We start from the raw sequence: 72,089 nt of genomic DNA, 5'->3' as shown, positions 1-72,089 counted from the left end.
AATGCAACTGCGGCAAATTGGGGATTACAGTTCACATGCATGTAGGAGCAAGAAAAGATTAGCACCTAATAATAAAGATGAAATAAGTACAGTGAGTAAAGACATATTAAGTATGAATTATTGTTGCGTTGAGTGGTAATTGCAATGCAGACTGCAATGAAGGAGGTAGTTCAATATACTTGAATGATGATCATAACTAGGGTGATTGTAATGACTAATGAATGTTCGGTTTGAAACCGACACATTAAGGAGACATAAATGTGATGAATTACCATTATAATAAATGAGCAATGATGGAGGAACATACATAAGTACACATGTATGTCGTCATGATGACAATCGTAAATGTAATTTAATGAAAAATGAGGAATTCCACTATATAAATAAAGGATTGGACAAGAGGTAAGGTAAGCCATTTAGATTATTAGAATTGAGAACATCTAACAAAAACACTTACTTTGGCATATGAGGGTTTTTTTGTAGGTACCTCCCTCTTGTTAAAGGACGATCGTCCAAATCAAAGGAAGAGCAAGACAAACGACAATCCGTTATCAGTTTCCGTCCACGAAAATATAGATTGGTGAGTAAAACGTCATTGCCGAATTTTTCTTCACCGATAATTGGCGTCTATGGGAATATGCTTCTCCCTAAAAAGCGTGGGCGGGGGTTGACGATGGATTCACATTTCAATTGCTCTTCTTGGGAGGTAGTGGCAGCAACAGTATTGGTAACCTCAATCTACCTCTCCCAGACGAAACTCAAAGAATGGGGCAAGAGCTGGAGCAACTTTGAAGGGAGAAACAAGACCGAGAAGAATGGCGATGGAAGAGCGTATGCTGCACATTATCAGTGAATCGTCAGATGACGAAGCAAAAGCGCATCACTTAGATAGCATGACGAATGTGGAGATCAATCATGGAGTCACTGGTGAAATTCTACATGAAGGTATAGTTAGAACGCAAAATGGAGGAACAATTAGTAGATTTGAGGCGCATCGATCCAAGAGAGCACAAAGAGAGGAGTGGCGCAAGAAGATTGAGAAGACGATTGAGGAATGGAAGCAGAGGGGCCGCATAGGCTTGTAGGAGAAATAGCGAGGGAAATTGACAAGTTGCCTTTCATATACAAATGATTATTGATGTCTTACTAGTTATGTATGGATTGTGAGATAGTGGATGAAGGTGAGTAACATGATTATTAAAAGTATGTGCAAACCAAGGCAATGGTTAAAAGAATGGTAGAGAAGGGATGGATAATTATTCTTGACGCATTATGAGTACTGCTACATTAATCTTAATACGAAAGTAAAATTTCAGCAATAAAGTTGTGACGTGACCGCAGTTATTAATACGGTAATAATGTGTCTAATGGTTATTTATAGTGTACATTATTATTAACTGTTTAAGTGCAACAAAAATTCAAATTTATGTTTATGTGATGCACATTTATTTTCAAATAGTGTAAGTATGTTCTATGATCCTAACCTCAAAATAGAGGAGTTAACGAATCCTTACTTTCAATGGTAAGATGTATGGAAACCCTACTGTGCATAGTAGGGGATCGAGAAAACTTTACTTTCAATAGTAAAGTGTGCGGAAACCCTACTTTGAATGGGTAGGGGATTGAGAAAACTTTATTTTCAATAGTAAAGTGTGCGGAAACCCTACTTTGAATGGGTAGGGGATTGATAAAACTTTACTTTCAATGGTAAAGTGTGTGGAAACCCTACTCTGAATGTGTAGGGGATTGAGAAAAATTTACTTTCAATGGTACAATGTGTGGAAACCCTACTGTGAATGGTAGGAGGAAACAATTCTTTTTTAATGTTATACCGGTGCATGTGACAACGTTATGAACGATCGAAACATGTAACACATTATAAACGGCTCATATGGTAACGTTATTAATAAAAAAATGTGAAACGTTATGAACGAAACAGTGAAAGCAACAATGTTTTAAGTTTAAACATGTGGCTCAGGGGAAATTTCGAAGGTAACATAGTTAGAATCATGGCATTTATATGATTTTTGTGAATGTTGATAAAGAGAGATAAGGGGACAAGCGAGAGTTAAAAGAAAAAAGACAATCGTCTGTCTCGTTAAAAGGAGAGAGAGGAAACATGAAAAAAATGAGAAAGAATTTTAAGAGAAGAAAAAAGAATAGAGACGATCGTCTCTCTCCAAAAGGGATTAACTAAGAGGTGAATATGAGAAGACAGAGTACGTACTTCGCGAGGAAATACGAATGTAAGGAGACAAATCACCTCCTCACAAGAAAAGACGATAGTGAGGGGATGTTGTGCGTTCTCCTCGTATAGAAAGACGTACACAATGGAGATGATGAGGCTCATTCTCATAGAAATTGACGTTAGCAAGGAGATGGCTCACCTCCTCCTCGCAAGGAAAGATGAATGTGAGCATACGAAGTAGCTATTCGAAAGGATACATGAATCCAAAGAAATGCATGCACGCCTAATTAAAGAATTGAATGAGTCTTCACAAATGCAACTTGCAAAAAAACGTGACAAAGCAGGAAATACGTCAACGAAAATGCCGCAAGTGTGGGGAAGCAGAAGAGAAGATGTACAAAGAGAGGGTTATGTTGTAGAAATTCCTTTCAAAAAAGAAAAAGAAAAAAAGAGAGAAGGTGGCACTTAACAGAGGGGTGTGGCACGGTTGCAGAAGGTTTAAGGGGTGGAAATAAGGTGGAACCCTAGGAGCACTTAGATAAACATATATATGAGAAGAATACCCGTCCAAATCCAATTAGGACTTGATCATGAAAGGTAGGAAGGAAAACATTCAAAAAGCTTTGAGGAGACGGTGATAAAAAGTCATAAGGAGAAATCAGGATTGATGGTTCTTGAGTGTGAAATGGTAGACGCGAAAAAAAGGGAAAAAAGAGAGCGATCGTCTTTTTTTAGACGATCGTCTATAAAAAAAGAAGACTATCATCTAAAAGAAAAAAAAGATGATCATCTAAATCCTCTAAACTATCTAAAAAAAGAACGTTCTCGGAGAGAAGGCAAGGAAATGATGTCTCATCTTAATTGATAAATGCTCAGACCACTCACAAATATAAGATAATTGTATGTTTCGAGTTAGGTGCAATTGTTTGTCTGAACAACAGGAAAATATGGAGACGATCATCTTTCATAAAACGGGACTGAGTGAATTTAACCAAAAAAAAATGGCACGCGCCTACTCCTAGCGAGAAAAGACGATCGTAATGGGACGAAGTGTTTCCACGCGCCTCTTCACAAGGATAAGAGGAACATGAGAAGACGATGTATCTCTTCGCTGTGAAAAGACGGTTCTGACAGAGGGACAATCACAAGGAGATGACGCGCTTCTTCCTTGAAGCAGAAACATGTGAGTGCTTATTCCTCACGTAGAAAGGCAAAGACGTGATTTTTCCCCGTAGAGAAAGATGATTGCGAGGAAGCAATGCACCATCTAGGAGGAACACACAAATGTGAAGAAGGACGTGCATATACTCCCACCAGGGATGAGACGAATTTAATCAAGCACAGGCCCAGGACCGACACATGGAAGGTAGCAAAGCAAGGGGAGCATGAGTCTATGTGAGAACTAGAATGTGGACAAGTGCAAATGTAAAGTGTGCAGGTCACTTTGGAAATTTCCCTTTAGACAAATGTCCGAAAGAGAAATTTGGGGGCATCGTGGGAAAAAAATATTAGCACCCAATAATAAAGATGAAGTAAGTACAGTGAATAAAGACAGATTAAGTATGAATAATTGTTGCGTTGGGTTGTAACATCCCGGAAAGGAATCCAAGCAGTATATTTGAGATAATTTAACGATTAGCAAGCATATTACAAGTATTACACTAACTAACATGATGAAAAAATCTGTAGATAAATTTTTTCACAATAACAAGAGGAACAAACAACTGTAAACATTTCCGCGAATTCTACAAGTTACAGAGTTTACAAACGAAGTGCGGAACATGGTGAAATGTCACCGGCCCAAATTTAGAAAAATGGAACAACCCAAGTAAAAATAACACTTACAAAGGTGACTGAATATTCTAAGCAACCTCAAAGATACAAAATAAAATACTGCTTAAAAATTACAGAGAAACATGCGAGGAATGACTAATAGACTCCTAGCTCCGTAAATTACCAATAAGACCTGTAAATGACACTATAGTAGGGGTGAGCGTTGTCCTCGCTTGCCCAGTAGGGGCTAGTCCACCCATGAGTTTGAAAACTAAAATCGGGTAAGGAGATAAGGTTTTATAAATATTTGAGGGTAGGTTATTTGGATATTCGTAGAAAAATCTTTTCAAAACAATGCAAGTTTAATAAATACATCATGCTAAATCAGTAGGCGCATTTTTCATAGGATTGTAATGTGTATAATGGAATGCATGACTGATCCTAACGACTACGAGGCGAACGAGTCAACTCTTAAGTCGAGGCCAACCGCCCTTATTGCTAAAAACAATAAGGGAGCGAGAGTGTCCATTTATGACAATACCCTAAATAAATGAATAGCGCGCAAGGTGGAATAGTAATAGGGCATTGCCCATCCGGAGGTTTTACGGTTTCGACACCGAGGGGTCCTGGATTGGTATTCCAGAACCTCATTACTCTCATGTCTATAACATTTTAAACAATCATATTTTAAAAGTTGTCTAGTCTCGGGTTTTCGCAAGCATTTAATACATCAATAATAATTTCAATCTCGAGTCCTAGACTATAAATTCCATATTTATGGCCAAAGTAACATAAGAGGGTTAGCTCCCTTACCTGAAATGACATGCATAAATCTTGAGTAAAAATGTAAGCTCCCGCTCCAATTTTGCTGCTTCTCTAAGGATCGAACAGCTCTTGTAACACCTTTTCTGAATTCCAACGAAATGTAGAAGAGTCAATCTGATATCCGAGGCTCGTAGATTAATGACTCGACTTCTTTCCTAGTTTGACCAAGAAAGTCAAAGTTAGAATTTTGTTGACTAAGTCTTTCCTGGTTTGACCAGGAGTCGACTATGTTGACTTCGTTTGACCTTTTATTAACTAATTCTCGGATAATCTGAAAACAGTCTAACTTTAGTCGTCGAATGATACTATGCATGCTTTAAGGTTATTAAAGACACTTAGAACCATATTGATGATTTATTTGATTACCGACACAATTTCAGTTAAAGAGTTCTCGATTTCCGAACCTGGCGGAAATCAGAACTATCATTTAATACTCATCGAAAAGTTAAATTTAGGTTTTACTAAATTACCCTAAGGTAAAAGTAAAACCATTAAAACCTTTATGTAAAACAATAAAAGGTTTAAAAGTAAAACTGTAAATCAGTAAAAGATTAAATAGTAAATAGTTACTTTATGTCAGGGGCAGAAAAGTAATTTCACATAATAATAAAACTGTAAAATAATAATTCTGTAACAGTAAAAACTCATATTTTCACCTTATCTCTCAGATTCCGTTTCCGGCAGCATCCAACTCTCCTCCGATCAACCAAATCGACATATAACAATTATACTACTTCTAATACAATGCAACAAGATAAAATTGACGAAACATAAGTTAAAGGAAAAATGTAGGGGTGGGCACGAGACGAGATTAGACGGGACGGGGCTCATCCCACGTCCCATCCCACTCTTTTGAATTAGGACGGGATTGGGACGGGACGCGGGTTTTTAAGAATGCATCACACTCGGGATTAATCCCGGTTGGGATCGGGACGGGACGAGCCTAATCCCACCATCCCATGACTTTAAAATACCTATTTTCTCAATTTTAAGAGACAATTATCATTCAAGATTTCAAGTAATCGACTATAAATTAAGTCAATTAACAACATTGACAAATAGTCCATCATAAACTTAAATAGTCACAAAACAAACATCAAACAAAGTTACAGACTTAAACATTGATTACATTTGCCACCGGTACAAACTTCCTCTTTCCTTTTCCTCTTGGAGTTGGAGGTGGACAATTGTTCTTGCTTGAAGCATTGTCCTCATAATTTGCAAAATTGACAGTCCAAGAGTAAGTCTAAGTGTCTAATGCCAAATTGAATTGAAATCGGTCAACAAGTATAAAGTATAAACACTTGTTAAAATGTATACCTAGCTCAAGACCTTCATAAAACTTAGTGTTTATCATTGTTGGTATATCAGCCTCTACTTCAACCTTTGCAATATCATCACCTAATATCCAATTTTGCATGCAAATCAGCCCCTCCACAATTTTAGGAGTTAATGATCTCCTAAAACAGTCAATTACTCTACCCCCTGTTGAAAAACATGACTCTGAGGCCACTATTGAGGTCTGAATGGCAAGAACATTGTTTGATGGTTCAACTACACTTGGAGCAGGTCTATTGGCAGCAACATGTGTTTGGCTTGAAGCATGTTGGCTTTCAACTTCAAGTAGCTCCAAAAGAGTAGGAGATGCCGCTGTTGAAGAACTCCCAAGACCAGAAGCAGAGGGATTAGGTCGAACCAAACCTGACTTCTTTCCTCTAGCCATCCTAAACCAATTTGACAAGAAACACATCATTAGTCAACCTATATGCAGTGGAAATGTGAAATGCTGGAGCTTTCATGAATAGAACACAAAAACAAAAGTAGAAGCAAAAACACATGGTCAGCTTTATAAAACAATCTACATATATGGATTTCATTTATATACATATAGTATAGAGATTACATTCCTTAATTTGTGTGATGTTTGTGTAGAAGAAAAGGATGATTAAAAACCAACAATTATCATTATATCTATATCTATATCAAAGAACATGAACTCAAGAACATGTATGATTGAAACATGAACCTAGTTCTTGAGATTGTCAGGAAATATGACATTATTTGCTGGTTGCTATCTTAATCAGACTGTTTATGATAGATCATACTTTCTAATGTAATTTGGACACTATGATATAGTTACTATGACATTATTATGATGAATTTCTGAACAAGTTGTCTTTTTACAGGAAGAGTTTCAGAATGTATGTGTTGAAACACAAGTAGGCACCTGATTATCCCTTGGTGATGGTGACGCTGTTTAACTACTTATGTTCAAATAAAATGAATGCATAAATATATGAAAACGTTATTGATGTTGTTAGCATAGGCATGCAAATTTTACTTGAACTTCAACAATAACATTGATTGGTATAAATATTGAGAACCAGGATCTACTATTTCAGCAGGTGAAACTAGAAAGAAGAAATTAAAAAGAACACAGGTTTCTGATCAAAATGAGAGTCAACTTCAGCTCAAATCTCACCTACCTAATATGCAAACCACAACAACATCATTGATATAACGAATGATAAAACACATTCTAAAACAAAAACCCATTGAGGCTTTTGATCATCAAACTTGGTCAACCATTCCAATCCTCACCCCAAAAAAACACTTCCACACAATTAGAAAACCAGAAACAACAAACCTTCTTTCTTCTGTGTGTGCACTTAACAACCACAGGCTCCCTGGTCTTCTTATCCCTGACCAGCCTCGCCACCCCATGTTACTATCTAAAACAGAGTTTAGTAATCATCAGAACCTAAAGTGCTAACCCTGCATCAAAATCTCACACATAAATCTCGATCAAACAACTACAAATCTCACACACTCACTAACTTGAATCAGAATGAACTGGAAATTCAAAACTGAAATCTCTTGACAATATGATCTTACCCGGATTTGCTCGGACTGAGATTGGCAAGAGAAGGAATCGCTCGGTCGCATGACTGAAAGTTGAGAGGGCCTGCAGTGGCAGCGGCCACCGTGAGAAGCGAACGAAGCGGAAGACTGAGGCTGGGAGAGAGAGAGAGGTGGTTGGAGATCAAAGAGGAGGTGAGGGAGGCCTGCGAGATGGGACTAGGGAGAGACTGAGGCTAAGGCTAAGAATAAAGTTCTCTTTTGCGGCTTCAGAGTTAAAGACATAACCCTTAAAATTGAGAATCAACTGTGATAGATGAAATATTCAATGGTCAGGATTAAGAGTTATTAATTGCGAGACGGGACGGGATGAAGCGGGACAAAAATTATTCATCACACGTCCCATCCCACTATAATGAAACGGGACGGGATCAGGACGGGACATACGTTTTTAGACCTCCGTCCCGTCCCTATGAATTTCGGGAAGGGATCGGGACGGGATCGAGATTTCCGTTTTTTATGCCCACCCCTAGAAAAAGGTTTCTACCTCAATTGAATTCCAAAATTGTAAAATGATGGTTGCAATACCACCCTTCATAATACCCGAGCTGCAGTAGCTTCCCCATGCTACAACTACTAACCAAAAATCATCCTAGGTCTCACCTTGTGTTAAACAACGACAAACGTGGCCCATGGACCAACTGTACCGATATTGTCCCAACTTAGCCACCTCATAAGTGTTGAGTTTTAATCACAAAAGGCCTCGGTACAATTAGTTATTATCCACCCACTTATAATCTCTATTTTATTTATCACTTCTTAGATGTGAGATATTTCCTCTCTAACACCTTAGTCATCAAAGCATCAAAGACTGAAAGAATGGGTTTGCTAGAAAAGTGGGTTCATCGGCAGAAGGAATACAAGAATGGAAAAATGGAGTTTAATCAAATTAGGAAATTGCAATAGAAATTGGCTTACCCAAAGAGATTAAAAGAAATGATTTGAGTCTCAAACTGCAAGTCTGAATTGTCGAAGTTCCTTGGCGGAGGAGTGGTGGTGATGCAGTGATATGTATGCAGCAAGAAAGAAATAGATATCAAGCTCCAATCTATGAAATTGATTGAAGAATTGAATTGGGTATTTGGATAAATAACAAACTTACCCAAGGAACAACAAGGAAGCTCGCCGGAGTTGGAATCCATGGAAGCTCGGCTACTGTTCACTTCACAATCCGATTGGAGATTGAGTTTTGAGGATGATTGATGGACATCATCACATAGAGAAAGAGGAGGCGAACAAGATGGTGGCGATGCATGTGGTCGGATTGTTGAGACGGTGGGAGGCAGTGGCGCTGAAAGTGAGCTCGGTGATGCTCTCGGTGGAAAGAAAAGAAAGAGAGACATGAGGAGATGTATTGTCATGGAAAATAGAAGGAGAAAAAGGATATTTGGTTCGGTTAAAACAAAAGGAATTGGGCCAAAGTAAATTTGGACCTTAGTCATGGGTTTTGAAGAAAGAAACAATAGGCTTCTTTAAAATTTCTCGTCACCAACAGTGCCTCATTTCTCCTCTAAACCTATAAAAAAAGTGACTGATTTTCTCTCCAGTTTTTTGCTTTGTGCTAAACAAGATCGCCATATCTTTCTTTTGTTTTCGACTGCAAAAGTATTGAGAGATGAAGGTTTTGCTCAATGTATCAAAGTTATTGATTGACTGGGGTTTGAGGTCTTGGAACCATGTTGACGCGGGGCCGGTTAAACTGGAGGGGAACAATTTACACATTAACTTCTTGTTAGTCGTCTCAATGGACATGAGCTATTTATACCCCATCATGTGGTTGACGGGATCGGTAGTGTCGTCTGATTTTTGAATGCTGGCATTGCGAATCGTCCAGGGTTTGTCGCCTGAAGGATGTCATTCGTAAATAGTGACTTGCCCACGTCCCTTGCGATCTCCGCGGCTAGCTTTCTTGGCCCGGCTCGTTTGCACTCGTCAATCATCCATTCCACCTTTTCGTGCCACTCGTCGTGTCTTGCCTTTTTTGGGCGTCCCTCACTAGATTGTTCTCCCACAGTTCCACTTGATCCTCCGTTAACTCCAATAGCAATGTCACCATTGATGCCCCCATTGGCTACATGATCCAAGTTACCATCATCGTCTGAAGAATCACCATCAAATCCCGAGACTCTCTCAAATTTTTGCCAACGACAGTTTTCACGTTCTCGCTTTTCCTTCTTCAATTGCTCAAGCTATTGTTTCAAGCGTTGCATTTTAGTTAAGGATTCGTTGAGGTTGCCGGTCATATGTACATTGAGGTCAATCACATCTTAGTTCATTTCATCACCTCCAGTCTTGAGTGATAGAAATGGAATTCCATCTGATCCAGCTACCGCTATCACTTTTTAGGGAAAAGGTTTCCCGCAGATGGCACCAATTGTTGGAGGGTAAAATCTTGTTGTTGATTTTGACCTCCAATTTAATACAGACTGGAGCGGAAGCGGATCATGAATCATTTAGAACCTTCAAGTGCCTGTTGACCTGGCGTTGACTACACTTTATACGTCGAACTTTGCTTGGTCGACGACTTTAGCCTTGGTGTCAAATACAAACTTGCCGAGGGCGAAAACAAGAGCGGGGGGGGGGGGGGGGTGGTACCTGCAAAAGATTCTCTGACGCTTAAGTCAGTTTTGTGCTCTACTCAGTTTAGAGAAGCTTGGATTGAATGAGTACCTTAACATCTCTATTTCCCTTTTATAGGTGTTGCTAAATCAGTGGGTATTGACTATCATTTACTCGTTGACAGTTTTAGACTCATTAATCATCATCAGTTGCGCTTCCTTTAATCACCGACTAGTATTTATTTGTTGACAGTTGTGTTGTATTCACTCGTCGACCGTTATAACGCATTTATTCGTCGACCATTTCACATTTGCATTAATTCTCCACTGAACATTCATGTCAGCTCTCATTAATTCTTCCTTGATTGTCATGGGAGACACCATTTTTATTACCCCACACCATGCCACGAAAAAAATGCAAAACTAGGGATCACGCTAGTTTTTAAACAAAACGCAAAAGGGGATGAATGGACAATCATATAGTTTCAATACCTTCCTCGCTCGTTTATTTTCTTTTAGAACAGATTCATGCTAAAAAAATCCTTCTCTTTTTGAAGTTTTGAAAGAGTTCTGCTGGTACTTAATTTATTTTGAGACGGATACTATGAGATTTAAAGCAGAGAGTCTTCAATGCACGGTGATTAAATATACAATTCAATGTGAATGACTAAAATCAATGATCTTAATATAGATGCATAATGGTCTAACAATACAGATGATTACATCTTGTAATTTCATGCCGTACATATACAAATTTCTAGATTCAAAAGCCTCTTATGAATCCTAATTCCTAAACGTAAAATATATGTAAGTCATATAGATTTTGTCACAGATTGTTCCATCGATCGGAGTTGTCGACCCTACTAGTAAAATGTGTTCTCACAATGATTTAACTCACATTGATTACTTAAATATGTGAGAAAGACCAATTCACACAAATAACCGTGTGAAATAAGTCTACATGGTTTGTTGCTTCAAATGTAATTAAAGTTCATCCAAACCAAATTAGCTAGTGAATTAATTAACTCCAAGCTAGCTTGTGCAATTTCACATCCTTTCACATTCAAGTGCATAAACTAGGCAAGATTGTGTCAAAAGGTTAAACCATGACCAAGAAAGAAGCTCTAAATCTCTTTAAAAATAATTAAGAAATGCATCGTGCATAGTTTAGTTTGACTTTAAGACTATACTGACATCAATTTGATAATTTAATCACCCCCTAAATTAGATCTATATTTTGTTCAAACCTATTCACGCAATCTATATAATCATCTTTTTAACTGTAAAGTCAGGAGCTTTTTTGTTTGGTGTGATCACATGACTTTGATTATCTTAACTTTTTGAAGCAGCTTTACGTTATACTAATCATATTTACTAATAAATCTGCTTCTGGACGAGTTCCAATGTTAATCAAGGAAGCTAATTTACTAGTTAATTTTCCTTCTTTAATTTCTATGAAGTCACTAGGGTTGTGTTCTGTTTGTTGGTCTTAGATAAAGCACCACATAATCACAATTATCAATTGCGATTACAATCCAGGTAGTTAGAAGACAACTTTTACTTTTGATTGGTTTGCTCGTTGTTTATGAATCAGGAAAACATAAGAACCGAAATCAACATGTTACGTGTAATGCTGATGAAAAGTGGTCTTGGCTAATATCGCTGCAATAGTGTTTTGAACCACAGTAAGTGATATTAGGCACCTTAATTGATTATGATAATTAGCTAGAAATAGTTGATAACTTGATATGACTATAGTTTTTGGTTCGTTGATGTGTTCATATTACTCTATATTTCTATGCATAATATCCTTGACATTTACGTTTTGTTCTCGTTGTTTTTTGTTCTTTTACGTTATGTTAGTGTTTTTATAGGTTTGTGTTGTAAAGAGAAGAAAGAAAACTATAAGAGTTAGCAAAGATTGAAAAACAATATAATCTCAAATGTCAGAATTTACCAGTACAAAGGTTCAACTTTGCTGAGCTATTGTGAGAGTTTGAGGTCAAGTAAGACTATAAGTCTTATATCATTGAAAATATAAGGAAGGCTACTTTCGGTAGGACTTTACGGATCTCAATTTCAATATTTTAAAAGCAGGTTATGATCATTTAAGTTAACATAGGTGACAACAAGAATTCTGGTCAGATTTGTTGACATTCATGAAGTTTCAAGTTATGTGGCACAAGAAAATCAAATTCTAATATCCAAAGAAGTTAATTCAAATGTGGACTTAATGATGTGCTTATTCATACTTCAAGCGATAATTCAAGGTTGTCCCATTTCGTATCAAGGAAAAAGTCTGAATCCAAGTCTTAGAAGGAAACTTGAATTGAAGCCAAAGATGACCAAGACTCTTCCCTATATAAGGGAGCACAAATTTTATATGAAGGGAGGTCTTAGGATCGCAATGTAGATGCCTAAGGAGCATAAACCATCTATCTATCCATCCATCCATTCATCTTCTCAATCTTTCCCTTTTATTCTATTATGTTTTCTTATTTAAATACATTTATTAGGACCATGATAGATCCTTAGCATGATTATTTGATGTTTTTAGTTGGATGATTACTTAATTATTATATTGGTGTTGACTCTTTAATTTTTATGAAAATTATTGCTTATTTCAAAATACTATTGATTCGCGACCTCTAGAGTTTTATTTTAAGCTATCTAATGCAAGAGTATCTAGATGCCTATATTACATCTTGAATGCTTTTTGTGATTAATGACCACAAATTGGTAAAATAGATGTCATGTTTTACTCGATTTGTGTTAGTCATTTTGTTCTTATTAAACTTAGAGTAAATGTCATACTTCTGAGAGTAACTTGAGTACTATACTTTGCCATAAGGTAGTATTCATATTTTAGAGAACTTATGGGTATAAATACTATGTCATAAGGCTCATACGACGGATTCTTTGGCACTAGTTTGATAGTTAATAATTAGAAGACTAATATGATTGTGATGGTGAAGTTGGAAGCCCTAGTGTTTGTTATCATTACCTTAAATTACCTTTCAAAACTCTTTTTTTGTTTAACTCTATATTTTGATATGCTTTTCATTTTTTGCGTTTGTTTGATCAATTAGTTAGGACTAGAAGTTAATTATCAATCTCTAGTTGGAACTACCTCGTACTTGCATAAATTATACTACGACCGATTCATGCACTTGAGAAGTTATTTAAAATTTGACAACACTTGTCGGCCAAGAACAAGTAGAAAATACAATAGTTCTGGCTGACCTTGTATATAAACTGGTGCAATGAAGTCTTAAAAGAGTAATTTGACCTTCTAATTTAGTGTAGAATATGACCTAAACCTTTGTATATGGTCTGAGCCTCTGAGTTGTGACTAAGAGTAACACAAAATGATGGATCACCTTTGTGTTGGGCCAATAACAGATTTATTTTGGGCCGAACTTAAGGTCAAATTAACACAAGGTACCACAAGTAATGGGTATGTAAAGTGAGAACATAGTATTTCGTGAGGCTGATTAAACTCTAGTTTAATAGTAACTGCGTAGATCTTCTGTACTCGCAATTCTGTTCACACAGTCAGTAGCTGATTATGGAAATCATGCTCAACTATCATTGGATTTTCATCCAAGGGTGATGAGAATTTTTTTAAAGTTGAGTTATTTAGTTTTCAACCCTTGGATGTAAATCCAATGATAGTTGAGCATGAGTTCCGTTAGCTACTAACCATGTGAACGAGACTCTCTGTGCTCATATGCTGGTTAGAATTGTATGTATTGTTTTAATTGGTTTAGTCGTTTAGAGACAATTAAGTCAGCAGTATTATTTGTTGGCCGGCCATTATAGAAGGCAAGGGACAATTGGTATATCACTTACCTGAAATCCCATCCTGCAAAGTAAAGATGGCTGCTCCCTTGAATGTCATTACCTTAGTCATGGATTCTTTTTACCAAACCTTTGTATACTCATTGCCAAATACATACGAGTAAACATGACTACCGTAACATTGAGCAAGATCAATGTAAAATCAATTATGTAGCTTTGTTTCTTAATGGAATTCTCTGTTGCAAGATCGAGTATAGATATCAATAGAGGAAAGTTCACTAACAGTCCCTGAACTCATGTGGTAAGGACAGTTTGATCACTGACCTTTAAAAATGATCAAAGAGATCCCTGAACTCTTATTCTGATATCAATAAGGTATTTCTGTTAAAACTTTTGAAATATTCCGTTAAAATATTATTTTTTCTGTTAATTTTGTCATTTTGTTAAAATTTTGACGGAGCATGGTGGATCTAATTCTTAAAATTTATTTTTCTAAGAAGTTTATTAATCTTTAAATCTACCCTCTATACTAAAAGGTAAACAGTTATTTTATAATCATAGCAATTATCATAGCTTCTAGACTTAGGCTTTTAGCGTTTGCTAAACTGTCTTTAAAAAAACTGCAACAAGAAAAAGAAAAATATAAAAAACTAATAAGAAATAGAAAGAACCTTTCAAGAAATACAAAAATTATTGGGATATTATCTACAGAATACAGCGTAGAATCTACGCATCCCAAGAAAATATCGAAGTTCTTCCAGAAATTTTTGAAGAAGATCATAAACCTCTTCACATTTTGAGCATCGGTTAGATTCGCCCTAGCTGGTATCAGAGCTTGTTTCGCTCAGAAACAAGTGAAGATCATGCTTATGCCACAAAATTGGCTCATTTTATCCAATAAAAAAGAAGTCAGACCTAAAAATTACCAGTCTTTTTGTACTGAAAAAGCTACTGATAAGTGGCAAGTGTGCTTTCATTCAAAACATATTCAAAAAAGCCAGTACTCCATAGAATACGTTTGTAGAATATTAAATATCCTATACGACGAACATATTCATCTCCAAAAGGAGATTGAAGTAGCAGATATTGATCCGTTAAGACCTAGCCTGATTGATTTCTAGATTATCTATATAGAGAAAAAGGCAATAACAAAGTTGCAGAACAACTCGAAAGGTTTAATCTTCGATTATAACAACTCAAAGAAATAAATTTCCAACTAACAAATAACAAAATGACAAAATTAACAGAAAAAGAATATTTTAACGGAATATTTTAAAAGTTTTAACAGAAATACCTTATTGATATCAGAATAAGAGTTCAGGGATCTCTTTGATCCTTTTTATAGGTAAGGGATCAAACTGTTCTTACCACATAAGTTCAAGTCCTGTTAGTGAATTTTCCTCGTATCAATATATATCCAACGCCGAAACATATGGGAAGTTGATGACCTAAATCACCAAACTTGACTAGTCAGCCAAAGATCGAACACCCGGTTGGGTGAATGACTGAATCACCGCGTTATAAAAGATAACTAGTAAATTTCTCGGGAACCATAATTACGATATCACCACTACCAGATCACAGCCGTCAAATGTTTAGAAGAGTGCCCACCAAGAATTTTCAACGGTCCTAATCAATCAGAGGTGGAACCCACAGGAAGTGTTCCAGAACCAATCATAGTTAGGCAATGGTAGAGTGGGCCCGATTGAGCTCAATCAAACATTCAAACATGTTGCCACGTATGAGCTATAAAGCCCAGACGGATAAAACTAAAACCTAAAAAAAACAAAAAACTAAATTTCAGTTTTGATTTTTTTAATTAATAAATGGATAAATACGGTAAGATTGTATATATATAAGTTGGAAAAATAATGGTGCACCGCTCTGTGTATATCATCGTCAACTAACCCTACACGGGATTTCTCATCCAAGCTTCTCTTCTTCTTCTGGGTTTCGTCTTCCGACTTGGGTTTTCGTCTGGTAACTTTTATGTTCCTCTCTATTGTTTTCCTGTAGATTTTTGTGTCTTGTATGTTCAATTTAATCGGTTACTGATGCTTTGTTAGACCCAGTTGGTTGTTTAGGTCAAACAATAGCTTCTGATGATCTTGTTCTGTTGTCAATATTGAGTTTTGGAGCTTCGAATTTCACTAGGTTCTTCAATTCAATGATTTTTGTCTTTCCAAGTTTTGGGTTTGACTCTGATTATTGGATAGATGAATTTGTATTATTATTATTAGATTATAAGAGAATCGAGAGATAAAGAACATGTCTTTGAACTTTTTCATGTGGAATTGCATCGTTTTAGGTTCTTGATTGTTGTTACTGATTTTGAATATTGATTTCAGCTGGAATGGCAAAGAGTTACTTCAAGCAAGAACATGATCTTGGTGAGTTCCGGTATTCTATCTCTTGACGAGTAGCCTGTATTGCGTTGTAGTTGTTATATTTATGTGCACAGAAGACTTTGATTTTGTGGGTTATGAACGTATATGGTTGTGTTTGTTTGCAGAGAAGAGGAGGGCTGAGGCTGCTAGGATTAGGGAGAAATACCCCGATAGGATTCCGGTAAGAATCTGAATTCAAACACTCAGTTAACCTTATCATCAACTACTTTTGAAAATTTAACTGCGTTATATAATTTCTTATGTTGTGTTGGGCTGTAACTTTGTATGTTTCTGCACCATATCATAATCATGTTTATTCTTGCTTCTAAATTATCATCATCATTATCAGGTTTAATGCGATCATCAGATTTATTGAGATTATATCAGGATGATTGCTGATGAAACCTTTTCATTGATCGTATAAGTAAAGGAAAATTCATTTTACAAGCAACACGATATATTCTTTTGGCTTGTCTAATATCTTGCATATATTATTTTGGCTTGTCTAATATCTTGCTTACATGTTAAGGTGATTGTGGAGAAGGCTGAAAGAAGTGATATCCCAAACATCGATAAGAAAAAGTAAGCTTTTACATGTACTTTGATGGTGCTTTGCTACATTTCCTGGTTTTGTTTTGCTGCTTTTGTGTGCATATTTTGTTCTTCTATATATCCAACAAAAATACGGACCTCTTTCCGGTTTTTAGAATAATACTATCTCTGTTCATATATTCTTGCAAAGGGCCGAGTACATTTGCTATTTATGGGATGATGTTCTTTTCATGTTTTCGTTAACTATGAGCTGATCACAAAATTACATACAGGTACCTTGTTCCGGCTGATCTAACTGTAGGACAATTTGTGTATGTCATCCGAAAAAGGATTAAATTAAGTGCAGAGAAGGCAATCTTTATATTTGTGGACAATGTTCTTCCACCATCGGGTAATTTCTTGTAATGCTATCGTACTTGGACCGTTTTGATTGATTACGGTCCATCTTTGACTGTTCCCTTTGTTTTCAGGTGCAATTATGTCTGCCATATATGAAGAGAAGAAGGATGAAGATGGGTTTCTCTACGTCACTTACAGCGGTGAGAACACATTCGGTTCCCAGATCCCAAGTTAGCTTGTTTACATGGATACGAACCCCATCTTTCTTCCAGTTCTGTCTCCGTTGCTGGTTCTGATGCTTCAGTTATTAACTTTTTATGCCTGCTTCATAAACACCGGTTTATTAAATGGTGAAAATTTGTATAGTTGCGTATTGTAAATAATTTCAAAGTTCTCGGAGTAACTCTTGCCTGTTGCTATTCATAATTATTCAATGAAGATCTATCTGTTTCAGCTGCAGACTTGCAGTTTTAGCTGGGTCATGATTATGTGTGGGTTTGACGCTGTTTAGAGTAAAAGACGGTACATGTGAATTTAAGCGCTCTGTTATTGCTTTTCTAGACGGCAATAGCTGCTTATTTCAGGGTTCCTTGTCCCGCACGCACTGCCTTTTTATTAACCTGCCGGCATCAGCGGCATGGATTGCTTGCTGGTCGCACTGGGAAGAAAAAAAATAAAATCTGAGAGAATGTATGATGGGCCTGATTGAATTTTCATGCTTTTCTTGATTCCATTGTAGATTAAGACCAAAAGAAAGACACTTCACGGAAGACTAAACTACACGCCAACAACCTCAATAAGCAATCAAATTCATTTTAATGTATTGCTGGCGTTGTTGCATGTCATCTATTTTAAGCCAAGAGCAGGTCATTTGTATCATTGTATGAAAGCTTTACTTTGCAGTTGGTTTTTCCGGTTGAGGTTGAGTAAGTTCCATACGCCCATCGAACTTTGACTTAGCTGGTGTAGACTTGGACTGCTGGTATCAACAGTCTCAAGTCCGTCATATCCGATTGCCGGCCAAAGGTTAAAGTAGAATTTACATTTTAAATCGGAAATCTCTAAAAATTAAAAATCGGAACTCAGACTTGCAAGGTATATTGTGAATTTTTCTTGGTCTTGTTATCTCCTGTTACTCTTCTTGTAATTGGATTGCTCTCTTGCTACTCAAATTGGTCCAATCAGACTGCCTCATTCCGCTAAACGAACGGGAGCCTTGTGAGTTCTTCAGCGGTTATAAGCTTTACAAAGGAACTGTATAAAGAGTTTTTATGTAAAATTTTGCTGCTCAATTGGACAATTTGGTATTTTAGGAGCATCTTCATCAGCTTGTTCCCTCTCCAGACCAGTTATGGACCAGTCGTTTAAGCTATTGGAAGTCTAATCCAATGCATGTTAATTCAAAGGCTTCTTAACCTAACATATATATAAAATGAAAAGCTCTTGAGCAGTGGCGAATCTTGAAATAAATTTTCGGAGGGGCTAAAATTTTCGGAATGGCCAAAATTTTCGGAGGGGCCAATATATATCAAAGTATATAATTAAATATTAATTTATACACAATTATACCATAAATAGAAGACAATTATACCATAACTATATGTAATTGTACCAAAACTATATCAACTACACCTCATTTATAGCAATAATATTATAATTATACTATAATGCAGAGGGGAAAAAATTTCTTCCGCAGGGGCCACAACCCCCTCTGGTCTCTTCAAGCATCCGCCACTGCTCTTGAGACAACTTCATAAAATTTTGATGGTTCCAGTAAATTTCACTCTTCTGCTACTACAGTAGTTTTTGTGACGAGTGAACGGACTCACTTGGAAAATCTGTATGTGCTGCTTCAAAAAGGTCTCGTTCTTCTAATGTTCTTTTTGAAGAAGCAACAAGCCTTGGTAAGATTATTCATATGCTGCTAATCTTTATGGATATTCAAAGCTTTAGGTTTCCTCATATTAAGAGACACATTTTGTTGTTAAAAGTTTTCCCATCTTGGGATACAAATCTGATTGTGTGCGTCTTCTTGCCGATAAATCTATGCTATAAGCCTATAGTTCAAGAAAAGTTAATAATTCATCTACACATCAGTCACATCATATTAGAGGATCAAACGGACACGCTTCGTTGTTCTCTACGAAAGACTACCTCTAATTGAGCCAAATTAGGTTGATGTGGCGAAACCCAAGTGTGAAGCACATGGAGTACATGCCAAGTAAGCTGCATACTGAATACCGACGACGGTGGGGAACGGTGGACCTCTTCATGTCCAGAAAAAAGTTGCAGGTGACGGTTTGGCCATGCTCCTCTGTCGAGTGATCACCCCATCCTTGTTCCTACTTCCCATTCCACTCTAATCTAATTTCTTCCAGTTATTCCATAAACAGATTCAAACATAACATATAGTCACTAATTTAATGTGATTAGTCCATTTTCTCATATTATTTGATTCAATTATTCACCCTCTGAGAAAATGGAGAAGAAGATCGGAGTGGGAATTCAGAGCAGCATTTCCATGTATAGTAGGTAATGCAAGCCATACATAATATGACTTTTGCTCAAAGACTTAGTATGGGAATTCCTTGAGAACACATGGGCAGGACTAAACTATATACTCCTTGAGCTCAGAATTTTCCTGCTTTCCTAAGGTAATATTCCACTCAATTGCCCCTAAACTTTTTTTCCACAAAATACTTCATCTGATGCATCTGCCCATAACCGTTTGCGGGATTTACGTATCCAAATGATGATTGAAGTATTAACTAGTAGCTACTAGCCTTATTCATCATTAACCAAAGTCACCATATAATAGTGATCGAGGGACGGAATGTATGTTTGTTTCGTTTTGCACTGAATTCCTTTTTAAGAAACTAGTCTTCTTTTGCATAAGAGTATTGTCCGGTCCGTAAGTGATCGAGTATCAGTTTATGATGCATTCATATAGCAATTTGAGTTCATGAGGCGTATTCAATAGTGTCAACATTTGTTGGCATAGGCTTATGCCCGCCATAATCAGCGCAACTATCAGCATACTAAGGCTAGTAAATAGCACAGCCTCGCAATACCAGCAGTGAGCCAGGCGCACTAGCTGTGCAACGAGCCGCCCCGTGGCCCAAACCGACTACGGACGCGCCCCTCATGCGCATCCCAAAGAAGGCTTCAGAGAACACCTTAACTAGACTTTGTCTCACATCGGAAGATGAGTGAATGATCTACCTCAATTCAATTATAAAAGGTCAAACCCTTGACCTCATAAGGTAAGCAAACTAAACTACTCACTCTTACTCTGCATAAATTATTGCCAACCTGACTTGAGCATCAGAGAATTGAAGACCACGCCGTCGTGGTCTACACTTTGACGACTCGTGCTACTTGTGACATGAAATGAACGAGGAGTACGGCGTATCACATAAACGAAGAGTATAGCATATTGTATCAGCGCAATACACTACGTTAACGACATCAATATTTTTTTTCATGGTAAACAACTAAACACGTTGATATTTCTAACGCACTGTCAAAAATTGAAACACGAACATGACGTGATAACTAAAAGGGTGATACAACATGCACACTATTGGCTTATTTATCTCTTTTAACTCATACCGTAATAATTACTACCAATATTCGAGAGTGAAATTGAGATATATATATATATATATATATATATATATAGGTATTTATATGTGGAACACCAAAATACACCACAAAATACTAAATGACACAAACTAACACGAAATGACACACAAAGACACAACTAGTACAACTTGTCATCTTAAAAACGGATCAACTTTAGTTTTCAGTTAGGTCAAGCGTGTGAACTCGGACATGACACACTTTGCAGCGAGTCAGTATAACTTGACACGAATTGTGTTTCATGTCAAATTGTCAGTCATCCCTAATCCAAATCTGTTAACTTCTTATTATGTTGGTATACCACAAACCCATCCCTAATATATTTGTTACATGCTACATATTCCGAATGAAATGCATATCTTTATTTTTTCTAGTTCAATTAGTTCTCTTAATTGTTGATGGCTTCTTATTCTGCTACTGAAATGATCATTCACACACCACTACGTGTCTCCATACATAATCGCGTTGTGCTTGACTGCTTGTTAGGGACCCCAAAACATTGAATAAAAGGCGAGAGAGATAGCGAAAGGAGGGGACAAGGGAGACCCTCAGAAATATTGATCGAGTTTGGTATTGGAGGTTATTTGATAAGCCAAACACCTGCATGTTCTCTTTAAGAACGTCTCTCGTTCCACAACCCTATATTTATTGCTACTCCCCTTCCCTCTTACTACAAATACCACCTTCACATACAAACCTAACACTCATTGCCTACAAGAAAGAGAGCAGAATATCAGTTATTTCCACTCTCTGTATCATCATACATTTTACTTCAAATACAGATATTATAACCTCGATCGGTTACCTTTCATATATATCATTCTTTTATAATAGATAGATATATCATGGCTTCGAAAATCGTTGTTCTCCTTGTTCTGGTGTCATGTCTCTATATGCATATGTATGCATGCAGTGCCGGACGAGGCCTTGTCTTCTTTGTTGAGGAAAGTGGCATTCAGATCCAGAATTCTGTTAATGAGGTCTGCTAAATTTTCCACATGCAATAAGTTTAATTGATTATTTTCGAATGCATTTTTAAGAGGGCTGATTAAGTTTTAGGGTTTTGGTGCAGGGTGTAGAGCAAGTATCAACCAAACTTTCGGAGACCGCAGTAATGACATCATCAACTCGGAGGCCTTCCATGTCAGTAGAAGTGAAAAACCCTGAAACAGTACACGTCATCCACGAGAAAGCTGATGTTTCGAGGAAACAAAGAGAAGCTGGCACCAAACCAACTTCATCAGGTACTTAACATATTCTTATATACCTTCGATTGACTTGTGTAAGTCGATCTCTTTGTTTCGCGGTCTTAGTGCACCTTAATTTCATGAGAAAATGGGAATATGTCCATGCATATATATAAATGACACGACGCTTAATCACAAATTGATATTCTGCCTTCTACCTATTTCAGATATCTTAATTATCACAATTTTATTACTATATCTATATAGTCGATCTGTTAATATTGTTGAAAATGATGATTGATGAATGGTGGAATGTGCAGGACATGGTATTATTACATTATCAACTTCTCAGATTGATCAGCAGTATCTGAAGATTGAACTGAAGGTACATAATATAATTACTCATTATCTCATTGAGGATTCCGGTTTTATATAAATTTACACATGATGCATGGATAGTGTTAGATATATAGATGGTGCAAGTGGCCATCTATACTTGGCAATGTTCCCTGTGAGGAAATCAGAACATGTGATTCACTCATGCATGCACAGATGCCTGTTTGTATCTATTAATCAGCGAAGCTCAACGCCCTCAACCTTCATATATATTGCATCGATCTATATATGAGAATGATCTACAGTGTTAGAATATCTGATAGTTGATCGATACAAATTTTTACAGGGATCGAAGAGGCAGGCACGATCAGTTCTGGGATCTGCAACACAAGACAATGACATTGAGGAGGATCATAATACAGATTCCGAGGGAAGTTCAAATGAAGCAGCTATCGATGAGGATGTCGGTGTCATGGACTATGCAAACCCTCACAAGAAACCACCCATTCACAATGAAAAGCTCTAGAAATTCATACATAATTCCACACAACAGCTTCCTAGTTACTTGTAATGAGTTTGTATACTTTATTTCTAATTTTCTATAGCTAGTTCTTGAAACAAAAACAAATTACAGTTATTTTCTTGGTGGGTTGGAATCACATTTGAAATTTACGAAAATTCTAAACATAATAAAATTGCATACAAAAAAACAAAAGAAATAAAAGATTCTGTCTCTTTCATTGATGAGTCGGAATCAGATAATGGAAGTTGTGTTTTCGTTTTTGGTAGCAGAGAGAGCAGAGACAAAGTGGTGATTTGATGGATGATGGCTCCTCTTATCGCATTTGTTTGTATGTAGGAGATGAATGATTGTGATCACCATCATCTTCGCTGAAACATATTACATGGGATGTCTTGTAGAGCACCGTAGCCCTTGTAAAACGGTTTGGTTGGTATTATTCTTAAATAAAACTAGGATAATATTCATGAAAATCATCTATCTACTATTCAAGAGTGGCTGCATCGGCCTTTCAGTGAAGAAGAACCTTATTTCGGGAGGAATAATGGACCATCTCTTCATTGCAAGATCACTCCGATAAGGACTTTTCTTAGGTCTCTAACATAGTAACACGTGATCTGATGTACTGTGTTCCTACAGAAATTTGGAATCTAATTTCTTTGTATCAATCAAGCGCTACTACTACAGCTCACAATAAAAGGTTTGACAGCATTTATGAACTTGGAAGTTTTGATGCCCAGCTTCAGATCAACGAGTCATCAACCTCTCCACCACCCAACCAGAAAAAATCAGGACTGAGTTTCTGAATTGCTTCATCCAAAATCACCTGAAACCAACCCACAAGTCCAATCAGAACACAAGAATATAACAATACTTTTATCTTCGTCCGCAGAGATGTGCATTTGTCTTATCTTATGCTCACTAATTAATATGATGCGATAGTGTGTTCGGTTGTGGTCAGTGATCATGCATAATCAGTACAAAGTCATCTCCCAATGTTCAGTCATTTCTATCGTTTCTCTGTATACGACTTCATTATATGACACATGAAAGGAATGTGAATATCCATTGTTCCCAGCTTTCCTCTGTCCTTCAGACATTACATGACACTCCCTATATCAATGCATGTGCAAACACACACTAGAGGTTGCTTGATGTCTATGAAACCCAGCTATAGATTTATAACCCTCATTGTTGGTCAGTTTTTGTCAATATGGCAACTGGAAGAAAATCATTGATGAAGACAACTAATGCAATGCAGGCCAAAGAAAAAAGGACAGCCAATATAATGGACCACCATATGGCAAACCAAAACTGGACAGTCCGGAATTTGAACATCGACAGAGTTTATTTCAGGAGCAGTGGACCGGCTTACCAGCTCAATGGCTGGATGAAGGTTGAAAGGATTTCAAGTTGTAAACAAGGTTCCCAAACCTTGGGCGTCTGCTAGAGATTAGAGTGGCATGAAAGGACACTGAAGTAGTTTGTTTCCAAAACACCGCACAGTTGAAGATGTACAATAAATATGTCCCTGTGCATAGTGCAGTAAAAGAGCAAAGCTGGAGGTAATCTAAAATAACAAAACCGATGGTTCAGTAGAACTTCTATCCTAGCCAGTACCAGATGTCATAATTATTAGGGATATCCCTTATAAGGGGATCTTCAATGTCCTATCAAGCAAAAATGATTATGGTTCCATGAGATTATCAAAGTGATTCCAGGAGCAAAGAATCAAAATGCAAAGTAAATAACAAGAAGAAAAAGCCTTCACCGGAATTTCGGTTCTCATGCCAATACATGTAATTGTATTGTTGTCACGAACCCAAAATTTCGAGCATGAAACTCAAATTTTTCAGTCATGAAAAACACTAAAACAATCTCAATGAATCAAAATCATTTTAAATGCCACAGCGGATCATTTCTGAGTTCAAAATACAACTCAGTCAAACCGATTATTACAAACCAAATTTATAATTCGACATTATAACAAATGGAATTGTATAATCCTCACAAAATAATCAACACAAAGTCCTCACCACAAGCTGGAAACAAATAACTTCAAGTCCTCTGATCGGTCCGTCGATTTCCGCTAATCCACACATGCGGAGTTATCCCATACACCATCGAATAGGTGCACCGGGATTGTAAACACAAATCCGGTAAGCTTTGCAGCTCGTATGAGTAAAACAACAATTTAACTCGCATATCAATATATACGAAAATCCACAAATCAACAAATATAAATGCACTCATGACTCATTAGACGGCCATCTGGTTGTCTAATAATGTGAAAATATAAATACTCATGAGAATTGGACAACCCCTATGTTTACCCAAATACATTTATAATACGAGTACTCATGAGCGCTGATACACCTCTGTTACCCCTCATGTAGTATGCCGCCGACATTCGACAACCATCTGTCATCCAATATCAAAAATATATGGATACTCATAAGCCGATAACTCATCTATTACCTCATATGCAGTACCCCGACAGACAGACTAGAGCTCTAACTGTATCGTAACTTTCGCCCGGCCAAAGGCTAGGTTCCGACATGCCAAACACGTCCGAAGACAAAACTCGTCCGAAGACATAAAACTCGTCCGAAGACATAAAACACGTCCGAAGACAAAACTCGTCTGAAGACATAAAACACATCCGAAGACATAAAACACGTCCGAAGACAAAACTCGTCCGAAGACTTAAAACTCGTCCGAAGACATAAAACACGTCCGAAGACAATCACGTTTTAACAAAACTCAATGTTAAAATCACGTTCAATAATCATCATGTCATATTGTACAAATCAAATCACATGCTCGATATATAAATCACATCACCAACATGAACATATTCACCACGAAATCATGACAGTATATAGTGTAGCAACATATATATATGTACATATTTACCATTTATACAAATATATACATTCAACTATATCATATACATGTCATATTTCATTCTTAAAAATTCTGCATAATCTTAAATCTCCAAAAGGGTAGATTCGTAAATGTGAGATTTTACTCACCTTAATCTCAAGCGTAATTCCACGATTCTGTATGTAATTTCTTTTCTTAAATTATCGATTTCCTTAAAAAGATAAGAAAAAAATTTAGAATCGTTACGTAAAACTTAAATGCCGAAACAATAATAATATGTTACTATTCACGTATTACTATACAAATACACATCAATTACGTATTCATGTACGAATACATACTATTTACGTATTTCTGTACGTATGCATACTGTTCAATCGTAAATACTGTCACAGTAAATAAAAAATACCGATTTACCCTTATGAAATTACTTTTACATTTACTGAAAGTAATTTACATTTACATTACCGTACGTAAAATAAATTTACAATTACAGTACGTAAATCACTTTTTACATCCACCGAACGTAAAAATATATTTTTACAAATTTACTGTTTGAATTCACTATTCACGCGCCGCCGCATGTGGTGGCGCGTGGGGTTCACGCGCCACCTCCGGCGACCGCGCGTGGCGCTCACGTGCCACTCACTGTGGCAGCGCCGAATCTAAGACCTGCGCGTGGCACGCCACCGCCGCCTTATTTCTCCTCTTCTCCTTCTCCTCTACTTTCCCATGGCCTCACGCCGCCCCTAGCCGCCTCCACGCACCCACACGCGCCGCCTAAGGCGGCGGTAACCTTCCTCCTCCAATCTCCACAATTTCAACCCAAAATCATCACACAATCACACACAAACATCAATCGCATCAATCGCATCAAATTCATACCTAGATCTCATGGTGGAGCCCTTGAATCGTCGTCGGAGGTGCTTGAGGTGCCGGCGACGTCAATTGAGCAGAGGTGAGGGTGCGCGGCGAAGCGAGGTTCAATCCTTGTCGGGGATTGCTCCAGAGGCGAGGAGAGGTGGAGGCGAGCTTGCCTTGAGCACAACGTTGGCGGAGGAGCACGGCGGAGGGACGTGCGAGCCTCGGATTGTCACGAGGAAGCTCACAGCGGCGAGGCACGGTGCGGCAAGCTCGGGGTCGCTTGCGGAGGACCTTGCGAGGTTGTAGGGTGAGGCGGTTTGAGCCACGGGGGGCTGGACGGCGAGATCGCCGGTGGAGGGTCTTCGGAGGGTGAGAGAGAGAGAGGATGGAGGCGCGGGGTGAGGGTTTCGAGAAATGGAAACCCTAGCTCCATTAATCATCTATTTATACCCGTTTTCAAAATCAGAAACTACTTATATCGTTAATAACTTTCGCGTATAACGTCTGATTAGGACGCGTGAAGTGTCCACGAACTCGTATCGACGAGCTCTACAACTTTCGTGAAGGAAGTTTTCGCAACCGAGCGACGGAATAAAAATCGATATTCACGTTGCGGAAATGTAACGTTTTCCTAAATAAACGTTCCGATGACATTTCTGTTTTCGATTTATCCGACGTCGCAAGGCGACACAAACACGTTTAATGACTTTCACAAATTTTATAAATTTAAAAGCAATCCAAAAATCGTTCCGAAAAATCGGGTTATTACAGTTGTGCTCAAACCCAGTCAACTGTATTGAAGTCTCTTCAGGTGCCAGCCTCACTGCATAATCAGATACAACCACTATCATTCTTGAAACGATAAAGTTCAAAAGTAAATGGAAATTGAAGATCTCAACATATTAAGGAAATCTGCAACAGAGAACTAAGAGAAGAGGTCAACAGTGCAGCATACTATGAAACACTTATACAGTAGTTGTAAGAAAATAAATCTAGAAATAACTCAGGATAAATAAAAAAAATAAAAACGAAGAATAAAGTTGGAGCAGTTTTGTTACAACTTTCTTTCTTAAGGATCACTCCAGCAAGCAAATCAGAAGAAAAGAATAAAGTCGTTATCAACATAAGTTTACTTGTTTGGGAGCTACAACAAGGTTCAAAAAGAGATTTTTCATTTCATGTCCCCACAGAAAATCCTGGAAACCAATTGCATCTTTGCGCAAAGAAGTGGGACGACTTCTATCAGGAGACTTGAGAAAGATGAGGGAGGCTATATATTCGATGTGAAAAATCAATGCATAGAAATATCTTAAAGACGCTTGGACTCACTGCCAATGCACAATATACTTCAGAGTGCTTCTAGTGCATAGAAAGGGTACTACAAAAAGAAAGAAACCAAGATGATTGGTTGGACAAAGCAGAACTCTCCAAAGAGACAAAAGATGGTGAAAAAAACCATTAACACTGCAACAATTTATGTGGTTTTAAGGAAAAGGTTCAGGCAGAAGCATTGTTATTTTGATGTCTTCAGTGTGCACACATAAAATCATTCAAGCATTTCTTGTACAATGAGTTCCGACTATGTGCCAAGTGTTGGACCAACATTCTATGAGAGTTAAGAAAGAAATGGGATGAGTCTGCGATGATCATGAATATTGCAGGATATTTGGAAACAATACAGCAGTAGACTGAAGGGGGATGGTTATGGAAATAAAAATAGGATTTATACACAACATATAGAGAATGGTGTTGGATCAGAATCAACTGTCCAGGTGAGGCAAAAAAGAGTAGAGAAAACTGTCATTCAATAACATTGGAGCACATCTCCACGAGTTTGAAGGAGAAGGCTCAACAAGTACAGTTCTTTATTTTAATCTTTGATGTACGCACAGATAAAATCCTGGGTACCATACTTTTTATATGAAAAAAAAAGAAGGAATATCGTGAAAATTCCGACAATACGCAAAACACATAACTGATGTTGACATAAAGCAGGTGTATATACAGAATACTTAATCAGAGTTGAGAAAGGAATAACAAAAGATGTTATTTGTTTAATCTCATTAAGACACTTAGACGAAGGCCATGCAGAAAGGACATCCATATATGCACAAAGTTAAATCTTGCATACCATTTTTTTCTTGTCTAAAGTCACCCCTATACCCAACCAAAAAGTAAAGCTGCTACCTCTACCTCACAATTACATAAAAGTGATAATACTAGAATTGTCGTAAAATTCCATATATGCTCAATATTTTACATTCTGTGTGCGTGTGTACGTAATAATGCATTTACCAAAAGACAAATATTGGCAGCACCGTCTAAATCACGATGCATCCTACAACTAGCAAAATATTGGCATTCTAAAATCCAATCTTTTGCTGCAATGTTATAGTCTACATTAATGCATTCAGCATAACGATGTATTGTTACCACCACCAACTTCTAAATACAGCACCATTCCAAAATCCAGTCTTTTGCTGCAATATAGTCTACATTATTGCATTCAGAATGAAGGCGTACAAAGCCACACTCTCTATGGCAACTTGACCCCAAACTCACCGAACATAAAACAAAACAAAAAAGACATAAAATTTGATACGCTAATAGCACACATTAGTCATTGATTACTAAGATGGAGTAAGGAACTGACAGTTAAACTTCTTTTTCGCGATTTTGCCTTGGTTGAGAGTATACAAGAAGTTCTTAACAGCTTCAGCATTAAACCTCGCCGCATACTGCACCCAAAAACAATAAATTTCCATTGCTCAAAACACATACAAGAAGCAAAAAATGAAATACCTGAACAACCACAACATAGTACTTCGAATTGTTTCGGTCACTACAGTCAACCACACTAGAGATAGATTGAGTGTTAACCTAATCGAAAAACGAAGAAATCAGATAATCCAAAAGTGAAGATACGAGTGGAGATTAAGGGGATTTGATATTGGTTACCAGAACGATGCTTTTGCAGAGATGCTGGACGGAGGCGGCTCCGAAGGCGTCGCAGCGGGCTTCGAGGGGCCAGTCGTAGTAGTCGGAGGCGACTCGCTTGAAGGAGAAGTTGGTGATGCCTTTGGATTTGAGAATCACGGAGAGGCGAGCTTCGGTGTCGTCGTGGACGGGGTCGTTTGAGTGGGGGTGGAGGCAGAGGCGGAGGAGGTCTCGAGGTTTGAAATGCGGTCGAGGATTTGGGTTTGGATTCGCTCCAGTTTCGCCAGTGAGTCTCCCATTTTGTGGCGACTCAAGAGGCTAGTTTCGCGGTGAATCCGATTGGCTTTTGTCCTAAAACAATTTATACATACTTTGGCCAGTCTGGGCGGGATTTAGGCGGGCGTAAAAGGGACTAGGCGGAGATACGAATACTAATTTTAGAAGTATCAATATAACCTTTCCATGGTGAAAGACAAGCTAAAGGCATGAGGCATCTATGGAAATATTACTTACTTTTTTTTTGTTGTCCAACGGAAATATTACTTACTTTTTATATCAAAAGTTTACAACAAAACACCTCAAGGGCATCCTAAATAAGTAACATCAAGATGAAAAGCCGAAAAACAATTAGGCGGCACATTAAACCACAACTTAGGCCTACAGAGGCGGCCATGACCACTTGAGGCAACAATATCGACAAGAAACTTAGCTTCCAAGAAGACATGGGAAAAAGAAATGCTCTCACAAAGTTGTTCGAGTTTTCTGCAGTATAGATGATACAGACTCCGCAATGTAGTTACTGATTAAGCTGGATCTACTTTCATAGTTCCATGTGAATCTTAAGATTGTTGAATCTTTTAGTAACCAGCAATCCACCTTTTAGTGCAGTTGACTCTGCCACTAGCCGAAGTTTATTCGAGGTTAAGATTGAGGGAAAAAGAAAGAAAATTGACATATTCTTTATTATTATTTTGGCGTGCAACAAATGTTATATATAAATCGTAATTGTACTTCTGACTAAAAGTATTTTGATCGGACTCTTTCTATTATAGTTTTTTTTAGAAAATTATTTAGTCGTACAACACAACATTTGAATTAACTAAAAACTCACTTTTCATATTTCTTATACAAATTAGGACATACGGCCAAAATCAAAAAATAAGTAAAATAAAACTAATTAATTAAGTTTTTCGGCCAAACCACCGGCAATTTGGAGGTGAGCCAATATATAAATTTGTTTCTTATGTCATGGGCTTTCATTTAAGTACCATATTGCATATGTTTTGAGAAATTTTGAAATTTTGAATTTTGCTCACCAAAAACCACAGTATCAGTTAGTTTCTCACTTTCTCAGTTGACAGTAGCAGCTAGATTTATAATCGACAGTAGCAGGTACCTTCCAAGTCAACAATAGCAGGTACATTCGAAGTCGATAGTAGCAGTTAGATTCATAGTCGACAGTAGTAGTTAGATTCATAGTCGACAATATCATGTACATTCCAAGTCGACAGTAGCAGGTTTCTTCCAAGTCGACAGTAGCAACTAATTTTTAACTCGACAGTAGGAGTTAGTTTTTATAGTCGACAGTAGCAGTTAGTTTATATAATCGACAATAGTAAATAACTTTTTCATTGATAGTAGCAAACTATATGGGTCAAAGAGGGGTTAAAAAGTAAATTATTTTATGACAGTGGCAACTTGCCATTATTTGTAAATTTTGGTTATTATTTGCTTTATCAAATTAAGTAGTGAGTTATTTGTAAACTAAATTGTTGTCTGATACTTTTGAGTAATTTGTTATAGTTTTTTAGATATTATAGAGAGTGTGTTTAGCTTTTTCTAAAAAAATAGTCGCCGCATAAGACCCTATTATAATTTTACTTTAACTTTGAGTTATTACACTTGACAAATTTATAAAGCGAGATACCTCAAAATTAAATAATTTGAATTCAAAACATTCCTTATACGAAATTATATATAATTTATATAGAAAATTACTAGTAGTACTAGACAATATTTGAATTAACTAAAAACTCACTTTCCATATTTCTTATACAAATTATGACATAAGTCGAATCCCAAAAATGAGTGGACCCAAATTTGATTAATTAATTAATACTGAAATGTTCAAACTACCACTATTTTCGCGAAAATGATCAAGCTGCCACTCTCAGATCTAACAAGTTCATCTTTCCTTATTTTTTTTGGTTTTTTTTTCCGTAATTTTAAATTTTCCGGCCAAACCACTGGCAATTTGGAGGTGAGCCAATATATAAAGTTGTTTCTTATGTCATGGACTTTCATTTAAGTACCATATTGCATATTTTTTTAGAAACTTTGAAATTTGGATTTTTTTTTTCTCACGTAAAACCATAGTATCAGTTAGTTTTCTAGTAAACAGTAGCAACTAGATTCATAGTCAATAGTAGCATGTACCTTCCCAGCCGACAGTAATACTTTTTAAGTATGCAGAAGCAGCTAGTTTCATACTCGACAGTAGCATTTACTTAATTAGATAGTAGCAGTTAGTTTCATAATCGACAGTAGCGGCTAGATTCATAATCGACAGTAGCAGATACATTCTCAGCCAAACGCAGCACCTTTCAGGTCAGCAATAGCACCTAGTTTCATACTCGACAGTAGCAAGTTGCTTAAGTAGATAGTAGCTGTTAGTTTCATAATCAACAATAGTAGTTAGTTTCTCATTCGATAGTAGCATGTAGCTTCTTAGTTGACAGTAGCAGACACACATGTAGATGTGATATGTAGTAGTGAGAATGAATTTTGAATTCTCTTAAATGTAATAGGCTAAAGATGCAAAAATATAACATATCATATGACATGTGGCAACTTGTCATTATGTGGTCCTTATTTGTAACTTTAAGTCCTTGTGAGTTTTTTGTAAACCAAAATGTTGTCTAATACTTATTAGTAGTTTGTTATAATTTAGATATGGGGAGTTCTATTGGCACCTCCAAAATCACTATTTATACCTCCATTGCTATTACACCTCACATTTACTTTTAGCAAAACCAAAAAACTAAATACACCTCATATTCTTTAATGTTATACCCTCCCTCTATTTAAACTAAGTTTTCTCTATTTCACCCTTGATTTATTCTAGTTGCACCTCACTTTTTGCTATTTGTACCTCCTTGTAATTGTTTGTTCTAATTTGTTTTCTATGTTTTTAGACAACCTTAGACAAATGAACTCCAACAACTCTATTCATTATCGTTTGCATCCTCTTTGTTCCATAGATGTAAACATTGATAGGTTTAAGAGAATAAGTGAAGCTTTTCCTGTGATAGATTGCACATGTCATGCCTTTGTCTTATATATTATAAATAAACGAATAAGTAAGCAGATGCACGTATCTTTGGCCAAAGTACATTTCAATCAAAATGACTATTGAACAATATTCAGTCATCAATAATGAAAATTCCTAGAACTACGGTAGTAGGACAACATATTTTGTATTCGTCTAAACGGTCATGATATTTTGAATACATATGTAACTTTAGGGTCTGCACTCCTCTCCCAATTTGGTGCAAGATATGGCAGTGGATGTCCGAGAGACAATTGAAGCTGAAAAAAAGGAAGCACCATATTAGCATCTAACGAAGGAAACTTAAACCATCAATATATGTATTTGACTCTAAGTACATACATCTACATAATGATTTTTATTCACATGACCGATTCCAATCTCTTTAAGTTCATTGCTACTCAAATGTCCATTTTGGTGGTCCTCTAATGCGAGAAATGTTATGCATTGATCATCTGATATGTTGATCACCACCGCACCATATGAAGTTGCAATTAGATGTCCCATTTCTGGGAAGCACATCTAATATTTTTCAATAGCATATCCAGAATTCTGATGGTCAAGTACATCTCTAACGTTCTGAACATGTTCAGTACCAAAGAGTATCTCATACAATTGGGGCATATTATCCAACTCGAACAATAAATCCTTACGAACCCGACGCCAAGATATACGATCGAATTCATCGCATACGCAACAACGCTATAACCACAATTACCATCAGATTCAACATCATACGCGCCGATAATATATGGTTGCATTCCAACATCATATTTAGTTGTATGGACTGGGTATTGGGATTTTTTTTTTGGGTTTTGTAAAGTAAAAGAGTTAGTCAATAAAATTTTACAAAATGATTAAATTAATTAGTATGATAAAAGAAATTTGTACCTCAATTTTATTTGGAACACCCTTCGGTTTATGGTTTGATGTAGTAGGATAAATAGGAACAACATGACCATGAGGAACATCTTGTGCAACTTCATAAACTGCAGGTCTAGGTGAATTATTAACTTGATCAATTTGAACATATTCAATCTCCTTGCTGATGGCAAACGACGAGTACTAGTGTCAACACGTGGATGCCCCTTTGTCTTCACTCATTATGCAGGTTCTTTAAGAAATGTACTACAAGAATTCATGAGCTCATCAATCTTTATCAAAACTTCCCGCCTTCTTTTATCATTTTGTTGTTCAACCCACTTCTCCAATCGAATCATATGTTGTTTAACCGAAACCTTTTCGTGGCCATCAGTCTTATCACTAGTATGCATGGTTTGACCAACACCCAACTGTCTCTAATGCTTGTGGATGGCATCAAGAGGAATAGGCTTATCAAAACGTTTGTATTCAGCAATCTCATGTGCGCAAGGCAAACCGTGTGTTGTTCGTATACCACAACCACAAAATGTCAAGTCCTTGATATTTTTGACCTTGTATTTGATGAACAAATTCAAATAAGTATAAAATACATTAATATATAGTGGCTATATATACACACAATTTTGTTGAAGGCTTCAATTGATACATAAATTATTAATTCCTTCAAATAATCATGTTTGAAATTATTTTGCAGGAAACATCGGCTCTTCTCAAAAGAAGCCTTGATATCGGTATGATGCAACTCCATTAATGAATGTATGTTGTCCCATGAATTATTGAAGTCCAACTAACTAGATTTAAGTTCTCTTTAACTTTAAATGTGCACTCTCTACCCTAACAAAAGAGAATGCAAATTAATGACATAAGACACAGATTAAGTATGTTTTGAAAATGTAGAAATAATGGATCAAAGCATGAGGATCACTTATTCGAAGTAGTGGTACCAATGTGCATGCAATTGTCTGTCCATGCGACCATAAATCGTTCTTTGTACTTGTCCAACCAACTGTTTTTTATATAGTTTACTACACTTGAATATGTATTGAATTTAGACTCTAAATCCTTGAGATTTTTCCAATACTCATCTTTGCTTGTAAAACCAACTACAGTGTTCCAAGCACTATTGAATGATTCCCACCCTTCCTTTCTTGCAAACTTCTTCTTGCACTCTTTCACCACATTCTTGTTAATATGCCACTTACACAAGAGATGTCGGACATGGGGAAATACTTTGTTGATGCTATTAATTAGTGCTAGTTCTCGATAAGTGATAATAACATTTGGAGTATAGTCATCAAACAAAAGAGTCTTCAATCTACTCAAAACACATGTCTAATCGTCTTCTGTCTCTCTTGACATGTAAATAAATGCAACATTGAAGGTTTTCTCTACCCCAACAATTTCAAAAGAAGGAAAATGATATATGTTTGTCTTGTATGTGCAATCCATAATAAGAACATATGTACATGTACGTAAGATCTCAAGACAATCTGGATGACACCAAAATAAGTCAGTGATGATATTACCTTCACTTATGTGGTGCTCAATGTAGTTGTGTCCCCTTAACTTATGTAGCAAACATTGTATCTGCGATTTTCCAGCCATAATGTTTATCCAATATGCTGCTCTGACATTATATATGGTCTTCATAGTTGTTACGTTTTCTCGATCTCGTTTCTTCAAAGCAATGATGATATCCTTGGGTTTCATCAAGCTAGTTGACATATCCACTAACATTGCATGTTATTCCTTAGATAAACGTCCAACATAGGAATGACCATGAAGGGATTGAGCATGACGGTGGTTATGTACACTACATACTACCTCCAATGTCCATTCATCCCCAAAATCATTGATTTCCCTCAATGCAAATAGACACCCACATCTCTTCATACCACTAGCTTTCAGACGCTTCTTATTTTTACTATCTTCATCAGCATGCTCCTGTATATTTTCACAATGAGCTTTAGTCTTCAAAATACGCCTGTAATAACCACCACGCTCGTAACAAAATTTTATTTTTGGTCTCTTTTCTTTATTCCCAATTATTTCTAAATTAGACCTTTGAATAATAATAACCATATCATTTTTCTTTCCAATACAATGAACCCACTCTATTATGGCATCTCTACTTGGGAAGACCTGCAACACAATAATATCATATCAAACTATCAAATCTATATTTGGGATAACATATAAGAAAGTCTCAAATCTAACAAGTGTAAAACTGCTTAATTGATGAAAAGATAAAACTAAAATTGACTACAAATAACAAGAAATTCAACTGCACTATCAGTAGGGATTGAAGACTTCATCCAATAATCACAAGGCTCTATCCCAAGGGAGACTTCATTGTAATTCGTTTCATCATCTTAGTAATTTGTTGCTTTACAAGTAAAAGGTGACACTTTGCTTTGAAATTCATGTTGGTTAAATGTCATTACTAGAACCACAAGATATTATTATATAGCAATTAGATAAACATTGTACTTATTCAACTCAAATAAAGATACAAGGATGTGAAACCCCTAACAAACACATACGTGTACAAAACAAATGGAAGTCCTCAGGAACAACATAGGCACAAGATTAGGTCAAATTAATATATAGATTGACAATTGCAAACAAAACCTAAATAGATAGCATTACGTATGAGTTTGGCTTAATAATTACCTGGCTTGACATGAATAGATTTGTATAATTTTCCATGCTTTCTGTTTCTAATCCAACCCTATCATATTGAGAGGATTCAACGTCAACTTCATCTTGATTTTGTTGCTGCATAACAAAATCATATATTGGCGTTCAACTATAAATAAGAAATAGTAGACAAAAACCTTCTTAATCAGCCCATACCTTATATTGAGATAGTGCCATCGATATTTAACTACCCACTACTGCATCTTCAGTTTCTTCCATAAAATGCTATTTTAGGGCGGACATAGAATAACTTGGATGTTACTCTAATCGTTAAAAAATATGCAACAACTTGATGGAAGATTTTAGGGTTGTGACTTGTTCTTGTTTCTGGGTTAAAAGTTGTTGAAAGAAGAAGAGAAGACCAAGAGGTCGTAGGAAGAAAAAGAGAAGAGTCGGAAGACTGAATGACCTCTTTACTAAGTAAAAAAAAATCTTCCATTTGTCTTTAACTGTCTTTTTAAGTGAGTTGAAAAAGTCAGAGTAAAATAAAAAAATTCAAGAGGTACAAATAGTAATTTTGGAGGTGCAAATATATTCTCTTTATATATATATATATTTAAATTATTTTTTAGACATATAATGAATATTTTGACTTCAAATTTAGTTAAAATAGAGAGAAATGATGTAAATGTATTTCTAAAGTAGCTAAGTAAATTGTTTTTTAAGTTATTTTTGTTAAAATTTAACTAAAATGTGACTAGTATCGCTGAAGATGCTCTAAATATTTAATTCTAAGAAGAAGAAGAAAAATCATATTAACAAACAAAATGATATAATAAATCAAAGACCACCTCTAACACATAGACAAGTATTTCAAATTTCACTTAAACTTTTGAATAGTATACATCAAATTTTATTCTAATCGTACATTTTCAGACAAGAACATAAAACCTTTCGCCTAAAAATGGGAAGGATGGTATTTTCTGCCATTTGAATTCAATAAATACATTGAAGACTGAACGTTCAACCGCCGTTGAGGCCACGAAGTACAAAACCGTGCAACTCCGGCCCTCTAGTTTTCCTTTTGCCCACGGTATTCCCTCAGTTCTCTTCCTTTTCTGGTCACCACTTCCAGAATCTTGACCTTGAAAAAGCTCCCCACATACCTTCTTCTCCACTCACCAACTCTCCAACTTTATCTCCCCATAAAATCCCACTTCCCTTCTTTCTGCAACTAACAAACAAACCAACCCACCAATCCTAAACCCACAAAACCCAACTCAACTCAACCAGCCATGCACAAAAGCACTTCTGCTTCGTCCCTCGGCCCCGGCGGCCTGGACCTTGCTCAGGCCTTCTTCAAGCCCATCCACGGCGCCGCCCCTCCCTCCCCCTCCAACCGCAACACCAAGATCTCCGTCATTGGCGCCGGCAATGTCGGCATGGCCATCGCCCAGACTATTCTCACCCAGGACCTCGCCGACGAGCTCGTCCTCGTCGATGCCATCCCCGACAACCTCCGCGGCGAGATGCTCGATCTCCAGCACGCCGCCGCCTTCCTCCCCCGCACCAAGATCACCGCCTCCATCGACTATGCCATCACCACCAACTCCGACCTCTGCATTGTCACAGCCGGCGCCCGCCAGATTCACGGCGAGTCCAGGCTTAACTTGCTCCAGAGGAACGTCGCTCTCTTCCGCAAGATCATCCCTCCGCTTGCCAAGTACTCGCCGGAGACTATTTTGCTCATTGTTTCGAATCCGGTGGATGTGTTGACCTATGTGGCCTGGAAGCTGTCCGGGTTCCCCAGCAACCGGGTTGTCGGTTCGGGTACCAATCTGGACTCCTCCCGGTTTCGGTTCCTGATCGCTGATCATCTTGACGTTAGTGCTCAGGATGTGCAGGTCAGTCACTCATTGCATTTGATTAAATTTGTTTCCGAAGAAACACTCTTTTAATTTAAAAATCGGGTATAATGGTGATGGGGTTTTAGCATTACTACTCTTTTAAGTGTGATTGGGTTTAAGCAGTACCCCATTATTTGGCTAGTTTTGAGTACGATCTGTATAAGTTCTTGTTTGATCTTGATCAGTATGAGTAGATTGTAAGTGCTTGATTGTTTACTTATGGATGGTTTAGGCCTACATTGTGGGGGAGCATGGTGATAGCTCAGTGGCACTATGGTCGAGCATTAGCGTAGGGGGAGTTCCGGTGTTGAGTTTCTTAAAGAAGCAGCAGATAGCGTATGAGAAAGAAACCCTTGAGAGCATTCACAAAGCAGTGGTGGACAGTGCTTATGAGGTTATAAGTCTTAAAGGATATACTTCTTGGGCAATAGGGTACTCGGCAGCCGGATTAGCTCGGAGCATACTGAGAGACCAGAGGAGTATCCATCCGGTTTCGGTGCTTGCAAAGGGGTTCTACGGTGTTGATGGTGGGGATGTGTTCTTGAGCTTGCCGTCTCAGCTTGGAAGGAGTGGAGTTTTGGGGGTGACCAATGTGCATTTGACAGATGAAGAGGAGCAGAAGCTCAGGGAGTCGGCTAGGACCATTTTGGAGGTGCAGAGTCAGTTGGGCTTGTGAAAGATTGAAGAAGTGGAAAATGTGGCGATATTATAAATATAAATAATAAATTAATTATGAAATAAATGTAAATTAGAAAATAATTATGCGAAGATAAAAATACATAATTAAGAAAATTAGAAGTGATAACTCAACCACTATTGAACAGACATGAGAAGAAGTGGAAAGTCGAGTCATGTGTATCACACACTATCCTTTAGATAATTATAAAATTAAAGTTGTTCGATCGTTTACATATTCTGGAATTTAAATAGTTTTCATGTTTTAAGTGACAATTTTTTATTCATACCAAAACCAATTTAAGTAGATAAATACATTATTTTGTAGCTCTTACACTGAAGAACACAAACACATATTTATCTTTACATATCTTAAATGCGTCCACTTAATTTCTTTAATTAAATTTGTTCATAATAAATAGTGAGTTCACAATTTTTCCAACAATTAATGAATTTCATTTCATATGTTACGACTATTATACAATGTATTCAACAGTTATAGAATTCAATCTCATTAAACCTGACGTTACAAAATTTAATCTTATTGAATCTGACGTTATAAATTTAAAGTAGTTCAGTCGTTACACTGTAGATACATGAAATTTAATGAAGTAAGTCATCTTCATTAAATAATTAAATCAACCAAGAACCCAACAAAATTGCACACTTGGCCTAAAAGTCAACAAAGTTGGTGCAGATCCGAATAAAACTTGTGTTAGCACATAAACAGATGATCGTAATCGAAGCTACGTGATTCAGACTTAAATTGGAAATTGAATGTCATTAACGATTCGAAATGGTAATCAGACATTTGATTAAATTAATAAATTCCTTAACGGTTATAATTAAATCAATTACTTTATGCTTAATTTAGTTATGAGAATAACTAATTTTAAATTAATCAGAAAATACATATTGATTTAATTATACAATTAAAAAAAATTATTATTTTAGTGTCATTAAAATATTCTATAAAATCAAAGCCTCGACACTATAAATACCCCTTCTAACATGAAGAGAATGACACTTGAGAAGGATGGAGAAAATCACTTGAGTAAGGTCACTCTCGAGAAATCTCGAAGTCTCCCAAGTCCACGAAGAATCATCAAGTTGCGAAATTGATCGTTCTTCATCAAATCCAAATTCAAACTCAAGTCCACAAAGAATCGTCAAACTACCAAATCGCTCAATCTTCATGAAATTCAAATCCAAACTCAAGTCCATAAAGAATCCTCAAGCTACCAAATCGCTCGTTCTTCATCAAATCCAAATCCAAACTCAAGTCCATGAAGAATCATCAAGTTGTCAAATCGGTCGTTCTTCATCAAATCCAAATCCAAATTAGACTCAAATTCTCAAGATCAAGTGCACACCACCCTTGAGCCAAGTTACATACGGAGATAGAATCAGAGGAATTCACAAAGATTGGAACCCCGCGCTTGATTAAAGATATATCACATTTTATTTGTACACGTGTCTGCACTATTTTTTATTTTCAGATTCTCGTTCTATATACACATTCAAGAATTCAAATAATTTTCATGCTTTAGGTGACAATTTCTTATTCATACCATAACTATTTTAAGCAAATAAATACATTATTTTGTAGCTTTTACACTGAAGAATACAAACTCATATTTATCTTTACAGATTTTAAATGTGTCCACTTAATTTCTTTAAATAAGTTTATTTATAATAAATAGTGAAATTCATTATTTTTCCAACATAATGAATGCTACAAACTAACAACACAGCCACTTAGTTCATGTTGACACCCCTACTAGCATAGAGCTAGTATGGCATGCCACCGAGTATAAGTATCACTCTCTAGGCGGATCTACAAGTCACTATGTGGCTCAACCATGATATTCATAGCTACCTCGTCATACAAGCTTTCCAATGATAGTCGGAACTCACCAAGACACTACCGGGAAGTCACATTTCCGGCCTCATCAAGATGACTTCATAGTTAGCCTAGAGGGGCACTTGTCCCACATTGAAGAATATGTAAATGAGAGGGGTTCCCTCACCTATAAAAGGGACTCCTCATCCCACTTAGAAGGGGGAATCACAACATGTATAACTTAAGGCTATTTGCCTATACTAGTGGATTCAAGTGGACGTAGCCTACCCCAAGAGAGGGAGGTGAACCACTATACTTCTCGTGTCAAACTAACACTCACTAATAGCTAACTGTGCGATCAACCACCCATCTGGTAATCACAACGTTAACATTGGCGTCGTCTGTGGGAAGCTGACAATTAGCTTCGTTGCTCACCACCAACATACCTCCCACAGTCCCCCACACCCCGCAGTGCATGAGCTCAGTACGGCACAGTCAGATCTTAAAAAAAAATAAAAACTTTTTTTGACCCTCCCGTGGTCCATGCCTTCCACGGTCACGTTCTTCCACGCTCTTGCTAGCACGGTGGACGTTCTTCCACTCTCCTGCTAGAGTAGCACGTGACTGCTAGCACGGTGCACGGCTACTCCCGTAGTCCCACGGCTGCTATCGTAGTTCCATGACTGCTAGCATAGTACGCGACTGCTAGCACGGTGCACGGCTACTCCAGTAGTCCCATGACCGCTAGCACGGTGCATGACTGCTAGCACTGTGCACAGTCCACGGTCCTGCTCCTACAGTCTCACAACTTCTATCGTAGTCCCACGACTGCTAGCACAGTCCACGGTCCTACTCCCGCAGTCCTACAACTGCTATCGTAGTCCCATGACTGCTAGCACGGTGCACCGCTTCTCCCGTAGTCCCATAATTGTTATCAGTCCTATGACTGATGCTCCCATAGTTCCACGGTTGAACTCCACAGTAGTCCTCCATGGTCCTACTCCACAGTCGACTTTCACGGTCCTACTGCACGGTTGACCTTCTCAGCCCTCTGTAGTTGCCAGAGAAAAGAAATCATTGCACAACGAACTACGAGAATTACTTGCAAAGCCAACCAACCAACCCACAACAAAACACTACCATAACACAGAATTGAAAGGAAAATCTCTTCAAACCGGACATCTCCTCACACAAAGCCAAAGCGGCTACTTGCAATCACTCTCGAGGCATATCTACAAGTCACTATGTGGCTCAACCATGATATTCATAGCGTACCTCGTCATAAAAGCTTTTCAATGATAGTCGGAACTCACCAATACACCACCGGGAGGTCACATTTCCGACCTCATCAAGATGGCTCCATAGTAAGCATAGAGGGGCACTTGTCCAATATTGAAGAATATATAAATGAGAGGGGTTCCGTCACCTATAAAAGGGACTCATCATCCCACTTAGAAGGGGGAATCACGACCTGTATAACTTGAGGCTATTTGCCTATACTAATGGATTCAAGTGGACGTAGCCTACCCCAAGAGAGGGAGGTGAACCAATATACTTCCCGTGTTAAACTAATACTCACTAATAGCTAACTGTGCGATCAACCACCCATCCGGTAACCACAACGTTAACAGTTCCTTTTGGGTGTTTTGTGATATATATCTCATGCTCTTTTTGCTTCTAATGTGTGTTATGAAAGGATCCGACCGCTTGCTTATATGATATCGGAGACTCCTTTGCGTTTGAAATATAGTAACTCTAAATTGATTTCATGAATGGCGCAACAATGGCATTCAGAATCATTGATCTTTACACATTTCTCTTGCAATCATAGACTCGTCATCGATCCATAATCTTCGTGCAATGTACATATGCTTTGTGTAGTGTTAAACAATGACAAGCGTGGCCCGTGGACCAACTATACCGATATTGTCCCAACTTAGCCACCTCACAGGTGTTGGGTTTTAATCACAAAATACCTCAGTACAATTGGTTATTATCCACCCACTTATAAGCTTTATTTTCTTTGTCACTTCTTAGATGTGTGATCTCTCCTCTCCAACACGCACCCTCACGTGCAACTTAATTTTTAGGTTTGCACATGACAGATTAACATCCCACATACTGGGACGAAATAAACCAAGGTCCAGTAACCAACGACACTTGGTAACCATCCAATCAGAAACTCTCCGATGACATGATAATGACACCCATCTTGGGCCCATGACAAAGTGACACTCAACTCGGGCCCAAGACAGATTGGAGGCACGACTGGAGAGGGACCCGCTCTGATACCATGTTAAACAAAGACAAGTGTAGCCCGTAGACCAACTGTACCGATATTGTCCCAACTTAGCCACCTCACAGGTATTGGGTTTTAATTACAAAAGGCATCGGTACAATTGGTTATTATCCACCCACTTATAAGCTTTATTTTCTTTGTCACTTCTTAAATGTGGGATCTCTCATCTCCAACATGTAGCACTGCTGTGTTTACAAGCATTTGTAGTTCTTCCATTGAATCATGCTGAATGCGCACCCAAATTGCATCTAAGTCCTGCAACGAAAACTTGTTTTGCAATGTCAAATCCACACGGACACTGGTTTCATTGCTGTACTTGGGTATGGTTGATGATTCAGTTAGGAACGTGGAGATGGATATGGATTTGCAGGGTGTTTGGGTTGTGGCAAAAAGAGAAACACAACGCTAAAAACAGCACTATTTGTTCTTGGAGTGCAAGTGTTGGGCAACAGGTACTCAATTGATTTGTTGTCTATATTAGAAGCCTTTATAATTCTTTCTTGTGACATGGTTTACTTAATTCATTTCTTTTCTTAATTTGAAGCCTTTAGACTTCTTGTTGTTTACTCGATGTGTCATCATCTTGTCTGAGTTGTCTAGGCGGGAAATTATCGCCACAATCTCTTGGTTGCTGAGACTCTTGCTGCAGCCCAATTCCAAGCCAACAAAGCCAAAGATCAAGAAGTTTCTCCTTAGCATATATAACACACTGCAATCTAATGTACCTTACATTAGTAATTTCCGTAGACACCCCCACCAACAAATGAGCAAAACCTAGGCCAATCTACAGCTTTCATAGAATTGAACAAAAGAAAAACAGTATGGTTTGTTATTCTCAACTTCAAGTAGCATTAGCAAAGTGATACATATATCAGTCGAACTTACGTAATCTGTACTTCTGCAGATATCTTAATGGTTTTCTTTTGGGCATATGGCGTATAAGTCTGCTACATTTCTGGTCATTGCGACAGACCCTTAATTTTTCTCTGCGCTATTTTTCTATTAGTAACTACAACATTCATTAAACCCAGTGGTGTTCTGGCCCAATCGAGAAAAACCAAGGGATCTTAGAAGGCGAGAAGCAGAAGCCTAAACGGAAACCATATAACAAAAATTAACATCTAACGACGCCAGAAAGTTTACAGGGTAAAGAAGAATGCAAGAAGACGTACGTAGAGGCAGTAGGACTTTAGGACGAATAGGAGCTCTAGACTCTAAGATCGATGAAGGAGTGAAGGACTACCGGAGATTTGGGGTTGTACGTGTGCTTCAGTTGCTTGTAGTTGTAGCTTTCTCTGAACGTTATTTCCGTTGATCGATCAGTTTGACACAGTCTGATAAAGTGATCAGGGAGCTTAAACTACGTGGACGCGGAAGTTTAATCACATAATGAAAGAGGACTCAAGGCTTATGTATATAAAAAAAACCTGAGAAGTGATCGGCTATTCATCTACTGCATATATATAATAAGTGAAAATTTTAAGAATATTACATGAAATATTACCCATTGATAATTAAGATTACCTAACTTTCGATATTATCACAATGCTACATGAACAACAGAAACTGACTTGGTTTACACACATGTCGTTAACTCCTTGTTACAGAGTATGCCATTATCATATGCTAATATAGCCAATCATATCCTAACATAGCCGTAGCTAAACCTTGCAGAAAATGAAAGAGAAAGAGAGAAGAGAACCTGGAGCAATTTTCTGATATCCTCAATTGATGGCAAAATGAGCCGACGTACAAAAGCAAGAGGAGGAAACAAGTATTTATACTTACAGAGAATCTCTAAGAATTATTACACATCAGAAATAGAGAAAAACCAGGTCACCAATCAATGGTGTACAGCTGGCAACAAACTAACTAACATAACACATTAGGATAATTAAGGCCTATTAGCACAATGTCAACACCACCCCTCAATCTCAGCAGGGGAAGCCACACTGAGATTGATGCAGTGAGCAGAGAAGACATGACTGTGCAATTCTTTAGTGAAGACATCTGCAGTCTGAAACTCAGTTGAAACATACTGTAGAACAAGATCATGCTTCTGAACCCTCTCTCTCACAAAGTGGAAATCATTATCAAGATGCTTCATTCTAGAGTAGAAGACTAGATTAGAACACAATGCAAGAGCAGAGAGATTGTTACATTTCAAAAGAGGATGAGCATAGACGTTAATATGCAGATCACACAAAACATGCCTAATCCATGAAATTTATGCAGTAGTATTAGCCAAAGCTCTATATTCAGCTTATGTAGAGCTCCTGGATACTATCCTTAATTCTTAGACTGCCAAGAAACTGGACAATTATCAAGATACACAACAAAGCCTATTGTTGACCTCTTATGATTAACCTCACCAGCCCAGTCTGTATCACAAAATGCACTAATATAATGCATATTGTTACCAAACTTGTAGTACAATCCTTTAGATAGAGTACCCTGAAGATATCTCAAGATCCTTTTTACTGAAGCATAGTGAATATTTGTATGAGCTGACATGAATTGAAAAACAGTATTGAAAACATATGCAATCAGAGGATTCAGAGCCTTATAAAAGTCAATACTGTAATGCACCAACAATACTTATGTAATGTGAAAGATCAGCAAGAGGAGTACCTTCGGTATTAAGTTATTGAACATGAGGAAGACAAGGATATTTACACTCTTTGCAATTCTCTAGACCAGCTCTAACAATTAAATCTCTTGCATATTTTTCTTGAGACAGAAAAAGACCTTTTTCTTTATACTGAACTTTGATTCCCAAGAAATAAGAAAGAGGACCAAGATCTTTCATATAAAAAACAATGCTCAATTCCAAAATAACTTATTCAACTGCAACATTGTCAGAATCTGTGATAATAATATCATCTACATATAGCAGAAGAGTAACAATACCTCTATGAGTCTTCTTAATGAACAAACTTGGATCTGAATGAGAAAAGCCAAACCCCAAAGCAAGAAGGAAGCAAGTGAATTTCTCATTCCAGGCCCTTGGTAAGCGAACAAGTTTCCAAGTTCCTTGTTCCTGGAAAGCATCTATTTCTTCTCTCATAGCACTGTCTCATTTAGAATTACCTACAACATGCCTAAAAGACTTTGGCTCAACTGGATCATAAACATCTATATGAGTAGAAAAACCACTGAAAAACGCTAGTTCATCATACATCTTCTGATGAGCTATGCATGAGAAAGCACCATAATCTTCAAACACTTTTGGCTTCACAATTCCATTTTTAGCTTTGGTTAGCATAGAATGATTATTATATGCTTGAGCTTCATCTTGCACATACATTAACTCTTGAGGTAGAGGGAGATTAACATCATTATTCACACCATAATTCAGCACTTTATGATCTAAAATATCCAAAACATTACCATTGTCATTATGCACACCACCATGACCACTATTATGCAGCTAACCATCATTCTGTAGAACTTCAGCATTTTTCAAGACAGTAAAACCATTTTGTAAACTTTCACGATTTTGAGTCTCAGTACTATTATCATTGTGAGAATTGCCATAGTTTTGACCAATATCACCTACTGCATCATTTTTAGTACCATTATCACCTACTCCAGTAGCAGTGCCATTTTAAGTACCATTATCACCTACTCCAATAACAATATCATTTTTATCATTGTTGTCACCTACTGCATGATTGTCATTATTTTTCTGCTGCATTTTTATCACTGTTATCACCTTCTCTAGTATTACTAGTCACATCACCACCATTATCATTTACATCATCACCATTATCAATACCAACTTCACCATTACCCCTATCATCAATATGCACATCACCATTGCCATTACTATGTCCATCTCCACTGCCATTGTGTAAATCACCACTATCATTACCTCTCTATTAGCCAAAACAATATCAACAAGAGCAGGCTGCACAAAAGTAGATATGTAGGAAGAGAAACGTCTGACTCTAAGATTTTGGGATGGATGTGAAGGAAGATGATGAAAAGGAAACACAATTTCATCATGTACAACATGTCTGCACATCCACAACTTATTTTGAGATATATTATAGTAGAAAACTCCCTTGTATCCAAGAGCATAGCCAAGATATACACATTGAAAAAATTTAGATCAAGTTTATCCTTAGCATAAGGCCTAATGTAGGGATAGCAAACAATACCAAACACTTTGAGAGACTGAATATCAGGAACTAAACCAAAGAAGACATAGTAGGGAGATTGCATAGCTAGAACTTTGCTTGACATTCTATTAATAAAAAAGGCAACATGAGCAACAACATGAAACCAAAATGGTTTAGACAATTTAGCTGCAATCAACAATGTAACACAGGTTTCAACTAGATGTCTATTTTTCCTCTCAGCAACACCATTATGTTGAGGAGTGTGAGGGCAAGTAATCTGATGCAAAATACCCTTACTGTTTAGAAAGTTAACAAAACCAATTCATCTATACTCATCACCACCATATGTTTCTAAACACTGAATAGATAGATGAAACTAAATTTGCACAAAATTGTAAAACTTCACAAATGTTAGAAAAACATCTGATTTATTGACAAGGAGATCAAGCCAGACAAATCTTGTACAGTCATCAATGAAAGTTACATAGTATTTGTAACCTTCAATGCTAATGCAAGGAGCTAGACCCTAGACATTTGAATGAACTCTCTGAAATGGAGAAGCACACTTGGACTGAGAACTAGAAAAGGGTAATCTATACATCTTGCCAGAAAGACAAGCAATACACATAGAACTAGAAGATTCTACATCACACTATATTTGACAAAGAAAGCATTCTAAAAACAACTTTAACAGATGGATGCCCCAATCTTTGATGCCAAATGGCGGACTTTACTGTAGCATAAATGAGAGTAGTATGGGTTGAAGTAGCATCACTCCTTATTTTATGGGAATTGAACATGAACATACCATCAGTATTACTCTTTCCTTGGTACAACATTTCCTTTGACATTTTGTTCTGCACACATATGTCAATGTCATCCATGACAACAAAGCACTTATTATCTTTACATAACTTATGAAAAGATAACAAGTTCATTGCAAGACTAGGAACATGGAGCACATTGTGGAGTTTAAAAGTATGATGGCAAGAGTAAGTGAAGCAGTGCCAATATTTTTAGTACTTAAAAACCCCCATCATTACCAATGGTTATGGAGTTGGCAAAGTCATATGGCTGAGCAATAGCAAGGTTCCTTATATCTGAAGTCATGTGGTGTGTAGCTCCTGAGTTACCAATCCACACATCATTGCCATGAGAACTAGAAGCACCTTGTGCAGACATTGCAGTTAAAGTAGTAGGTGGCTAATCTCCCTGATAGGCATAGTTGTTTCTATGTTAGCAATCTAATGCAACATGACTTCTGACCCCACATATTTGACACATAAGAGAAGAGCTTGCACTAGTATTGGAATTGCAATTGAGAGCAGTGTGACCTTTCTTAGAGCAAAGTTGACACTTAGGAGCAACAATAGTATTAGACCTATTTTCAGAAAGAGGCTACCTGTAATGTGAAGAGTCCAGGTTGTTGTAGCAAACACTAGCAATGTGTCCCTTTTTGTTACAAAAGTTGCATACATAGTTGCTATAGCACTCACGAGCAATGTGTCCTCTTTTACCACACTATTGACACTCATTTAGAGTTGATTGTTGCTTGTTGATAGTCACATATTTATGTGATTTTTATTGTGTTAATTATATTTTATATTTTACTTAGCTATTTTATAATGTTTTTATATTTTTAATTAACTTTATTTGTTTTTAGGTATTTTGAAGTGGAATAAAGAAGAAGAGAGATGAAAGAGAGAGAAATCCAATTCCTAACTCGAATATCTTGATAAGAAGAGAAAAATGTGAAATTCCGGTAATTTTTCGAGTACTACCATTTTTGGTAGTGTCATGCATTTTCGGGCTAATTTTATGGATGGGCAAGGAAGGAGCAACACATTGTTCTATCACAACTAGATCACATCTTTTTAGTTGAGATTTAACTACATCATTTTTCTCTCTTTCTCACAAAATCATGGCTCTCCATTGTCCAAAAATCCACACCTATATTATGCAAAAATCTGATTTTATTTTGGGTGTAATCATCACCTCTAGGTCCATCACTTCCTTCTTTATCACCCACTTTATTCAATGATCACTCACTTCCTTCTTTATCACACTTCGTCCATGATCACCCACTTCCTTCCAATTCCTTCCATGATCACCCACTTCCTTTCATGACCAACCACCTCACTCACTACATAATTATCTCCACTTTTTTCTATTTATTTTCACCACCATTCTCCTCTATAAAAACCTCCATCACCACCATCTCAAAACACACAATTTTTCCACAACCAACCAAGAGAAAGAGAGAGAGGGGAAGAAAAAATAGAGAGAAGCGAGAGAGAGAGAGAGAGAGAGAGAGAGAGAGAGAGAGAGAGAGAGAGAGAGAGAATAGAGAGAAGAATAGAAGATAAATGGGAGAAGACGGGTAAGGAGAGCCGAAGCGAAGTCACCTTCAATCTCCTCAAGCTACAACCCACATCTCCTCAATGTGTTAAAATCTCATCCAGCCTCCACAAGAAAAAGGAAGTTCAATATCTTCTCCTTTAATTCATCTCTCATGTATTCTTTGATGCTTTTATTCAAGATTATGTGTAACTAAATTCCTTGATAGTTAGGGGCTAATCAAAGCTCTAGATATGTCTACAATTTCAAACTCCAATTGATTTACTTCACTGATTGTTCATTGATAATTCTATTGCATGTCTCATTGCGTCGATACTTTGATGCATGTTTTAGGGTTTTATTATCTTGAAAATGTATATGACCGACATATCGTTGCATATTTTGTGAGAGATAACAAGTTCTTTGCAGGTACTTGTGTGAAGTGATTCCTTAGTAATCTAAGGCTACCGACATTGACCTTAGATTTTTTGTTGTTACTAAAACGTTCTTAGAACTTCATGATTTTAATTATTTTGGTCTAGATACCGACATTTCATAGATCAATTAATTGAGAATATAGTTAAGTCGATACCGACATTTCCTTTAACATGACAAGTAAGAGAACGTAATACGGTTAATGACTTAACGACATTGGCTTAACTGTGAGTTCATTCATCTATAATTATTGACATTGTTTTGGAGTGATTGAAACATATCTAGTGGTAGAGAGAAATTCCTAGCTATTGTTTTTCTCATATTTACATCCATATTTACTTTTTAATATTCTATTTTTAGTAGTATTTCTGTCTTATTTATTTTTATTCACCAATCAAACCAATTCCGAATACCCCCAAAATTTGTGTGGTAGTCTTCCATTGTGTCTAGTTAGTGTATATTTAATTTCGTAATGTTTGGTTGAGTCTAGATTAGCTAATTAATTAGGTTTCCGCTCCTATATCGAGTCTGCCAGATTTATGGTTTACGCGTCTGTTTGTGTTTTTAAGTTTTAATTTCACCAATCATCTGCGGGCAATGACCCCTATTTGCCATTTACTACATTGATATAATTGATTTGATTATATGGTATCTTTGTATTTGCCTATCATTTGTTCCCATTCCAATTAGTAGACTGCTTATAGTTATTATCAGTCCAGCTGTCTTTACTCTTGTCATTTCCATATGCACTAGAGTTGTCCCTATAGTTGATGATTCCACTCTTTGCAACCATAACAGAGATAAAGTTATGTGCAGAAAGTAACAAGTCACTATCTCTTTAAATAACCAACAGTTGTGCCATCAAATCCTTAAGACTAATAGAGTTGTTCCTTGCCCTGATCACAGTTTTGAGTATAGCAAATTCATCAGGTAAACCATTCAGAATCACAACAACAATGTCCTCATCTGACAGTCACTCCTACAACACTCAACTGATCTCTAGCATGCTTAACACACTCCAAAAACTTATCAATTGAGTCAACACCTTTCTTCATTGTCTACAGGTCAGTTTTTAACTGCATAATGCAGGCTCTTGACACAGAAGAAAAGCTCTCTTGCAGAGCAGTACATGTCTCTCTTGAGGACTTACATCCAACAATTATGTCCATAGTATCATCATCGAAGGTGGCAATTAGAAGACTAATCAATGCCTTGTCAACAATTTTCCACTGCCTATAGGCTTGAGTAACCTCATTTGTCACAACTCCTTGGTCAGAAAGAACATACCTAGGAGGACAAGGATATGTGCCATCAAAGTAGGAGAAAACATCATTCCATTCAAGCACTGCCTAAAACTGAAAGCTCCATTTAATGAAGTTTGTCTCATTGAGTTTCACAGTGATCATACTCAACAAGGCAGAAATATCAGATTGAGAAATATGAGCAACATTTCCCTCAGAGTGACTGGAGGATGATGAATTACACTGATTTGGAGACATGATTTACTGATTGAGCAAAACACTGCATACAGAAAACCTTAAGTGAAAACAATTCACTTCTTCACCATCAAGAGAAATAACACCTACAATTGCACACTTCACTATAGCACAGTGCTATAAACAACACACTTCAACAAAATTTCATTTCACTATTTTTCACTGCACTTTGATTTCCCACACAACCTCATCACTATTGGAGCACACAAACTCAACACTACACTACATTAAATTTCATTGCACTTAACCACAAACCACAACACACGATCCAACGCGCAACACTATACAAAAGATTTAACCACTCCAAATACTACAGACTTGCTAACACTTCAATATTCCAAGCAACGAGTCATGAATAAGAAAAAACACAGTAGATCTCATGGAAACAAGGCCGTGAAGAACAAGATCAACACTATTTGACTCTGAAATTGAGCTCAAACAGATATTTCATACTTCTACTGCAAATTTTTCAAATCTGAAACTATCAATATGCTCAGAATGATAAACTTGATCTTCAATTAAGCTTAATTCATCAAGAAAGCACAAATCGAAAACCTAAAATATGAGATCTTAACTTTCGTAACCTAAATAAGCAGAGCGGAAGCAGTAAAGCATACATATCGATCATTTTAAGCCATACAAGCTAAGAGCCATAGCTCTGGTACCATGCTAACATAGCCATAGCTAAACCTTGCAGAAAATGAAAGAGAAAAAGAGAAGAGAACTTGGAGCAATTTTCTGATATTCTCTATTGATGACAAAATGAGAAAACGTACAAAAGCAAGAGGAGGAAACAAGTATTTATACTTAGAGAGAATCTCTAACAATTATTACACACCATAAATAGAGAAAAACCAGGTCACCAGTTAATGGTGTACAGCTGGCAACAAACAAACTAATAGAACACATTATGATAATTAAGGCCTATTAGCACAATGTCAACATCATCTAAGTGAAGGGTAAAGAAGTATTTTGGCATTCCTAACTCATTATTTTCCTCCTCACCATTTAGTTTTGCTGCTTTAACTAAGCAACCTCTCAGGCAGAGATCGAGCCCCCAGCCATATCCTACGACACCCAACCGTGATCCTTTTCGAAACTTTAGCCTCACCCACACCAATCGCGTGACCATTCACGTCTACTCCATCTTCATACATCACCGCCAAGGTCGCCGACACCGAGTCCCCTTGCCTCATATTATGTTTCTCGTTCAAGATCTAACAAAACCCCACCCTGATCTTTGATTCCGGTTCATGATCTACCTATGCAATCTCTGATCTCTCTCTTCATTTGATATTGTTTGCGTTCTTTTGCTTTACACATTGAGGATGTGGAGCAAGAGAGGAAGAGATAACACCCATCTCGAGTGGCTTTGGAATCTACATGAAGGATGTTGTCTATTGGATCATTGGATAATTGGGTAAGTATTGATTGGAAGGTATGACGACTATGGAGGTGTAATCATCCATATGGATGATGAGTCTATGCACTCTAATTGTTTCATCTCTAACCTTTGCAAATGCATTTTGTAAATTTTAAAGCTTCAGGGATCACTACGATATTTCAAACCATAATTCTAAAATTATGATGTAGTATATGAATTCTAGTGGTGTTAGTACAAGTATGTAGTTCCTTCCCTCTTGTTAATTGTTATTTTTCCATCTTTTCTTCTTCTTCTTCAACTGAAAACCGATGGACATGGGATTGCAGCCAATATTACCAGAATCTCATGTGAGACTGCATATACTCTCATTGAGAATGCCATATACAATTTCGAATTGGTGTCTCCTAAATCTTTCCTAATCAACCAAAACAGAGAGATTGGGTTTGGGACTCTACTTTTATTTGGCAATCCTCATTGAAGAGACAAAGAGACGAGTATGTCCCTAGAAATATGACGGAGTATATAAAAACTAACGGAAAAGTGAACACATGTACATATATTGGGTCTAGTTTTCAACTTCATGCATCATTATGATAGTTTGAAAAATTAATCTTAATTCTCAGCGGTCAATACTTTATATACAGTTCTTAATTTTCTCATATTGTAATTGTGTAGTCGTTACTGCATTTGTTGGTGTTGTGCAGCATATTTTTAATGTCATGAAATTTAATTAAGATTAATTCACATTTGATACAAAATAACAGGAAACATATATGCATTGAATCCACTGATGAAAGTTAATTATTGTATATCCCCACTTGATAGAATTTATTGTCAATTACACATAAGGTCAATTCATAATTTATATTTTAAAATAAGGACACTCAAATATTGTTTCTCACATAATAAGAGAAATACAAAAAGAAAAAGAAGCTACGTACGTGTTGAACAAAAGAATCGTCCCTTGGACGCTTGAACCCTAGTTCATCTAGGCTACATTCAGGCGGTTGTCTACGACGTCGTCCTTGATCCCTCCCCTCTCCTTCGCCTACCTATGGCAAATCTTGATACCTTTACCCAAAAGTTTGCTCAACAACTCGCCATTATGAGTATGATATGTTTGATATCCCAAACATCCACGACGAGGATGATGGTCCAATTGGCACGGGTCAAGCTTTCCTTCTAGCGCAACTGATTGCTCCCAAAACGGGTCCCGGCATTGGATATCCATTCCCATTTTCGTCATCTCTGGACGATTGAAAGCTCTTTCTAGGAAAAGTTGGTGCTCTGGGAGTCTCGAAAGAGCCATGCTAGGATGGCTAGGTTTGTTTGGTGGAAGAGCCGCCCTTTCAAGGGTGATTTTCATGGTGGTATGCAAGGGTCTAGGATAACTACTCGCTGCGATTATGAAGATCTTGATTATGGAGGTGGTGCGGCGGTGATTGTTTTTGCCTAGAACAAGGCACCGTCGGGGGTTCTTTCATCTATCTCTACCGATCTCGTTTGGTCAGTTTTGGGGCTAGGACACTGAGAAGACCTTTCTGCTGCTGTGGTTCAGAGATGGAGTCGAATTATGTGCCAAGCATCCAAGTTCCAGCTGCGGTGGTCTGCGCCGGAGATTTAGTATCGGCATAAAGTTCCGTTGTTGGCAAGTTAGGAAGAGACACCTTGGGCCGGGATTGAGCCTGAGATTGTGAGGCTGGATCTGAAGAGTAATGGCCTAGAAATTCAGCCTCTTGTAGTTTTTTTTTGTTTTTGTGTTTTTTCCAGTTATTGTTTCTTGTTCTATTTTGTGTGCTTTGACTATAGGTTTTTGGTTTTTCTTTTGCTTGGTTTGGTTATTGTATTCCCATGTTAATCATGGAGCTTCCTTGTGCATGGTGCTTATTTCTTAGATAGGTGGGCGGGATGTGCCCTTTGGCTTCTTGCCATGAATCATTGTCTATCCTGAAAAGGTGGTAGTAGGTGGCATGTAGAGGTCTTCTCTTGGTTTTTATTTGTGATCTGAATGAAAGTATTCATTATCTTAAAAAAATGGTTTCCCACATAAATTCATTTTGACATAAAAGAAATTTCATTTTATGCATTAAAATTAAAAGAAATTACAGACTGCCACTAGAGTTCTAAAACACCCAAACATTCTTTCCTCCCTATTTAGGTCTCCGACAACTTTCAGCCGGCTCTGGTGAGTTCCCGGTAACTTCTGCCCGGCTCCGACGAGGTCTCCGAAGACTTTTTTGTGACTCCATCGAGGTCCTAACAATTTCCGGGCGGCTTCAACGACTTCCATGTGACTCTAGTGAGGTCTTCGGCATATTCAAGAAATGTCAAAAAGCTACTGTCACGAGCACCAAAAGGTACTATGGCCGGCAGTAACAACTATTATAATCAAATTACCAACAATCTCCAAAAAGATCCCAAAAGCTACTAACAAGCCACACAAAATCTACTACTGGGCCAAACAAAAGCTATTGTGCTTGTGTAACACCCCTAAATTCAGAGCAGTAAAATTTCGAATTTGTGGATGCTAACACTCTGATATAACTTCAATAAATGAAATTCCATTACAACAACTGAATATCTTGTCCAAGTTTAACAACAAAACACTTAGATTTCAAACTGTAACAAAACGTGATTACACGTGTAAGTTGTACAATAGTCAACTCTCACAAATTCTTACCAAAATAGGAAAATGAACAGAAGCAAAAACAACACCCTGATGTTATACTGCTCACTCCTTCCGCCTCTACTACTGCGAAGTACCTGTAGTACTACCCCTTGCACCAATAATGGTACACCAGGATTGTAAACACAAACCTGGTCAGCTACAAAGCTGGTTTGAGTAACTAAAAGAAATACTCAAGGATAATGTAACATATTTCTAAACTCATAAATATATGTAAACAACATTATAATCACAACACTACCAACGTCAATTCGCAACCAATACCACAAAAAACACCACATATTGCCACACAAGTATAATCACAACTCACAATCACAAGGCAACACATGCAGAACATTCTGGGTTAATGCGACCCTCAAGTCGCACCCAGAAGATTAGCAGTAATACTAGAGCTCTAGATGATCATCCCCACAACCGGCCAAGGAGTGGTTCTGACATATTCCTACGCTACTAAGGCCGCCACACAGGCAGAACATTGAAATACATTTTGCCACTTGGGCCGCCGCTAAGGCTAAATCATATGTATTCATTTTCTTTTGCCAAACTGGCCGCCACTGAGGCAGAATAACTCACACAAATCTTTTGCCTAAAGAGGCCGCCACAAAGACAACACCACAACCCACAAAGCTACACACGCAATAATCATACCGGAAGGTACATTTTTTTCCCTTCCAGTAACAACAAAATAATCACAACACAATAACATCATAATATACATTTTCTTCCCTTCCGGTCACACAACATATAAGCACTTCGACTATACAAATATTCCATCCAAAAACCTCCAATTTACCGAGAGGTACATTTTATTCCCCCTCGGTCCCATCCTCCACAGTTCAATGAAAACCAACTAAAAATACACAATATATTTCACAAATATAGTAGTTTTATATACTTAGTGATAAATATATGCATATCATATTACCATTTAGATATACGTATATAAATCACCAAATATATACACATTTATATTCAATCACACAACAAGTAAAAATATATAAAATGTAAGTTCACACGTCTAGTTACCGCCAAGGTAACTAGACCAAACGTGAGGTTTACTCACCTTAATGATTGCTTCCACTTCTAACTCAACAAGTCGAACACTTGTTTCCAACTCAAACACCTAAGTTAAACAAAGCTCCACTTAGTAAAAAGAAACCAAAACAAACTAAATAATAAACACTTCATAAATTTCAGCAAGAATGCTGAAATTACTAAGGTCACCCATGCCACATACTAGTGGCATCCACTCTAACCTTTTCACACTCTTCTTCTCTTACTTTCCAAAACCAACCTTTCCAAAATGTCACAACTTAACTAAACAACTTCCCCAAACAATACCATGGCACTCCCAAACAGCACCTACTTTCCCAAGCCTCCCTTGCTTTCCAAAAGAACCCCTTCACTACCCAAAACACCAAAACAATGGCATAACTACTTCCACTATATCAAAATCTCTCACAGGAATTACATCAAACACCTTTTGTGCATTCCCTTAAACCTTTCCACTTCTCACAACCAAGACCCAAACTTACAATACCTCTTGACCTTCAAATAATTCACCATTACCACTAAGAACACCACATGACTCTAACTCTCACTATCTAAACACAAAACCAACACAGTCCCACACACCACTACATCTAAATCATTGATCAAAGAAAGGGAGGAGGTATTTACCTCAGTGACTACCCAAAAAGGGTAAGGAGCTGTTGGAGTTGCAGCTGGTATCTTTCCCCTTGAAAGAGTAACAACAAGCTTAAGTTTCAGGTAGTGGCACAGCTCCAGGGATTGCCAAGCCTGATTCCAAGTGAACCCGAGCCTTAGGCTCACCGGGAACACCACCCAGGTGGTTGTATGATCTGCTGAAACTCCAAGGCAGTGGCACAGCTTTTCAGACGACTTGTCTCCACCTCAGCTCGGTACTGCTCTGTCCTGTGATGTCCACAGGCTCAGTGACAGTTGCTGCAAGGATGGAAGTGGAAGACTGAGGGAGAAGAAGAAAATCTGAAATGAGGAAGAGAAGGAGTCGATTTGGGAGGAGAAGAAGAGAACATACAATGAAGAAGTAAATGAAAGAAGGATGGCTCGGATTGGATAAGAGAGATGAGATTTTAATTGATTCTGGTTGATTTCTTATATTCTGTGGATTCTTGTAGTTTTGACAAATTCCACGGATTGTTATAATTCTATATAGACTTCAACAGATTCTGTCACATTATATTGACTAGATTTGTTTGGATTTCAATCGATTTTCTCATGTACATTTGAAATGTAAGTGTCCTCAAAATTACTGGGAGCCATATCCATGACCTGGCTGTAGTGGTGAAACTAGAGAGCAACCATGTATGCAGATTAAAGAAGATAGTGAATTTCTCAAACTCTCTCTTATTTTGAGAGACCATAACATAATTTAAGGCATTCTCTTATTTGAAACAGAATATGAGACATTATCCGACTTCTCTTATTTGACTGGAAGCTAATATGAGTATATGACTATGGCATATATCAATTGGCAAAATAGAAAACACCCAATGCTAAACCATCCTAGTTATAAACCAACAGCTAAACTACAATATATAACAAATTCAAAATTGTTCTTTCCATAAGACCTAGAAAGTAAAATCAATTCCAATTGAATCAATTTCACAAACTAAACAAGACGCGATTGGTAAATCAATAGTAAAGAACTATAGAAAGATAGTTAAAATAAAATTGATATATGCATCATCAGTTGAACTAATAACCAAGACAAATAAATAGCAAGCTTTTGACCATAAATTTTGTCTTTGAGAGGATAGTGGTCGAAGGAAACAAATTTGGGTACCCTATGATTGATGAAGCTTGAAGATGATAGAGTTATTGTGGTGGAACAAGGTGACTCAAAAGGAGAGAGAAAAAGAATACATCAAAATCTCACATATAAAGGTTAGATTCCAGAAGGGGTTTGGTATGTATTCAAAGCATCCTAAAATCCTACAAAATTAATCATCTTTTAAAATCCTTCAAATTCATTGTTCATTTCAATACCATCAGATTTGTAAGAAGTTTTCAAAATCGTGATTGAACACCATCAGATTTATAAATATTTTTTTAAAAATCTTGATTGGATACTATCAGATTTCAAAGAAATTTTGAAATACAAGAAAATCAAACACAATCCTGATACACCCCCTTATACTTTGAAATTGTTGCAAAACAATCTTCATTGTCTGTATTCTATAGTAGTGAATATGTTTTTTTTCCAATTTATCAATTTAAGCAATCCTTCATGAGTATTCACAATTGACCTGCATCATCAACGGCTATTCTTTCTACACTTGCAGTCACAATTATTAAACTTAATGTACATTAATAGATGACTGAGAATTCTACAATCAAACATAATTGGAAAAAACAATGTATCAATAAATTAGTAATAATAATAATTATTATTTAAGTCAATTGAGTGCACAAGGAAAAAAAAGAGGACAAAAGAAAGACATTGAAGTGCTCATATTCCCCAAATTAATCTTATATGTATTAAATAAATCTACATATACATTACATATAATATTGATGATAATTTATATAGGGATCTGAAATTTGCACTCCTATTTTCACATTCTACACTTTTTTATGCTTTTTGACCAAATTACCCTATTTCCTTTTACACGTCTCTTCCACCAGCAATATTGAAACTCTCTCTCTCTCCTTCTCCTCATCAGGATCAACAACAACTCTGAATTTTAAATCAACACCATGAAAACTAATTGGATTACCATCTCATTACTTGTCGGAGCTCCTACCTTTGATTAGGCCAATGCCTTGTTGGCAGTGCCGTGTAGTACACTTATTGGATGGTCACCCAACTGTTTAATCAAGTTAAGCATGACAATACAGTTCCCAGGTCTAGCTTCCTTCTTCTTCGGAGTTTAGACTGTAAATTACTTCATCTTCCTCCGTCACAGTAAGCGCACTGATCCTCAGAAACATGACGACTTCATTTGGTCAAGTTGTAAAGCAAGGTAGGTTCCAGACTCGGGTCACGGCAGACTTCGCAATCAGAATCGAATTGGACTGGAGCTAGTATATGTTGTTTCGCGTGTGAGCTTTCCCAATCTGAGATTTCGGTGGATTCAAACTAATTGATATTTAGATTCCATCAAGGACTTGCATGTATAATGACTAGCTATAATCTGTGAATAACTTGACCACTTAATTGACCTTGTTGCTCTGTTTCTAAATCATTGGTGGTGGAGGAGAACATCGTCGTTGAACTTAATTTTTTTATGAAAGGCTGAAGCTTTATGTGAATGGATTTTTAATATGATTGAGGGAATGAAATTGGAGAGAGTCTGGATGGAAATGATTAGAAAAAACTTGAAGAGAATTGAAACCAAACCGTAAGAAAGAGAGAAGAACAAGGAATGAATAGAAGAAACAGCTCGACAAGGAAGTTCGTCTAACATGATCATTGAAGTAGACGAGAAACAGAGAGGAAGAGAGAGGGTAGGAGAGACAAATAAGAAGAGGGTAATTTGGTCAAAAATGCATAAATAGAGTGTAGAACGTAAAATTAGGATTACAAATTCTAGTATGTTGTAGGAGAATTACTCTCCGTAATCTTCCGGTGTATCTTGTCTTAATTAGTATAAGTTAATCTATATAATAAATTATATATAATCTCTTATTCAACAAGATACTCAATGTAATGCCTATATATAAGGTCTCTTTATCAATGAATAAAGATGATGATTCTCCATTTTGATGCGTATTACATTATTCTGTAACACTTTATCAGCACATAAATCTAGTCATGTGCTTGATAGCCAAGAACCCTAATTTCTAAGAAAAAAATTCCTTCTGTCCTGAAAATAATTTGATAGAAAAAGACGGAAAAATTCGTCAAAAGACGACTGAAAAACGATTGTTATGTTGAAAACAAATTGCAGAAACATACGAAAAAAAAACCGAAAAATCGGGTTTGACCAGTGGGCACCCAGAAATTCACTCTCCTCTCCTCTGATCTGTCTTCGACGTCGCTGCCCGCCCAGTCCCGCGCCAACGACTTTAGAACCCATCGTCAACGCATCACAACGCGGCCCCCCGAAACTCACCTACTGCCCAGGTCTTGTGACGCCGCCGCATACACAACCCAGACGCGGAACCGACCTGACTTCGACCCGACGAAAGTTGGACGCCGATGACCAGAGCAGGCCCACTCTCCTTGTATCGCCATCGCACGTTCTTATCTCGTTCGTCGATTCCAGCCCAGTGTCGCCATTGCTTGGCATCCCAACCGAGAGCTCCTAATCGTAGCCCTTCGACCCAGTTTTGTGGTCCAACCCGGGGCTTGACCCAACTCGGTTGAAGAGGATTTTACCACAGGGTAAACTAGTGAATAGATCCAGCGAGGGTTACTTCGCGACGCATTCGTGGATCCAAGCATGATCGTTGAATCAAGCAAGAGCAACTATTACGCTGTTTATTTGGCAAACAACCAAGTATGCTTTATTTAACGTTGCTGCTTTCATGCAAATTTAAATTCTTTTGAATTTTGTCTTTCATCGGGGACTTTCAACATCCCTTTCATTTTCAACCCGATTCCTTCACTTCTCGAATGGTATACAAGGATATGATTCCCCTGGTACCGAGTTTTAGAAGCGGCTGGGAGTGCCGCTGTTACTATCCGTAGCCGTTGTGTGTAGCTACAAGTTTGCAAAAAAAAAGAGAGACAAAGATTGGTTTGCGACGGAAATTGTCGCTTATACCACCAGTTTGTGACTGAAATTGTCACTTATACCATTGTGACAGAATTTGTAACGGTTTATTGAATTGAATTACCATACTTTGGGACTTGACCTCTAATTCAGTACTTGGAAGTTGTATCGTATTGATACTAATGAATCTTCTCTCTTATTAACCGCAACATGCGCCTGAATTTGGCATTTTCATGTTGGATGTGTTTATGCACCTAGTCCGGATTAATTTGCTTTTGTGCAACATCGTTTCATTGACAGATAGAAACATTATGGTTGAAATATACAAGAGTTAGATATGAGAAATTCTTAAAACATGACACTCATTATATGTAAGAACATGAGAATATCTTCTCACTATTACGGATTTCAAAGTAATTATAAATTGCGGTTATAAAATGAAAATAATGAAGTATAAAAGCTTCAGTTAATAGTCTGCATGAATATAAATCTGTGTATTTTCCCGAGTTTTTATGAATGTATTCACCGCACAAGTGTGACTATAGTTATTTAGTCATTACACTTTAAATTGGTTCATGGTCAAGATCTCAATCCAATTGTTGGCTATAAAATTCTCATGTAGTTCAAGTAAACAAATATACGAGAATGTCTCGATGTATTTATGGTTTCATTACCAAAAGCAATATGTTAATGCAATGTAATGCATTACATACTACACGGCACTACCTACATAAGTCCACGGTTTTAATTGTGGCATAAGTCTGGCTTACACGATCTTTGTGTGGCGCAATGCACACTTATATGATCTTGATGTTTTTATTATACATTTGTTTCGGTTCTCCATAATGTTTGGCGGATTAGGTCATCATCTATTGATTTTGATCAATACTTTGTAAACTAACATTGCAAAACGCCGAAGGACTCCGAGCCATGAGCATTTGCTCTCGGCTTTATTTCGAACCAACAATGCCATGATGAAGTCTTAATTGATTTCTTGTTATGACCTGTTTCCACGTTGTTTTGATGATGATTTGTAGTGTTACATGCTATGTAATGCACTCTATATTCCACCGTTTTAAAATATGGTGATGTTTTCACAAAGTTCGAAATGAATTAACGCTCGTACAAGATTAGGGGAGTGGCAAACTATAATAGATTCATGAGATACGGCCTTGGCAGTATCGTCAAGATGTTTCATCCACCGCCTGTTTACCTCGAAAATTGGCCGAGCTCTTGTCTTGGCCCCTAGGCATCTTGCAGCCCCTATGAGGCCCACTGCAGCCCATCGCAGCTCCTGCACAGCCCCCCGCACAGCCTTCTCACAAAGTCCTAGTATTTTTGACGCCGAAACTTTTTACGGTTCATCCATACCTATTACATTGAAGAAGTTATGACTGTATAAGTGCGTGAATGTCATTCCACGTGTGAATCTGTTTTTCATTGCAAACTCTTGTTTCGAGTTGGTATGTAATTCTCTTTCTTTTGATCTATGTACGGAGAAGTGTACATGTCTGATTTAAGAATGTTTGACGAGATTTTATATTCAATCACTGATCCGTTTCTACTTTTGAAGAATGTGAATAGCGTTCGTATACGCTATCTATCTAAACTCCTAGGTTGAGTTACCGATCATGAGGAGTTGTTTTGCAGACTTCATGGGGAGTCTATAGTCTATACCACATGTTATCTTCAATTGTAGTTGGTGCGTTGTGCTCTTTTTCCCTTCGACCAAGCTTTTTATTTTATCCAAGAGGTTTTTGTTTTGCTTGGCAAGGTTTTTACCGAGGTAACATTATTGCACCATGACACATTAGGATAGCGATACAAGGGGGAGTGTTGTAGGAAAATTACTCTCCGTAATATTCCGGTGTATCTTGTCCTAATTAGTATATGTTAGTCTAGATAAGAAAAGATATATAATCCATTATTCAACAAGATACTCAATGTAATGCCAATATATAAGACCTCTTTATCAATGAATAAAGATGTTGCTTCTCCATATTTAATGTGTACTACATTTTTCTGTAAGACAACACTCTATATTTGTAACTTGTAAGAATATTATGGTGATTTACTGAGTGTGGCACTAGTGTAATTTTTTAATACCGTATTTTTGCCGTTTTTAATACCATAGTTTTGCAGTTGATAAAAAGGGCCCTAATTAAATACCATAGTTTTGCTATTTCAAGATAAAAATCTTAATTAAATACCATAGTTTTGTAGTTGATAAAAGGGACCCTAAATAAGGATGTGAATGATAAAAAAATATATTTTCATTTACAAAATGATAAAAGGGTGCTGTTTTCTTTTTTACTCCAACTTTTATACAATTTTCTTAAATTTTAACCTAATTTCACCCCTAACTAATTTGGTTTTCTCCTTCTTTCTCTCTTCCTCTCTCTCTCTCTCTCTCTCTCTCTACATGTGTTGAAGACGATGAAGAAGACAAATAGGAATAGGGGAATATAGCCATATCTATGCATTGAATCCGAAGAAACGACTTTGTCACTTCTTCTTCTCCATCTGCAATTCCGCCATTGAAGCTCCTCTTCTGCTTTTTCAGGTAATCACTACCTCACATCGATCAATTTTCCCTCACCTTATTCATCATTTTCTCGTATGATTTCATAATTTGGTTGTTTGATTTCAAATTGGCTTCAAATTATCATTCAAATCATCATAGTTTATTGGGCTTTGGTTGCTTGATGTTTAGATAAGTTTCTGGTATTGTTAGATTATAATTTACCCTATGATTTCATACATGGCTTGAAATCCTATAACTTTGGTTCTTTGATTCATAGTTTCATTGATTTCCATATCGTACAATTACTTGCATAGTTACTGATATACAAATGAAAGCTTATTTCTTGGACACTGATTTCCAATTCTCTTTATTGATGCTACCTTTATCACCAATAAGTACAAAAGACAACTTTTTCTATATTGGAAAATGATGCAAATCAAGGTGTATACTCCTTAATTTTTCCTCTTTTTTGATTTCCTTCATTTTGGACTCTGAAACAGTTACTTACATAGTTACACATATAGTTACTCATGTTTTTTTATATTATGGTGCAAGTTTGGATCTAGTACGTAGCTTATGCTATGTGGACTCTGAAACTGAGATTAACTGAACATTATTTCTTGGGATATTATTCGAATATATGTTTGCATACTCTACAAGACCGATCACATTCATCTTTGATCATAATTATGGGCTTCGTAAACCAGTCCAAACAATGTTTCCTAAAGGTGTTTAATAGAATGCATGAGGGAAAATCAGTTCTGTGTGGATGGTTGTTGGATCTTTTTGGGTTGATGAGGAGACATGCACATATAGTTACTAAGACACTTAACAAACAATTATTAATACAGTTACTTAGCCAGTTACCCATATACTTACTTAACGTCAATATAGTTACCACGATAGTTACTTGATGTTAATACAGTCATCCAAACATGCTTAAGTTATATCATTCAATCAAGCACTTTAATTATCGTTTTGCTTGTTGTGATTAGTATGGTTAGTTATAAGCTTACTGGCATGGTTGAGACATGCTATTTTTGCGGAGCTTGAGTTATTACAAGTCTGATTATACCTGATAAATAATCAGTTACATGATCAATAATTTTACAGTTACAATACCAGTTACATACTTAGTGGCCTACATATTGTTGTTGCGGTGCTTAAGTAATTAGAAGATTGGTTATATATACCTTGTAAATAATCAGTTACAAGAAGAATAAGTTTGCAGCTCCAAAATTAGTTACATAAGTAGTACTCAATTACTTGAATAGTTACATAAGGAGTAACTTAAGTAATCTAGTTACATTTTTAATTACTTAACTAGTTAGGTAGTTACAGAGTCAGTTACATGACTAATTACCATACAATGTTTATGTAACTTGCAAACTAGTCACTTTAAGTAACATAATGAGAAACGTTGTAGAGCTCAAATCGCTCTTGTAAGTTATTTAACTTGGAAGTTGAATAAAATTGTATTTTTTTCGTTTTCTCATCGTTGTCAAACGAAACGAAACCAACTTCGGAATTTTAAATTGAAAAACGTTTCGTTTCTAGGACTCGAAAGTCGACTTTCATTTCATCGCTCGTCTCCGAAAACTACTTTCACGAAAGTTGTAGAGCTCTTCAATACGACTTCATGGACACGTCACGCGCCTTAATTGAACGTCGTATGTGAAAGTTATTATTGACAGAAAGCTCGTAGATAGCTTCTCTCCACCGATCCTCACCTTCGGTTCCTTATACAAGTGAATTGGAGCTCAAATCGCGCCGCCAATTTAGCCTCCACGAAATCAACCACCACGGCATCTCGAGCTCCTCCGGTGACTTCCAGGCGGTTCTAGGGTCCAATATAGGTACGAAATTGTCTCTAATTATGTGATGTACGTTTTTGGTGTTAATTGTATTGTGGTTTGATGAGTTTTGGTGAACAGTAATTACGTAAAAACATTAATTTATTGAACAGTAATCAATTATACTGATTCACAACTGAGATTGTACGTATCGTTTCTAACTACTTTATTATGCAATTAGGTGACCGACAAAATGAGTAAGGGAATTGCTCTCGCTGTCGTGGAAATTAGATTTAGGCAATAAGGTGAGTAAATCTCGCTATGAAGAGTCTACCCTTGGCGGTGACTCATATTTACGTTTTCATAAAAAGATCGAACTATATTATATACTGTTACGTTCTTATTTCCAAATAAGTTGGCATTGTGACTATATTTATAATTTTGAGCAAGAGTCGCTTGGTTGTAGGTAGAATAAACATGTGTTGATTGTTATATTGTACGCGGTTTTAACATTGAGTCTTGTTAAAACGTTTCTGGTCTTCGGACGTTGTTGGCAGTAATCGGAACCGAGCCTTAGCCGGGTGTTGTTTACGATTCAGTTGGAACTCTAGTCTGTTTGCCGGTGTACTGCATGAGGGATAACATATGATTTGCCTCGCTCTCATGAGTACCCATATTTTTCTGGAATATTGGGTGACATATGGGTTGCCCATTATCTGTCGGCGTACTGTATGAGGTGTAACAAATGAGTACATGCGTCGCATGAGTACCCGTATTTGAAATGTAAAAATTAGGTAAACAGATGGGTTGCCCAATGAGTCATGAGTACCTAAAGTTTATCAGGTTTGTGTTTACAATCCCGGTGCACCTATTCGATGGTGTATGGGATAGTTCTACATGTGCGGATTAGTAGAATTCGAGGGCGTTCTCGGAAGATTGTCGAAGTTATTTATTTTATTTGTGGTGAGGATTTAGAGGATTTCTACATTTCCATTTATTATAATACTTGAATTATAAACTGGTTTTGTAATAATAAATTCGACTGAGTCGTATTATGAGCTCAGTTTCGATACACTGTGTCTATAAAATGATTTCAATATATTTAAGATTGTTTTACAGTTTTCATGGAGCGTTGATATCAGAGTGTTGGTTGCATATTTGGTAATCTATCAATATCATCCATGAGCGATGGCCTGACTGCAGTGGATCCCCATCACATGCTCTTCGGTATTGATATGTCACTGGGTACGTAAGAGTGTTAGGAGCCACACCTAAAGGTTTGGTACTATAAATAGAACTTTTGTGATAATACTTCAATGACCCAACTTCCCTCTAAATGTCTTGGTTAATAGCGGGACACAGGAGTGAAATGTACCTTATCTATTTTGACTACCTTGCTAGAGTACTGTTTGATATAGGAGCATCACACTCTTTTATTGCAAGTTTGGTAGTGGATGTGTTAGTGGATCTCTTGGAAGCTCTTTATGTGTCACTTCACATCTTGGAGTGTCTCTCGACCTGGAGACAATCTGCAAGGCATGTCTTATTGTGATTAGGGGTAGAGAATTCTCTGCTTCCTTGATAGTGATTCCGGACCACACCTACGATGTTATCTTAGGAATTGATTGGTTGAGGCCACAATATGCTTTGGGGAGCCAGTTTTTCGTTATCGTTGCCTCAAGTTGGATAATATCATGGGAGCAGGAGTATTGGCACATGTGGAGTCTGTGGATCAGGAAGTAGCTATCGCATACATTGTTGTGGTATCCGAGTATAGTGAGGTGTTTCAGGAGATATCGGGTTTACCTCCTCGGAGAGTTGTCGATTTCTGCATTGATGTTGACAAACTAAAGACTAGATTGACTATGGCACAAGTGTTGACAATTCCCACTAGTGGGGTGGTTACGTCATTTATAGCGATGCTTTGCATCAAGGCTTAGGGTGTGTGTTGATGCAGCATGGAGGTGTGGTTGCTTATGACTCTAGACAGTTAAAGGTTCATGAAAAGAACTACCCCACTCACGATCTAGACCTCGCTGCAGTTGTTTTTGCCTTAAAGATTTGGATGCATTACTTGTATGGTGAGAAAAGTTTCAAGTATCTTTTCTCACAGAAGGAATTGAATATGAGGCAGAGGAGATGGATGAAAGCAAATGTGGTTGCCAATGCCTTGAGCAGGAAAATGAGGGGTATGATAGCTTCTCTTATGGTTTAAGAATGGCTTATGCTCCAAACAACATCTGAGTTTGATCTGGTACAATCAGAAAACTTCTTTCATGGAAGTCGTAGAGTTCGTCAATACGAATTTGTGGGCACGCGGCACGCCTAAATCAGAGTTCGTATGAAGAAGTTACGAATCAAAAGGTATTTAGACAATTTTGGAAAATAGTATAAATAGGGTAATTAAATAGAAAGATGGGAGAAAAATTAGAAATTCAGATCGGTACTGTTCATGGTAAATGTTCATACCCGAAAATCCCATATTTTTCTCTCCCCGAGCGGCTGACTTTGGGCCGCCGGATCTCCGCCATCCGGCCACCATAGAGCGGCGCACCAGTCATGTTGGAAAGGTTCCTGCATCCCCTGTCGATTGGTGGCAGCGCCACCCGCCATCTCGCCGCCGTTTGGGAGCGGTGAAGCTCGGTAGTTCTCCTGAAAATGCATATTTCTCCAAATTTCAACTCGTCGGATCTCCCTCCTCCGACAACCAATCGGTAAGATCCTTCCATACTACAAACCCTCCAAAAGATTTAACCCAAATCGTTGTGTGCTAGGAGAATCGAAGAAAAGAAATCTTAGGTTTTAAATTGGGGCTTTTCGGTTTTTGTAAAATTGAAGTGTTTAGGCTCAGAATTAGACTTTGTGGTGAACTAAGAAGTTGTTTGGAATGTTATTTAGATTGTAGTGGTGAAATTTGGTGGTCATTGATGGTGGTCGGAAAACAGTGGTGACGCATGAACAGTACTATGAACAGTGTTCATAAACAGTAGCTGTGAAACAATGTTTATGAACAGTACCTGTGAAACAGTGTTTATGAACACTACCTGTGAAAAACATTGTTTATGAACAGTACCTATGAAAACAATGTTCTGTAAAACAGTAAACCCGACCAATGTTTAGTAAACAGTAAACATGAACAATGTTTTATGAACATCATTTAGTTGTACTGAAATCGTCACCTGATATTTTACGTATCGTTTTCTACGCATTTTATCATGCTATTATGTGATGAATGACACGAGTGAAGAAATTACTTCCAGTGCCAAGGAAGTTGCACGCATGAAAATAAGGTTAGTAAACCTCACAATGATCATCATGATCGAAGTAGTGTTATAATTATTGAATTTAGTTTGAATTGTCACCATAGTCGATGCATCACTAGTCTATAAAAATTATTTTAAAAATATGTTTTGATTTAAATTACGTGAACTTGATCGTTTACGACTTATGGGTAAGTGAAACGCTATTTTAATAAATGATTTTAAAAAGGTTTTAGTGATTATGAAAAATGGTGAATGTAGTAAATCTCACTATGACGAGTCTACCCATGGCGGTGACTCATATTTACGGTTTCTTAAAAAGATTGAACTATGACATATATATAATATAGTGGGTTGTGTATGTGTATAAAATTGTAAATACGATACATTTATATGGGTTGCTATATTATATACTGTTACATTCTTATTTCCAAATGAATTATACCGTGGCAACTATATATATTTTATTTGAGCAAGAGTCGCTTTGTTGTAGTACAATAATATGGGTGGATTTTTATTGTACGTGGTTTTAACATTGAGTCTTATTAAAACGTTTTCTGTCTTCGGACGTGTTTTTTTTGTCTTCGGACCTGTCTCCCGACGTCTTGGCAGTATCAGAACCAAGCATTGAAAGGGTGACAGTTACGATTCAGTTAGAGCTCTAGTCTGTATGCCGGTGTACTGCATGATAGGTAACAGATGGGTTATCTGCTTATGAGTACCCATATTTTTGGATATTGGGTAACAGATGGGTTGCCCAGTATCTCGCGGTGTACTACATGAGGGGTAACAAATAAGTATTGGGTCTCATGAGTACCCGTATTATAAATGTATTTGGTTAAACAGATGGGTTGCCCAATTTCTCATGAGCACTTATATTTTCAGATATTATTGGACAACCAGATGGGCCTTCCTGTGACTCTTGAGTACATTTATAATTAAATGTTTTCACTATTTTTCTCTTTTATCCTATTTGTGTTATACTGTTGGTTTACTTATACGAGCTGCAAAGCTTACCGGGTTTGTGTTTACAATCCCGGTGCACCTATTCGCTGGTGTAAGGGATAGTTCTGCACGTGTGGATTAGCAAAATTAGAGGGCTTTCTCTGAATATTGTCGAAGATTTATTTCTTTTGTTCGTGGTGAGGATTGAGTGAATTTTACATTTCCATTGGTTGTGTATTATTCAATTCAACTGAGTCATGTTGTAGACTCAGTTTCAATACACTGTTATGATAAGATGATTTCAATATATTTGAGATTGTTTTAGAATTTTCATGGCTTCGAATTTGAATTTTTATCATTCGAATTTCGAGGTCGTAACAGTTGGTATCAGAGCGTAGGTTGTGTATTTGACAATTTTTCAATATCATCCAGGAGCGATGGCCCGATTACAGCGGATTCCCATCACATGCTCTTCGGTATTGATATGTCACTGGGTACGTACGAGTGTTAGGAGCCACACCTGAAGATTTGGTCCCCTAAATAGAATTATTGTGATATTATAAATGTAATTGGGTAAACAAATGTGTTGCCCAATGTCTCATGAACACTTATATTTTCAGATATTATTGGACATCCAGATGGGCCGTCATGTGACTTATGAGTGTATTTATAATTAAATGTTTTCAACTTTTTTCTCTTGTATACTATGTGTGTTATAGTGTTGGTTTACTCATACGAGCTGCAAAGCTTACCGGGTTTGTGTTTACAATCCCGGTGCATCTATTCGATGGTGTAGGTGATAGTTCTGCAGGTGTGGATTAGCAGAAATATAAGACTTTCTCTGAAGATTGTCGAATATTTCTTTCTGCTGTTTGTGGTGAGGATTGAGTGAATTTTACATTTCCATTGGTTGTGTATTATTCAAGTCGACTGAGTCATGCTATGAACTCAGTTTTGATACACTGTTATGAAAAGATGATTTCAATATACTAGAGTTTTCATGGCTTCGAATTCGAATTTTTATCATTCAAATTTCGGGGTTGTGACAGTTGGTATCAGAGCGTAGGCTGCGTATTTGGTGATCAATCAATATCATCCAGGAGAGATGGCCCGACTGCAGCGGACCCCCATCACATACTCTTCGGTATTGATATGGCGCTGGGTACGCAAGAGTGTTAGGCGCCACACCTGAAGGTTTGGTCCTCTAAATAGAAGTATTGTGATCATTGTTCGGGAACGTTCAATTTAACGAGTCTAAGAGTTGATTTTATGACTTATTGGGTTTCTTAAAAAACATCTTTCATGAAAGTCGTAGAGTTCGTCAATTCATGTGAAGAAGTAACAAATCAAAATGTATTTATACATTTTTGGAACATAGTATAAATAGGGAATTGGGCCACCCACCCTCTCGCCGCGTTTGGGAGAGGTGAATCCCGGAAGTTCCTTCGAAAATGCATATTTTGCCGAACTTCAACTCATCGGATCTTCCTCATCCGGCAACTAATCGGTAAGATTCTTGTCCCATTTTGAAGTTCTCCTTGCATACTACAAACCCTGCAAAAGATTTAACCCAAATCGTTGTGTGCTAGGAGAATCGAAGAAAAGAAATCCTAGGTTTTAAATTGGGGCTTTTCGGTTTTTATTAAATTGAAGTGTTTAGGCTCAGAAGTAGTGTTATAATTATTGAATTTAGTTTGAGTTGTCACTATAGTCGTCAATGAGTCACTAGTTTATAAAAATTATTTTAAAAATATATTTTGGTTTAAATTACGTGAACTTGATCGTCTACGGTTCATGGGTAAGTGAAACGCTATTTTAATAAATTATTTTAAAATAGTTTTAGTGATTATGGACTATGGTGAATGTGAGTAAAACTCACTATAACGAGTCTACCCTTGGCGGTGACTCATATTTACGTGTCCTTAAAAAGATCGAACTATGACATGTATATAATATAGTGGATTGTGTATGTGTATAAAATGGTAAATATGATACATATATATGGGTTGTTATATTATATACTGTTACGGTCTTATTTCCAAATGAATTATATTGTGGCAACTATATTTATTTTATTTGAGCAAGAGTCACTTTGTTGTAGTACAATAACATAGG

At 37.1% G+C, this 72,089-nt stretch overlaps 3 protein-coding genes across 3 annotated transcripts; 2 read left to right on the top strand and 1 right to left on the bottom strand.

Annotated features, from left to right (window-relative positions):
* Positions 1-15,933: 15,933 nt before the first annotated feature.
* On the top strand, positions 15,934-17,817 carry LOC126793300 (autophagy-related protein 8f). Its single transcript, XM_050519770.1, has 6 exons — positions 15,934-16,044; positions 16,413-16,454; positions 16,577-16,632; positions 16,981-17,033; positions 17,276-17,394; positions 17,474-17,817. The coding sequence occupies exons 2-6, from the start codon at positions 16,418-16,420 to the stop codon at positions 17,575-17,577; spliced, it is 369 nt and encodes a 122-aa protein (XP_050375727.1). The 5' UTR covers positions 15,934-16,044; positions 16,413-16,417; the 3' UTR covers positions 17,578-17,817.
* A 5,792-nt stretch (positions 17,818-23,609) lies between these two features.
* On the bottom strand, positions 23,610-36,801 carry LOC126795469 (uncharacterized). The gene is given in 11 exon segments (XM_050522306.1): positions 23,610-23,788; positions 23,791-23,853; positions 24,799-24,833; positions 27,547-27,600; positions 29,431-29,515; positions 29,580-29,657; positions 29,747-29,854; positions 35,749-35,868; positions 36,004-36,066; positions 36,598-36,702; positions 36,781-36,801. Coding segments are annotated over 11 exon segments (825 nt in total). The 3' UTR covers positions 23,610-23,695.
* Positions 36,802-37,839: 1,038 nt separating this feature from the next.
* On the top strand, positions 37,840-39,152 carry LOC126793286 (L-lactate dehydrogenase B). The gene is made up of 2 exons (XM_050519754.1): positions 37,840-38,468; positions 38,704-39,152. Exons 1-2 carry the CDS (start codon positions 37,860-37,862, stop codon positions 39,145-39,147), a joined length of 1,053 nt encoding a protein of 350 aa, XP_050375711.1. The 5' UTR covers positions 37,840-37,859; the 3' UTR covers positions 39,148-39,152.
* The last annotated feature ends 32,937 nt before the right edge of the window (positions 39,153-72,089 follow it).

The sequence above is a fragment of the Argentina anserina genome, chromosome 5, assembly GCF_933775445.1.
Source record: "Argentina anserina chromosome 5, drPotAnse1.1, whole genome shotgun sequence".
Lineage (NCBI taxonomy): Eukaryota > Viridiplantae > Streptophyta > Magnoliopsida > Rosales > Rosaceae > Argentina > Argentina anserina.
The sequence above is the reverse complement of the archived record's forward strand: the minus strand, read 5'-3'. Positions and strand labels throughout refer to the sequence as shown.

Excerpts from the sequence above, each read along its gene's own strand:
- LOC126793286 (XM_050519754.1), top strand. The coding sequence starts at position 37,860 with ATGCACAAAAGCACTTCTGCTTCGTCCCTCGGCCCCGGCGGCCTGGAC. Across the intron at positions 38,469-38,703 it reads TTAGTGCTCAGGATGTGCAG|GCCTACATTGTGGGGGAGCA; the intron begins GTCAGTCACTCA and ends TGGATGGTTTAG.
- LOC126793300 (XM_050519770.1), top strand. The coding sequence starts at position 16,418 with ATGGCAAAGAGTTACTTCAAGCAAGAACATGATCTTG. Across the intron at positions 16,455-16,576 it reads CAAGCAAGAACATGATCTTG|AGAAGAGGAGGGCTGAGGCT; the intron begins GTGAGTTCCGGT and ends GTTTGTTTGCAG. Across the intron at positions 17,034-17,275 it reads CCAAACATCGATAAGAAAAA|GTACCTTGTTCCGGCTGATC; the intron begins GTAAGCTTTTAC and ends AATTACATACAG.